This window comes from Castor canadensis, chromosome 15 (assembly GCF_047511655.1).
Source record: "Castor canadensis chromosome 15, mCasCan1.hap1v2, whole genome shotgun sequence".
Taxonomy (NCBI): Eukaryota; Metazoa; Chordata; class Mammalia; order Rodentia; family Castoridae; genus Castor; species Castor canadensis.
This window is the reverse complement of record NC_133400.1, coordinates 47,294,887-47,366,975: the sequence shown is the minus strand read 5'-3', so window position 1 is coordinate 47,366,975 and position 72,089 is coordinate 47,294,887. Positions and strand designations below refer to the sequence as shown.

Here is a 72,089-nt window from a genome sequence, read left to right as displayed (position 1 = left end):
ATAATAATAACAATGGTAACATTTAGAATGGAATGGTGAGCTGAGATGGAAAGCAAGAAGTTAAAGAAAAGGGGAAAACAAATATACAGACAAGAGGGAGAAAGCAGAACAAGGTATCAGATAAGAGAGTTTCAAAGGTATAAACAGGGAGTGTTAGTGTACTAATCGACAGTAAGCTGAAGAGACATTAGAGAGACAGAGAGAGGATTGAAAATCAAGAATAAAAAAAAAGATAAGAATAAAAATAAAAAATAAGTAAATGAAAGAAATATCTATATATAAAAATGAATTAAAGTAAAATGGAAAATAGAAAATTAAAAAAAAAAAACCCAAAAAACCAAAAAACCTCCAAGTTCAAATGCAATGAAATTTCAGTCTTAATAATTTGGGTGTCTGTCTCAGTCTCCAATCCTGGACATGTTGCCTCAGATGTTGTTCTGTTGTTCTCTCATCAAAGGGGATGCATAAAGTCGAACAAAACTACACACACACACACACACACACACACACAAACCCCACCAAGTGTCCATGTTCAAATGCAATACATTTTCAGTAAGTTTTTCAGCATGCAGGCGTAATTTGGTTGTTCTCCCATCAAAGGTGGGAGAAAAAGAAAAAAAAGAGTCTGGGGACAGTTCTGAGAATGGTATCTGCAGCTGTGGCTTGCCTGCCCACTGCTGTCAGCCTTCTGTTGCTGGCGGCATTATTTATGCAGATCTCTGGGGTGAGCTTAGCACTCACCTGGTCCCAAAGTCTTTGTTTGCTCAGAGTTCTCCTGTGCGGGAGCCTCTGCTACAAGCTTTCCCCTTTCCAAGCACACTGGGAAAGGTGACACTGCACCCACATTGTCAGGCCTGCGTGTTTATTTACAGTTCATGTGGGAGGTGGGTCTTCCCCCCTCTCCTGTGGAGTTTTCCTCCCACTGCCATTTTTACAAGCTTTCCTGATCCTGATTACTGGGCGGTGCTGCTGCTCCTGCCAGCTGCCATGTTTGTTTACAGTTCACGTGGGAAGTGGGTCTTCCCTCCTCTCCTGTGGAGTTTTCCTCCTTCTGCCACTCTCACAAGCTTTCCCACTCCTGGTTGCTGGGCGCGTGCCCCTGCTCCCACCAGAGCCTCTCCAGCCCGCCTGGCTTGTTTATTTACAGTCCCGGGAAGGATTCCCTTTCCCCAATCTTGGCACTCAGGGTGCCCCATCCTCTTTCCCGTGTGTCTTTATTGTTCTTATTGCTTATTACTCAGTTTCTCTTTTTTCCCTGGGTGGAGGTCAGTCTGTCCAGGGGGCTATACTGCTCTTGCCCAGGATTGTCTGTGGGAGTACTGTGGTACCATGAAGCTCACCTGGTCCACGTCTTCCAAAGTCATCTGGGCGTGGCGACTGGTGTTCTGGGGGCCCTCCTGGTTTCTCTGTTTAACGTGAAGTGGAGATTCTCTGCGTCAGCTGGAGGTGTGGGGGGGTCAAAGTTATGCCTCTTCTCAGTGATTATGCCTGCAAAGTGTGTCTCCAGCATCTCTCCAAGATTTCACTATAGGAGGCTCACTTTCTGCTTCCTCCCTCTAGCTGCCATCTTGGAATCCTCTGTCATACTTTCTTATAATCCATGTGTCTCCAAGAGTACCTGCTGACCTGGCCATCAAGTCCATAGTTACCACTGTATCCTCAGTTGATGTTTGTATCTGGCTTCTTTGACTTACATTTTGTATGTAAGTTTTATCCAGGTTGTTGCATATATTTCTTTTCTTTTGGTGGAACTGGCTTCCAAACACAGGACCTCAAGCTTGCTAGGCAGGTGCTCTGCCACTTAATCCATACCTCATCTCTTTTTGCTTTAGTTATTTTCCAGGTAGTGGCTCTTGATTTTGGTCAGGATGGCCTCAGACAGACATCCTCTTACCTATGGCTTCCCATGAAGTTTGTGTCACAGGCATGTGCCTCAAGTTTGGTTTATTTGTGGAGATGGAGTCTTGCTATCTTTTTGCCTGGGCTGGTCTCAAAATGTGATCTTCCCAATGTATGCCTTTCAATAAGCTTGGATTACAGGAGTGAGCTACTGTATCCTGCCTGTTTTATATATTTCTAATGTGTGTTTTATGTATTTCCAACATAGATTGTTAGTTTTTAATATTCCAGTATGACACATATCCATTAATTTATTCACTCTTTTTTAGCAATTTTTAATTTGTAGCTAAACTTTTATTGAATTCATTGTGCACAACATGATGCTTTGAAGTATGTATATATTGTGAAATTACCAAACTAGACAATAGACCTGTGAATTACATCACATTGTGTTCGTTTTGTGCTGACAACACTTTATGTCTACTCCCTTAGCAGTTTTAACAATACAAAGTATTGTTAATTTTAAGCCTCATGTTGTAGTATTAGATCTTTTCAGTTTATTCCTCCTTTCTACCTGAAAATCTGTATTCTTTTACTAATGTCTAACCAGACCCACCAACAGACTCAGACCATGGTAACCTTCATAATACTCCTTACTTGTAAAAGATCAACTTAAAAATATATCTCACACATGGGTGAGATAATGTGATATTTCTGTGTCTGGCTTAGTTTGCTTAATATGATATCTTGCAAATTCACCTGTTTCTGCCAAAGATAGGATTTCCTATTTTTTGGTGGCCGAATAAAATTTTCGTTGTGTTTGTATAGTACATTTACTTATGCATTCATCCATTAATGTGTACTTAGAATGATTCTGCATCTTGGCTATGGTGGCAACAAACATGGGTATAAAGATATCTCTTCAACATGTTGATTTCATTGTGGGCGGACACTCAGAAGCAAGATTACTTGTTCTGTGATTGTTATATTTTTACAATATTGAGGGATCTTCATAATGTTTTCTGTAACCTATACTGATTTATATTCCCACAAACATTGTGCAAGTCCTCCCTTTCTTCCATGTCCTCAATATACTTGTTATCTGTTTTCTTGTAAGTATAAAATTATAACTATATTTTATATTATAATATATAGTTACATATTATATTTTATATATTATATTTTTATATGTAATAATATATATAATATATGTTATAAATATCTAATCATTCCTACAGACGTATAATCTATGAGACAGTGTATTTTTAAAATTCTGCTTTATTCAAACCTGGTAATACATTTTAGGAATAATTGCATTTAATAAAATATAAAAATAAGCATGAAAATCATAGTAAAAAATCCTAGAAACTTTATTATTTTTATAGATGCACATTATTTTTCTTTGTGGCCATAGTATTATTTGTATTATCAGTTTTTTTCACTGGCTAGATCTTTGAGTTTTTTCCCAATTTCTACTTTCTTGCCAATAATATTGTACTGTACATAGGTTATTTTCTAATATTCTAGTGTACCTATAGGATAAATTCCCTGGTATAGAGTTGTGAAGTCAAGAGGCACATGTTAGCACCGTTGATCAGTATCATAAATTTTCCCTCCTTAGTGATTGTATAATTTTACCTTTGCAATAACAGTGCATAAACCCAGAACATGCTCAAAAAAGGTAATAAATGCTAACATATATTCTTGTCATTTTGATTATTGAGAATGGTGCATTAATGGAGATTTATTTTAATTGTTACCATAAATCATGGTGGAAAAACAGAGAGTAGTGAGGAAGATTCTGTAATGACATTTTTGGGGAGGACTCAGAAATCCAAAGGATATTGTGGCATATATTTGAGTAGGGAGGAAGGTGGTGTACTGAAGCAATAGAATTATCCAGTGTGGTTGTCAGTAATGAAGTGGATATTATTTGAAGTTCATTAGAGAACCCTGAAATATTTCACCAGGAGGAGGGATGAGTATAAGCAGTATGTTTAAAGGTTACAGTGATGTTTGGAAAATAAACTCTAAAAATGACTGATTTACTACAGAGATTTTATCCTAACTCTCATGTTGTTGTAATGAGAGAATATATATTATAATATTCACCAGGATTATTTCTTTCCCACATTTCAAGTAATAAACGCACACACACTCTCTCTCTGACACACACACATACACCAGACTCCAGTATTATGATTTTACTTTCATATTTTATTTTCCACTTTCTAGATTTCATGAGATTTATATGATTTGTGAAGAAGCTCAAAAAAGCAGAGAGATAAAAAATGCCACTATTCATTCTTTTCACAGTAAGGTTATTTTCTAGTTTAGAGGGCTGAGAGTAGTACATTTTAAGACTATTTAATTGACAAATAAAGATTGCATATATTCAAGGTACACAGCCTGATGATTTGATATATATGTATAATGTATAGTGACCACCATAGTCACATTAATTGATGCATCCAACATCACCTGCTATTATTTGGGTGTGGTTTGTTCCTCAAAGTTTCACATGTAGGAAACCCTACCCCCTGGGCCTGTTGATAGGAAGTGATGCTGAAATTTTTAAGAGGTGGGGACTAGAGAGTGTTAGTTAAGTCACTGGGGACCATGTCCAGACATGGACTAAGGTTGTTCTCAAGGGAACCTTTGTTAGTCGTCATGAGGATGTTACAAAAGAGTGAGCTTGGCCTTTCCCAACACTGGCTTCTTGTCATACCATGTGATCTCACCTTCTCTCATGTATACCTGCCACTGTGACACTCTCTACCAAGAGATCCTTATCAGAGATGACGTAATACTAGCCCCATGCCTTTTAACCTCTATAACTGTGAGCTAAATAAAACTTTTCCCCTAATAAAATACCAACTTCAGTTGTTTTGCTATGCTAACAAAAAATAGAAAAATATACCACCCATACTATGCAGTAGAAGTTTTTCATCTTTCTTAAATTTTGTACCTTTTGATCTATCTCCCCCATCCACCCCAAATTGCCTGGTAAATACTGTTCTACTCTCAACTTCTATGATTTTGACTTCTATTTTGTTTGGGGCAGTATTTTGGTTTAAACTCAGGACCTTAAGCTTGCCTAGTACTCTACCATTTGAGCCAAACCTCCAGGTCTTTGTTTTAGTTGTTTCAGATTGGATGTCCAGCTCTTTTGCCTGATCTGACCTTGGACAGTGATCTATGCCTCCCATGTAGCTGTGGTTTCAAGCATGTGCTACGCTGCCCAGTTTGTTCTTTGAGATAGGGATTCATTAACTTTTGCTTGGGTTGGCCTTGAGTCAAGATCCTCCCATCTCTACCTACCAAGTGGCTAGAAATGTAGGCATTTTTGGTTTTTTAAAAGAGTTTGCATAGAACTTTAATTTGAGCTAAGTATTTCTGAAATGTGTAAATACTCTTTCATTCTACAATGTTATTTATTTATTTATTATTGTTTATAGATTTATTCATACGTGTATACATTGTTTGGGTCACCTCTCTGCCAGTCATCCACCCCCAACCCCTCACCACCACCCCTCTTGCTTCCAGGCAGAACCTTTTCTGTCCTTTTCTCCAACATTGTTGAAGAGAAAATGTAAGAGATAATAGGAAAGACATAGCATTTTAGCTAGTTTGAGATAAAGATAGCTATACAGAGAGATTCATATCATTGCTTCCATACACTTGTGTATTACAACCCACATTGGTTCATCTCTACCTGACCTCTTCACTACTTCCCGGTCACCTTCCCATACTGGCCTTTGCCAGTTTAAGTTATTTTATTCACTCCTCTACAGTGGGCATATCAACCACTGTCACATTTCAGGTTTCCTTCCATTTCCCTATTCTTCCTGTATGTGTTTGCTCCTTAGTGTGTGACCCATGTTCAATAATAATACTGCATTTGTTTTAGGTCTGTAATTCACATATGAAGGAGAACATATGATTTTTGGCCTTCTGAGCCTGGATAAATTTGCTTAAGTTGATGTTCTTCAGTTCCATCTTTTTACTTGCGAATGACAAAATTTCTTTCTTCTTTGTGGCTGAGTAAAACTCCATTGTGTATAAATACCACATTTTCTTAATCCATTTATTGGTAGTGGGGCATCTTTGCTGTTTCCATAGCCTGGATATTGTGAATAGTACTGGAATAAATATGGGTGTGCAGGTGCTTTTGGAATGACCTGAGATGCTTTCCTTTGGGTATATCCCTAGGAGTGGGATTGCTGGATCATATGACAGATCTATGTTTAGTTTTTTAAAAGGCCTGCAGGTTGTTTTCCAAAGTGGTTGTACTAGCTTACATCTTTGCCAGCAGTGTATGAGGGTTCCTTTTTCCCTGGTGCACCCTCGCCAACATTGGTTGTTGTTGTTGGTTTTCGATGATGGTTATTCTAACAGGAGCGAGGTGGAATTTTAGTGTGCTTTTGATTTGCATTTCATTTGTGGCCAGGGATGTGAACATTTTTTCATGTGCTTTTTGGCCATTTGGATTTCTTCCTTTGAAAAAGTTCTTTTTAGTTCAGTTGCCCACTTCTTTCACTGATTTTGGGGGAGTTTAGTTTTTTGAGCTCCCTGTATATTCTGTTTGGTGTTTAGCAAGCGAATATTTTCTCCCACTCTGTGGATGGTGTCTTCAGTTTACAGACCATTTCTTTTGTTACTCAGAAGCTTTTTAATTTCATGTAATCCCATTTGTCCATCATTTCTCTTAGTTGCTGATCTGCTGGAGTTCTATTGAGTAAGTTCTTGCCTATACCTATTGCTTTCAGAGTATTACCTGCTCTCTTCCTTACTAGTTTCAGAGTTTCATGTCTGATATTAAGATCCTTGATCCATTTTGAGGTGATACTAATACAGTGTGATAGGCATGGATCTAATTTCAGTTTTCTGCAGGCAGATAACTACTTTTTCCAGCAACATTTGTTGAAGAGGTTGTCTTTTCTCCATCTTGTGTTTTTGGCACCTTTGTCAAAAATAAGGTGGGTATATCTGTGTGGATTCATATACGGGTCCTCTATTGTGTTCTTAATATCTGCTTTTGTTCCAGAACCATGCTGTTTTTATTGTTATGGCTCTGTAATATAGTTTGAAGTCAGGTATTGTGATACCTCCAGTATTGCTCTTTTTGGTGATTAATGCCTTGGTTATCTGCAGTCTCTTGAGTTTCCAAATGAAATTTAGGGTAGATTTTTCAATCTCTGTGATGAAATGTCATTGGGATTTTGATGGGAATTGTATTGATCATGTAGATTGCTTTTGAAAGAATTGCCATTTTTATTATGTTTGTACTACTCATCCATGAGTACAGGAGATCTTTCCACCTTCTGTAGTCTTCCTTGAACTATTTCATCAGTGGTTTATAGCTATCCTTGTAGAGGTTATTCACATCCTTAGTTTAGTTTACTCCTAGGTATTTGATTGCTTTTGAGGTTATTGTAGATGGAATTGTTTTGATTTTTTTCAATTTTTCATTGTTGGTATAGAGAAAGGCTACTGATTTTGTAAGTTGATTTTGTATCCTGCTACATTGCTGAAGTTGTTTATGGTGTGTAAGTGTTTTTGGGTAAAGATTTTGGGTCTTGAAGTGTAAAATCATGTCATCTACAAATAGGGATATTTTGAAAATTTTTTAACTATTTGTATTTCCTTTATTACTTTTTCCTGCCTTATTGGTCTGGCTAGGAATTCCAGGACTATGTTGAATAGGAGTGGGGAGAGTGGAAATCCTTGTCTCATTCCTGACTTTAGGGGACATGGTTTCAGTTTTTCTCTATTAAGTATGATGTGGGCTACAGTTTCTCATATATAGCCTTTATAATGTTGCTGTACATTCCTTCTATTCCAAGTTTTCTTAAAGCTTTTATCATGAAGTGGTGTTGAATCTAATCAAAGGCTTTTTCTGCATCTACTGAGATGATCACGTGTTTTTGTCCTTGTTTGTATTAATGTGCTGTATTACATTTATAGATTTGTTGAACCACCCCTGCATGTCTTGGATGAAGCTGACTTGGTCGTGGTGAATGATCTTTATGATGTGTTGTTGAATTGGATTTGACATTATTTTATTGAGGAATTTTGTATCGATGTTAATTAGGGAGATTGGCTTCTATTTCTCCTTTTTGTCTCATTTTGGAATGAGTATAATACTGGCTTCATAGAATGAGTTAGGCAGTGTTCTATCCGTTTATATGTTGTGGAAACTTTTAAGGAGAGTTGGTATTAGTTTTTCTTTAAAGGTTTGATAGAATTCAGCTAAAATCCATCCAGTCATTTCAGGTTCTAGATATGTTTAGGTGGTTAATATCCACTTGCTTCAGTTTTGAATGGTCATAAGTATCTAGAAATTTAGCCAGTTTTCAAGATATTCAAACTTATTGGAATATAGGTTCTCAAAGTAATCTCTGATGATTCCCTGGATTTCCTTGATGTTTGTTGCTATCTTTCTTTTTGGGTTTCTGATTTTATTGATTTGGGTATTTTTCCCTCCTCATTTTAGTCAGATTTTCCAGGGGTCTGTCAATCTTGTTTATTTTTTCAAAGAACCAGCTTTTTGTTTTGTTGGTTCTTTGTATTTTTTTGTCTCTATTTCATTATTTTTGGCCCTTATTTTTATCATTTCTTTCTTTCTGCCTGTTTTGGGTTTTCCTTGATTTTGTTTTTCTAGGAGTCAAATAAATGACCTAATACTACACCTTTTAATATATACACTCATGGCTGTAAACTTTCCTCTTAGGACTGCCTTTGCTGTGTCCCACAGATTCTGGTAGGTCATATTTTCATTTTCATTAACTTCCAGGAATCTTTTAATTTCCTCTTTTATTTCATCAGTGACCCACTGATCATGTGTTGTTCAGCTTCCAATTGTTTGCATATTTTCTGCTGTTATTTTTGTTGTTGAGTTCTAGTTTTAATGAGTTGTGATCAGACAGAGTGCATGAGATTATTTCTATTTTCTTGTATTTGCTGAGGCTTGCTTTGTGCCCTAAGATATGATCAATTTTGGAGAAAGTTCTATGGGCTGCTGAGAAGAATGTATATTGTGTGGATGTTGGATGCAATATTCTGTAGACATCAGCTAGGTCCATTTGATCTATGGTGTGATTTAGTTCTAGAATTTCTGTATTGATTTTTTGTTTGGATGACCTATCTATTGGTGATAGAAGGGTATTAAAGTCTCACACTATCACTGTGTTTGAGTCTATATGTGCTTTAAAGTATGTTTGATGAAATTGGGTGCACTGACATTGGGTGCATACATGTTGATAATTGTTATTTCCTTTTGGTGTATTTCCCCTTTTATTAGTATGATGTGTCCTCCATTATCTCATTTGATCAATGTAAGGTTAAAACCTACTTTGTCTAATATAAATATTGCTATTCCTGCCTGTTTTCAGGGGCCTTTGGCTTGATAAATCTTCCAGCCTTTCACCCTAAGCCAGTGTTTGTTTCTGTCAATGAGATCAGTCTCTCGTAAACAACAGATTGTTATAGCTTCCTTTTTAATCCAGTTTGCAAAATGGTGTCTTTTGATGGGGGAGTTGAGTCTGTTGACATTCAGTGTTAGTAATAATAGGGATGGGGTGATTCCTGCCATTTATTCCTTTTGTTATTTAAGGATTTGATGGTGTGTAGCTGAATCAATCTTTTTCTCTGATTCTTTGTCTTCTCCTGTCCACTTATGGTTTTGTTTGCTTTCATCTTCTGTGTGCAGAATATCTTGGAGAGTCTTTTGTAGTGGTGGATTGGTGGTTATATATTGTTTTAGTTTCTGCTTATCTTGGAGAATTTTTATTGCTTCATCTGTGTTGAATGATACTTTTGCTGGGTAGAATATCCTAAGGTTGAAGTTATTTTCTTTCAGTGCCCAGAATCCCTCACTCCATGCTCTTCTTGCTTTTAAGGTACCTGTTGAGAAATATGCTGTAATTTTGATGGGTTTACCTTTATATGTGATTTGTTTTTTCTCTCTTACGGCCTTCAATATTCTTTCTCTATTCTGTATGGTAGTTGTTTTAATGATAATATGTTGTGGGGTAGTTTTATTTTGGTCAAGTCTGTTTGGTGTCCTGGAGGCTTCCTTTATTTGAATAGGCATAACTTTCTTGAGATTTGGGAAATAGTCTGTTATTATATTATTGAGTATATTATGAATCCCTTTTGCTTGGCCCTCTTCTCCTTTTTCAATGCTATGATTCTCAAGTTTGTTCTTTTGATGGAGTTGGTGAGTTCTTGTATATTACTTTCACAGTCTTTGATTTGTTTGACTAACAGTTCTTAAGTTTTTGCTTTAATTTCTAATTTATCTTCAAGTTCTGAGATTCTGTCTTCCACTTATTCTGGTCTGTTAGAGTGGCCTTCCACTGTGTCTTGCATTTCTGTTTGATTCTTTTTTTCAGAGGCTTTCCATATCATGGTTCACTTCCTCTTTAATATTTTCTATTTTCAACTTCAATTCATTTATCTCTCTATTTATATTGTTCTCCGTTTCACTTTGGTGTTTATTTAGGTCTTGTATGAGTTCATTTATTTGTTTCTGTGTCTTCTCATATTTTTTATTTTTGGTTTTTTGAAATTTCTTGAGTGCAACTTGTACATTTTGGTTAAATGTACGTAGTATCTACTCCATGAAGTTCTCAGTGATTACTTGCATGATTTCTTCTTTGAGGTAGTTTTTGTGGGCATCAATTGGTTCCTTGTTGTCATTTATCTTTGTTTTTTTTGGAGTCAGGAACTGGGTATCTGTTTTTTTTTCATTTCCCTCTGAATCCTGTATTAAATTATTTTTTTGAAGAGAGTGGTTTCCATCCCTTTTTATTCTTTCATCACTCCACTTGGTACTGTGCAACTATGTTCTTGACAGGCAAATTGGTGGTTTTAGTCACCTGTTTTCTTGCCCTTGATTTTTTTTGAGGTTTTTATTTTATTTTTTAAAATTTTTATTATTATTCATATGTGCATACAATGCTTGGGTCATTTCTCCCCCGTGTCCCCACCCTCTCCCTTATCACCCACTCTGCCCCCTCCCTCTTCCCCCCTACTCCTTCAATACCCAGCAGAAACTATTTTGCCCTTATCTCTAATTTTGTTGAAGAGAGAGTATAAGCAATAATAGGAAGGAACAAGAGTTTTTGCTAGTTGAGATAAGGATAGCCATACAGGGAGTTGACTCACATTAATTTCCTGTGCATGTGTGTTACCTTCTAGGTTAATTCTTTTTGATCTAACCTTTTCTCTAGTTCCTGGTCCTCTTCTCCTATTGGCCTCAGTTGCTTTTAAGGTATCTGCTTTAGATTCTCTGCATTGAGGGCAACAAATGCTAGCTAATTTTTTAGGTGTCTTCCACCTCCCTTGTGTACTCTCACTTTTATCATGTGCTCAAAGTACAATCCCATTGCTGTGTTTGCCCTTGATCTAATGACCGCATATGAGGGAGAACATATGATTTTTGGTCTTTTGGGCCAGGCTAACCTCGCTCAGAATGATGTTCTCCAATTCCATCCATTTACCAGCAAATGATAACATTTCATTCTTCTTCATGGCTGCATAAAATTCCACTGTGTATAGATACCACATTTTCTTGATCCATTCGTCAGTAGTGAGGCATCTTGGCTGTTTCCATAACTTGGCTGTTGTGAATAGTGCTGCAATAAACATGGGTGTGCAGGTGCCTCTGGAGTAACCTGTGTCACAGTCTTTTGGATATATCCCCAAGAGTAGCATTGCTGGATCAAATGGTAGATCAATGTCTAGCTTTTTAAGTAGCCTCCAAATTTTTTTCCAGAGTGGTTGTACTAGTTTACATTCCCACCAACAGTGTAAGAGGGTTCCTTTTTCCCCGCATCCTCACCAACATCTGTTGTTGGTGGTGTTGCTAATGATGGCTATTCTAACAGGGGTGAGGTGGAATCTTAGTGTAGTTTTAATTTGCATTTTCTTTGTTGCTAGTGATGGGTGAGCATTTTTTCATTTATGTTTTTGCCATTTGAACTTCTTTTGAGAAAGTTCTGTTTAGTTCACTTGCCCATTTCTTTATTGGTTCATTAGTTTTGGGAGAATTTAGTTTTTAAGTTCCCTATATATTGTGGTTATCAGTCCTTTGTCTGATGTGTACCTGGCAAATATTTCCTCCCACTCTGTGGGTGTTCTCTTCAGTTTAGAGACCATTTCTTTTGATGAACAGAAGCTTTTTAGTTTTATGAGGTCCCATTTATCTATGCTATTTCTTAGTTGCTGTGCTGCTGGGGTTCCGTTGAGAAAGTTCTTATCTATACCTACTAACTCCAAAGTATTTCCTACTCTTTCCTGTATCAACTTTAGAGTTTATGGTCTGATACTAAGATCCTTGATGCATTTTGAGTTAATATTGGTATAGGGTGATATACATGGATCTAGTTTCAGTTTTTGTAGACTGCTAACCAGTTTTCCCAGCAGTTTTTGTTGAAGAGGCTGTCTTTTCTCCATCGTGTATTTTTAGCTCCTTTGTCAAAGACAAGTTGGTTATACTTATGTGGCTTCATATCTGTGTCCTCTATTCTGTTCCACTGGTCTTCATGTCTGTTTTTGTGCCAGTACCATGCTGTTTTTATTGTTATTACTTTGTAAAATAGTTTGAAGTCAGGTATCGTGATACCGCCAGCATTGCTCTTTTGACTGAGTATTGCCTTTACTATTCGTGGCCTCTTGTGTTTCCATATAAATTTAATGGCAGATTTTCTGATCTCTTTAATGAATGCATTGAAATTTTAATGGGAATTGCATTAAACATGTAGATTACTTTAGGGAGTATTGACATTTTTACTATGTTGATTCTACCAATCCATGAGTATGGGAGATCTCTCCACTTTCTATAGTCTACCTCAATCTCTTTCTTCAGAAGTTTATAGTTTTCCTTGTAGAGGTTGTTCACATCTTTCGTTAGGTTTACACCTCGGTATTTGATTTTTTTGAGGCTATTGTAAATGGAATTGTTTTCATATATTCTTTCAGTTTGTTCATTATTAGTGTATAGAAATGCTAATGATTTTTCTATGTTGATTTTATATCCTGCTACCTTGCTGTAGCTATTGATGGTGTCTAGAAGCTTCTGAGTAGAGTTTTTTGGGTCTTTAAGGTATAGGATCATGTCATCTGCAAATAGGGATGTTTTGACAGTTTCTTTACCTATTTGTATTCCTTTTATTCCTTCTTCTTGCCTAATTGCTCTGGCTAGGAATTCCAGAACTATGTTGAATAGGAGTGGAGATAGTGGGCATCCTTGTCTGGTTCCTGATTTTAGAGGGAATGGTTTCAGTTTTTCTCCATTAAGTATAATGCTGGCTGTAGGTTTGTCATATATAGCCTTTATAATGTTGAGGTACTTTCCTTGTATTCCTAGTTTTCTTAGAGCTTTTATCCTGAAATGATGTTGGATCTTATCAAAGGCTTTTTCTGCATCTATTGAGATGATCAAGTGGTTTTTGTCTTTGCTTCTGTTAATGTGGTTTATTACATTTATTGATTTTCGTATGTTGAACCACCCCTGCATCCCTGGGATGAAGCCTACTTGGTCGTGGTGAATAATCTTTTTGATATGTTGTTGAATTCGGTTTGCCATTATTTTGTTGATGATTTTTGCATCAATGTTCATTAAGGAGATTGGCCTTAATGTTCTTCTTTTTGGAGGTGTCTTTGCCTGGTTTTGGGATAAGGGTAATACTGACCTTATAAAATATGTTTGGCAGTTTTCCTTCCCTTTCTATTTCATGGAACAGTTTAAGGAGGGTTTTTCAAAGAATCAACTTTTTGTTTCATTAATTCTTTGTATGGTTTTTTAAATTTCACCTCTTATTTTTATTATTTCTCTCCTTCTGTTTATTTTGGGATTTGCTTGTTCTTGTTTTTCTAGGAGTTTGAGATGTATCATTAGGTCATTGATTTGGGATCTTTCAGTCTTTTTAATATATGCACTCATGGCTATAAACTGTCCTCTCAGGACTGCCTTTGCTGTGTCTCATAGGTTCCGGTAGGTTGTGCTTTTATTTTCATTGATTTCCAGAAACTTTTTAATTTCCACTTTTATTTCATCAATGATCCATTATTCATTAAGTAATGATTTATTCAGTTTCCAGCTGTTTGCCTGTTTTTTGTCCTTACTTGTTGTTGAGTTCTACTTTTACTGCATTGTGATCAGATAATATGCACAGTATAATTTCTATTTTCTTATATTTGGTGAGGCTGGCTTTTTGCACTAGCATATGATCTATTTTGGAGAAGGTTCCATGGGCTGCTGAGAAGAATGTATATTGTGTAGAAGTTGGATGAAATGTTCTGTAGACATCAAGTAGGTCCATTTGATCTATTATATATTTTAGATCTTGTATTTCTTTATTGATTTTTTGTTTCTCTGACCTATCCATTGATGATAATGGGGTGTTAAAGTCTCCCACAACCACTGTTTTGGTGTTAATATATGCTTTTAGGTCTTTCAGGGTATGTTTGATGAAATTGGGTGCATTGATATTGGGTGCATACAGATTGATGATTATTTTTTCCTTTTGGTCTATTTCCCCTTTTATTAGTATGGAATGTCCTTCTTTATCTCGTTTGATCAATGTAGGTTTGAAATCTACTTTGTCAGAGATAAGTATTGCTACTCTTGCCTGTTTCTGGGGGCAAGTGACTTGGTTAATCTTCTTCCAACCTTTCATCCGAAGCCTATGCTTATTTCGGTCAGTTAGATGGGTCTCCTGTAAGCAACAAATTGTTGGATCTTCCTTTTTAATCCATTTTGTCAAGTGGTGCCTTTTGATGGGTGAATTAAATCTGTTAACATTAAGTGTTAGTACTGATAGCTATGTGGTGATTCCTGTCATTCAGTTGTCTTAGTTGTTTGAAGGTTTGATTGTGTGTACCTAAGTTGAGGTTACTCTCTACTGTCTTGCTTTTTCTTTTCCTGTGGCTTGGTGCTGCCTGTCTTTTCATGGTTAAGTTGGGTTTCACTTTCTGTGTGCAGAATTCCTTGCAGAATCTTTTGTAGTGTTGGCTTTGTGGTCACATATTGTTTTAGTTTCTGCTTATTATGGAAGACTTTTATTGCTCCATCTATTTTGAATGATAGTTTTGCTAGGTAGAGTATCCTGGGGCTGAAGTTATTTTCATTCAGTGCCCAGAAGTTCTCACCCCATGCTCTTCTTGCTTTTAATGTTTCTGTTGAGAAGTCTGCTGTGATTTTGATGGGTTTATCTTTGTATGTTATTTGTTTTTTCTCTCTTACAGCCTTCAATATTCTTTCCCTAGTTTCTGCACTTGTTGTTTTAATGATGATATGTCGCGTGGTTGTTCTATTTTGATCTGGCCTGTTTGGTGTCCTGGAGTCCTCTTGCATCTGTATGGGACTATCTTTCTCTAGATTTGGGAAATTTTCCATTATTATTTTGTTGAGTATATTACACATTCCTTTTTCTTACACCTCTTCTCCTTCTTTGATGCCCATGATTCTCAAGTTTGGTCTTTTTGATGGAATCAGTGAGTTCTTGCATGTTCTATTCAAAGGTCTTGAGTTGTTTAATTAATAGTTTGTCAGTTTTTCCTTTAATTACCATTTTATCTTTGAGTTCTGAGTTTCTGTCTTCTATTTGCTCTATTCTGCTGGATTGGCCTTCCGTTTTGTTTTGCAATTCTGTTTTGTTCTTTTTTCTGAGGTTTTCCATATCCTGGGTCGTTTCCTGTTTAATGTTGTCTATTTTTGTCCTAAGTTCATTTATCTCTTTAGTAATTGTATTCTGTTTCACTTTGGTGTTTATACAGTGCTTCAATGGTTTCCTGTATTTCTTCTTTTGCTTTTTCAAATTCTCTATTTTCGTTTGCTTGGAATTTCTTGAGTGTCTCCTTTACAATTTGGTTGTTCATATCCAGTATCATCTCTATAAAATTCTCATTAAGTACCTGTAGTATGTCTTCTTTTAGATTATTCTTGTTGGCTTCATTGGGTCTTTGGCATAGTTTATCTTCATTGTATTGGAGTCCGAATCTGAGTATCTGTTTTCTTCATTTCCCTCTGACTCCTGTACTAATTTTTTCTGTGGGGAAACTGGTTTCACTGTTTTTTCTGTCTTCCTGTCATTGCCCTTGCTGTTATTATTGTCCCTGTACTGTGTGCAATTAAGTATTTGTGGCTTGTAATAATAGCACTACTGATATTTAGAATGGAAGTGTGAGAGGGGATGGAAAACAAAGAAGTTAAAGGAAAAGGGAAAAACAAATAAGGAAGAAAAAAATGAATAAAACTAAGAAACAAACAAAAAAGGTTTCAAAGATATAAACAGGGAGAGACAGTGTATTAATGAACTGTAAGCTGAAAGGGCATTAGAGAGACAGAGAGAGGATTAAAAATAAAAAATAAAAAGAATAAAGATAAGAGTAAAAATAAAAAGTAAAAAATAAGTAAATGAAAGGAAAAAATATGTATATAAAAATAAAATAAAATAATACGAAATAAAAAATAGAAAATTAAAAAAAAAACCTTCAAGTTCAAATTGCAATGAAGTTTCAGTCTTAATAATTTTGATGTCCGTCCCTCCAATCCTGGAGATGGTGCCTCAGATGTTGTTCTGTAGTTGTCTCATAAAAGGTTAAACATAAAGTAGAACAAAACTGCACACACAAAAAAACCCACCAACTGTCCCAGGTTCAAATGCAATACAGTTTCAGTAAGTTTTTCAGTATGCAGATGTAGTTCGGTTGTTGTCTCATCAAAGGTAGGGAGAGTAAAAAAAAGAGTCTGGAGACAGTTCTGTGATTGGTTATCTGAGGCTGTGGCTTGCCTGCCCATTGCTGTCAGCCTGCTGTAGCTGGAGGCCTTATTTATGCAGATCTCTGGGGTGAGCTTAGCACTCACCTGGCCCTGCAGGTTTTGTTTACTCAGAGTTCTCCTGTACGTGAGCCACTGCTACAAGCTTTCCCCTTTCCAAGTGCACTGTGGGAGGTGACACTGCACCTGCTTTCTCAGGCCTGCGTGTTTATTTACAGTTCACGTGGGAAGTGGGTCTTCCCCTCTCTCCTGTGGAGTTTTCCTCCCACTGCTGCTTTTACAAGCTTTCCTACTCCTGATTGCTGGGCATATGCTGATGCTTCTGCTGGCCGGTGTGTTTGTTTACAGCTCACCTGACAGGTGGGTCTTCCCCTCTCTCCTGTGGAGGTTTCCTCCCCCCACCACTCTCACAAGCTTTCCTGCTCCTGGTTGCTGGGCACATGCCCCAGCTCCCGCCGGAGCCTCTCCAGCCAGTCCCGGCTTGTTTATTTACAGTTCCAGGAAGGATTCCCCTCCCCCACTCTTTGGCACTCAGGGTGCCCCACCCTCTTTGCTACGTGTCCTTATTGTTCTTATTGCTTATTACTCAGTTTCTCTTTTTTCCCTGGGTGGGTGTTGGTCTGTCCAGAGGGCTATGCTGATCTGGCCCAAGGTTGTCTGTGGAAGTACTGCGTGTGACTTAGCTCACCTGTCCACATCTTCCCAAGCCATCTGGGCATGGGCAACTGGTGGCAGCCCGGGGGCCCTCCTGGTTTCTCCATTCAATGTGAAATGGAGATTCTCTGCGCAGGCTGGAGGTGTGGAGGGGTCAAAGTTTTGCCTCTTCTTGGTGGCTTTGCCTGCAAGGTGTGTCTCCAGCATCTCTCCAAGATTTCACTATAGGAGGCATGCTTTCTGCTTCCTCCCTCTAGCCACCATCTTGGAATCCTGAGGTTTTATTTTCCTGTCCCTTGATTTAACTTTTGTTTTGTGGCTGTCTTGGTTCTTAGCTAGGTTGGCATGCTATTTTTGTCCTTGGTCAGAGTGTAATTCAATAGTAACTAATTCACAGGTTCAATACCCGATAAGTAGTTTACATATTATATAGAAGACCCCTTGGTGGTAATATCTATAAGCAGTGGGCATTAAGGGGTTAACGTTTGTTAGGCTAGATATAGAACTTTTGGATAGGGTGGCACTAAAAGGGGAGGTGGGAAGTGGGGTGGGTGAGTGGGGGAAGCAGTGTGGGGGCTACTGATTTTTGTGGTCCTTGGGTGAGTTTGGGTGTATATCTGTTGTTGTAGTGGAGGGTGCTTGTGTCAGGGATTTCAGGGAGTTAAGGTTGTGTAAATTTGGTATAGTAGATTGGTCAGCAGGTGATGAGTGTGTAGGGTGGAGGGATAGTTTGGTGATAGGTTGGGGGAGAATGGGAGGGGATGGTGAGGGCAGGGGTAGAGATTGGTTGAGAAGAGGCAGAATGAGTTTTTGGGAAGGAGAACAATGGATTTTACCACAGGAGAAGAGGGAGAGTGAAGGGGGTGAGAGTAGGGATGAGAAGATGATGATGATAAAATTGATAGTATAGAAGGAAAAAAAAGTACAATAGGAATAGAAATAAAAATAGAAAACCCACAATAGCAAAACAAAACAAAAACCCAAAAAACAAAAAAAGGTAGAAAAACCAAATCAAAACAGAAACATATAACCCACCAGATTCCTCCAGCTTCCTGTCCTAGTACTGGCATACAAGCAGAAGCTCTGATGTGGTCTCACAGGTAACTGGCTTGTGAGTAGTGTTTCATTCTTTTGTCTATCAGTTTAATTGAAATTATGAGGTGAGGTAGGTTTGGCAGATCATGCAGGGTGGTCAGCCCTACTGTTTTCCCCAGCAGACAGCTGTATTACTCCTCAGCTGTAGCTGTTTGATCATCTCCTCCCCCAGCAAAGGGGGGAAGTTCAGTTTTGAATGCTGCCTTCTGGTTCAGGAGATCACCTCTGTGATACACTACCTTCCCTGGTTTGGGAGGTGGCTTGTAGCTTTGTTTTGTCCCTGAGAGTTTGACACTGAGAGTTTAGCTTTTTGCCCCACCTCCTTTCCCCAGGGCAGGTTCAGTGTTCCACCCATCCCCTCTGTTCTCTGTGTTTGATTACCCTTTGCTGTTTGTTTTTCCATTTTTATGCAGGGTGGGTAGTGGGGGGATCAGTCTGCCCAGGGGCTAAGCTTATGTTCCTGGAGGGTGGTCCTGTATGGTGTGTAGTGCTCACCTGTTCATATTGTCAGTTGATGTGCAAGCAGATGGTGGTGAGGAGAAATGGTGCCAACTTTTCTCAGTGCAGTGTGACATGGGGAGGTTTTCCATGGGATAAGTTTTCTGGATGTCACAGAGTTAGATTCTGGTTAATGCTCAGGTTTTTCTTGATGGAGGAGGTAGAAGAGAAGGAAAGAAAAACAGGGAGAGAGAAAACACTGTTGGGGAGGAGGGTTTCCTGGGGCTGGACCTGCCTTGCTGGATGTGCTGCAGGTTGCAACTGTTAGGCAAAATTAAACGCTGATTTAAGGTCAGTCTTTAAATTTTTTTTTGCACCTAATGTGATGGCAGTTATTGTTTTGGCTAGAAGCAGTCAGAATTGCCCAAGTGTGGCTTCAATGTCTCAGGGAGATTTCTGGAGTCACAAAATTTAGGCTTTCTTCTTCTATATCCCAGTTGCCCTTGGATCTCTACTATTTTTTAAAAAGTGATTTCTGACTGGCTCCTCTTTGAAATCTACTGATGTTAAGTATTTATGATGGGACCCAACTACTTGTGGTAACTACAGAAGAGACACAAAATAAATGCACTAAAGAGGGAGATAAGACAAAGAGAAGATACTAAGAGAGATTGTAAGGGTGTGAGACAGTTTTCTATGTTGGAAAGTCACCTGGCTGTCCACAGGGTTTCATTAGACTCTTTTTTTCCTTGATTCTATTTCTTTACCACCGACTTCAGTCTGGTATGGCTAGCTTAAACACACTTAAGTTTTTGTGTTTAGTAGCATTTTATTTACCCAGCTTTATATATAAAAACTGCCTTGTCCATAATAAAAATGGAAATAGATGGCCCTGACTACTCCACCAGGTTATAGATTGAAGGACATGGTTGTATGATTTAACATTTTGCAAACTCCTTGTGTGTGATAATTTGAAAATGGTTCTTGCACTTCCTGAATTTCTAACTGTATAAGAAGAAAATAGCAAACCAAATACTGTGAGAAAGAATTGGTTATTTTGCAATCAGAAGAGAAGGAGAATAGAAAGTGATTAGAAATATAACTTTTCTCAAACCCCAAAGTCAGAGAAATAAGATGAATTTTTCAGTTAAAATTTAAAGTAATTTATTTTTAACTTTTATAAATTAACTCAGAAAACAGATCAAAACAAGGGTATGGATTCTCCTTTCATCCTGATTGTTTGAGGGAATTCCACATGGGGGAGAAAAACATTTAAGTGGTAAAAAGTCAATTTGAGATTTAGGACAGTTTTAGTTTTACTGTCTTGCATAGTCAATTCTCTTATAGCAAATATATAAGAAGCCTATGAAAGTTCAAAAGAACATGCCTTGCCAAAGGAGCCACATTTTCCAATTCAGGAGCATTTTGGATGCCTAACTCACAGGTAGGCAAACTTCCATTAGCAGAATGCTGCATTTGATCATGGGTCAATACCCATGAAAGACAGCTTCCCAACACCCAGGATACAAAGAAGAAGTGTGTTATAATGAAAGAACTTCTCTCAAATCATGCAAGGTAAGAGACTTCTGAATTATCTAGCAGGTGATATTGTATAGCTGCTATGGGAGAAGGGACGCTGTGTGTCTTCTGTATTTTCTTGAGTGAAATTGGATTTTTTTTCTATGATACTCTCCTTTTATGTAATACCTGAAACCACATCTTTACCAGTATTTGTCAGTGACAGTAGTTCCAGTTTTTCCATTATGGTATGTGTGTATGCTCACAGTATGTGAGTACATGTCCAATTATGTATAATAGTATCACCTTGTAATTTTAGTTGGTTTTTTCTTTTGTTGTTGTTGCTTTTTTAACATTGGTTATTTTTTAATTAGTCAGGATTATTTAGTACAAAGCACATTTCAAAGGCACCAGAAACTTAAAACACAGGTAAGAAGGAAGAAATTTGCTATTTTCCTCAAATATTTTACATTCAACTTGCACACAAATTGTAGAAGTTTATTATAGTTCTACATTGATAATGACTCAAAATGGTAGTGATCAAATCCATCCTAGTTAACCAAGAATTAATTTAGCATTATTGTTGAAAACATGTCTTTTTTGAGTCTGCCCTAACATTTGAACTGTCATCTTGCTCTCCATAATTTCACTTGCAGTTTCAACCACCTTGTGTTGAAGTCTAAAATATCCTTTTTGGTTAAGTCTGCACAATCATTATGAAGATGTCCAGGAAGATTGGTGTTATTTGGTGGTGACAAAATGGTTGCAGTTTGGTACTCACACTTAGTGTTGAGAGTAACCATCCTATGCAGGCAGAGTGAACTTAAGGGGAGCTATGAAATCTGATAAGAAACCTATAGGAGACCTGGACAAAGGCATAGTGAGCCCTACCATTGCAGGCTGGTGTGCACAGCTGAAATTACTTATTGCTTTCCTTATTGGCATGAACAAACTTCTTTCAAAAGTGTTATCATTGGTTGCATTTCACTATACACCTAGTAGAAGATAGTCCTTATAACAAAATCATCCGACTTTTTTCAGTAGATAGTCACTGATTGCCTTTTCTTCTTTGTTTTCTTTTTTTTCTTGAGTGTGTAGGGATTGGAGTCTCTTGTACTTCTTTTACTCTGGATATGGGCTGCTTGAAAACTTTAAAAAATTCATTTATTCATATGTGCATACATTGTTTGGGCCATTTCTACCTCCTACTCCTTTTCCCTCCCTCTCCCCCCCCCACCCCCTTGCTTCCAGGAAGAATCTGTTCTGCCCTTATTTTTAATTTTGTTGAGGAGAAAGTATAAGCAATAATAAGAAAGACAAAGCGTTTTTGCTAGTTGAGATAAGGATAGCTATATAGAGAGATTTCTAGCATTGCTTCCATGTACAGATGTGTTACAGCCCAAGTTGATTGATCTCTAACTGATCTTTACACTATTTCCTGATCCCCTTATATTGACCTCTGTCACTTTAAGGTTTCTTATTAGTTCCTCTGCAGTGGGGACAACATTTTTTTAATCATCATTATCACCCAGTTCAGTTACTTTGGATTTTAGTCTCTCCAAAAATGGTGGTGTACAAACTGGTGTGGGGCTCTTGCTGCTCACAGACTTCTCAGGAGTGTTAGGATTGCTTCCTGAAACCTGTTTGTACTTCTTAGGTATGCTTGAACCACCTTTATTTCATAAAAGCATGAAGAAAAACTACTCAATTCCTCATGTGACTATCCTCTTCCTAAGTAACTTTTCCTTCCATTTCAATTGTGCTTCCATCCTACCTTTTGTACAAAATCTGAATTCTGATCATAGTGTTTCACTGCTGGATATGAGAGGTTAAGATATGGAATGTGTCATTCTGTAAAAGTTTCTTCATGGACTTTTTCTGGTGGCATAAATGACACACCAAGGGTCTCTCACCCAAAAGGTAGTTGCTCATTGTTTCAGCAGCCATACTGGTAATATCTTCAGACTCAAAGTCCAGAAGGGCTAGCCTCTGCTATTTCTAGCCTTTTACTATTGTGGAATATTTAAGCTGGGAAATGGGACACCAAGGCTTTTCAGGAATTAATATTAGTGTGCCAGCAGCAGCTCAGCAGATTCACATACTTAAAAGGCTGAGCCCTGAGAACAAAGGGGTCTTACCTTACATACCCTAAAAAGCAGGTTACAGAAGCAAGAAACAAGGCTTAACCCATACATGGTTGTGTGCAGCTCTATTGGCTATTTTGCCCCCCAGTGTTATGTGACCTTCTTCACATTCAGATTCTTCAAGTTTTTTCACCTTGTTATGTCATTCCCTCTTCCCTGCTGCATTATCATAATACAGACTTGCTTGCTTCTTTTCTGGCCCTCCTCCCTGCTATATTACTTCTTGACAGTCTGAATCTTGTAATAGTGCCAAACTGGAAGCATGCATCTGTTTTTTCTGAAATGCTGGAGGTGGGAGGCTGTAGGAATCAGCTTAGGTTGGTTCTTTTATGTTAAAGAATTTAGTCAATTATAAATATTAGTCTCGCTAACTCAGAGTCCCTTCATGGACTCTGCTTGAAGTGATGAAAGTTTCTATTAAGAACAAAGGGTTTTTCTTAGCTGGGAAAGTTCCTGTTTCTGATCCATGCCCTGGTTCTTGAGCTGATAACCTAAGACAGTTATTGCTTCCTTGAACGATTAAACTTCTTTATCTTCAAAGCTCCTTTCTCCAACATGTCCCCTTTCCAAATAGCCAATTGTGTAGACTGTGAACCTGAAACCTGCCTAATCCAGGTTTGCCTTAGAGATAAAACCTGAGTGGATTTCCTGCGCAGTGTGCTTGCTTACCAGACTCTGACTGTGGTGCACCCTTGCGTAGAAGTAAATTTTGCCTTGCCCAATGACTTCCGAGTTCTGTTGTCTCTCTTTCATGACATCCCATTATCCTGACAGTATTTCTAACAGTGGCACACAAGGATTACTCCGGGAGTAAATTTTTCTTCCTTTATTTTCTGGTTGTGCCGGGCAAATGTGCGTCACCTCCTTCTGAAACTGGGCATCTTCCTGTGGGTTCAGTAACAAGCTCTGCATGGGGGACGAAGACCAAACACTGAGAGCAGCCCAGCACCCAGCTGCGTGCATGCTTCTGGAACCTCGGGGCGTTTCTGATGGTAATATTAGGAAAAGGCTTTTATAGGTTTGTTTGACATGATACTGTCATCTGATCTGAAGACCTGCTCAAGTTTCTTGCTTATTTTATTCACTAGCTTGTCTTTTCTTAATCATTTAGAGTACTTGTTTTTACGTATTTTTTGATATGATCCCTTTGTTAAATGTTTTTGCAAATCTCTCACTATCTGACTTGCTCTTTCATTTTCTAATAGTATCTTTTAGTGAACATATTTTCATTGTTTTATAATCCAATTGGTCAATACAGTATTTTTATAGTTAGTACTTTCTGTGTCATATTTATGAAATTTTATCTAACAGAAGTCAAGAAATATTATCCTATGTGTATTAAACAAGTTTTTTCCTAAATTTTGTCATTAAAATTTACCATGTAGTTGGAATCATAGTTTCTTTTGCATGGTGTTAAATAGATATTAAGTTTTGTTGTTGCTAGTGTTAATTTTTGAACTGGTCTGCAATGGCTTCTTTGTTATACATTAAGCATTGCTCGGTTTCTAGAACTAGTCTCTTTGTTTAGTCTGCTTGATCACGTCTGTCTAAACATTATACTGTAATAATTATAATAGATTTATAATACTTTCTTCTTTTAATGTATGCATGTGGAGGGCATGAGTCATTATTCAGAATGTCTTCATATGAATCCTTGAAAAGGCAACCACCATCACATCACCTAGGATGTGATACTGAGTCTCTCTCCATCTACCCATCAATCCCATTTTCTAAAAGAAATCTCAAGAAGTTTGAGTAAGCTGATAATTTGTCATTTCTGAATTAAAGACTTTTTAAAAATTCCATTGTTGTTTTCTTATTGACATCAGTTATTTATCCTTAACACATCATGATTTTCAATGTTTCATTTCCTTTTGATTTCCAGGTTAATGGGATATTCTATGTACATAATCATTTTCAGAAATGATTCACAAGAAGACAAACGTGTTCAACATTAGCAAACATTTCATAATTACATAAAATAAGTCATAAATATTATAGGTTAAGTATAAAATTGTGTATTTATATTTGCTGCTTTTTTCTTTTTGTTTTTCAGTGCTGGTATTTGAACTTAGTGCTTTGTGCTTGCTAGGCAGGTACTTTACCACTTAAGCCATACCTCCATCCCTGTATTTTTTACTTTTTAACTGATTTTTAACCACTTACTGGTGGATGTTTATAAATCTCCCATCTTGACAGAATTTTTTAAATTTTATTACATGTTTTCCAAAAAAGTATAGTGATATAACCTGTGGTAAATTTCATTTTTCTTTAATTTATGATTATTTCCTTTTATATTTCTGTCTACTTTGTATTTATCCTTCTTTTGTATTTCAGTTGTATTTTCTAATTTTGACTAAGATATGATCTGTGAAATGTGAGTTACCTGGAGGGTTTTATTTGAAATACAAAACATGTTCTTTATAGTTATCTTTTAATTGATTTATAGCTTAATTTATTGTTTTCAGGAAACATGTTCTCTATGATACACCTCTGATATATTTGATTATTATGGTAGAGTTGACAGTTGAATTTTTGAAGCTATATACTTTAGTGTGGTATTTTTTGCAGATTTGGTAATAACATTATATGTACATATATATTTGCTGCCTAAATCTATTGGGATCTTCTTGCCTTTGTGTACTTGATTTTTAATTTATAGAGACCTTTTTAAAAATTATTATCATATACTAATCATACAAAGTCAGGGCTTTCACTGTGATATTTCCATATCTGTATATAATGGACTTTAATCCTATTCATCACCTCTATTACACTTTCTTATTTCTCTATTCTAGCTCCCCCTTTAAAAAACTGTCTTACAAATTTTGCCTTTTTTATATTTTAAATCAATATTCATTAATAATACATAGGGAACAAATTTTTTAATGAGTTTGTGATGTTTTTGTACATCCATACTTATTCCCCTTGCCCAATGTCTTCCCTTTCTGACTTCCTACTGGCTACCCTGCCAAATGGTATCCCTTTTACAATTATGTCCTTTTTATAGATACAGATCCTACTTATGAAAGTATGTGATGCCTCTCCTTCTGTGTCTAGCTTATTTCACTTAACACGATGATCTCCATTTCCATCCACTTTCCTGAAAGTGAAATAATTTCATTCTTCTTTATGGCTGAATAATACTCCATTGTGTATTTATCACAATTTTCTTTATTCATTCATCTGTTGATGGGCACACAGGCTGATTCCATAGCTTGGCTATTGTGAATGTTGCTTCACTCAATATGGGCATGAAGTTATCTCTACTGTTTGCTTACTTACATCCCTCTAAGTGTGTTGTAGCAGGATCACATGGTAGTTCTGTTGTTAGTTTTTTGAGGAGTCTCTATACTGACTTCCAAAGAGGCTGCACTAAGTTACATTTCCACCCACAGTAAACAAGCGTTCCTTTCCCCCTCCGTCCTCACCAGCATTTGTTGTTTCTTTTCTTGACAATAGCTATTCTCTTTGGGGTGAGATGGAATATCAGTGTAGTTTTGATTTGCACTTCATTTATAGCTAAAAATGTTGATCATTTCCTCAAGTATGTATTTGCCATGGTTTGTTTTTTTTTTTTTTTTTTTTGGAAAACTGCTCAATTCATTTGCTCATTTATTAATTGTGCTCTTTATCCTTTTTGTGTTTAGTTTTTTGAGCTTTTAAATATTTTGGATATTAACCCTTTATCAGATATTAGCTGGTAAAGATTGTGTTTGCTGTCTGTATACTCTGATAATTGCTTCCTTTGATATGCAAAAGCTCTTTAATCTACTGCAATCCAATTTGTTTTTTAAAACACATTAGTTTTCCCCCTACACCAAGACACTGACACTACGCTGATTTCCCCTTACAACTTTATTTTCTACATTAAGCTGAGACAGATATACAGACACAGCCCAGGGAACGGGACAGTGGTGTCAACATTGTTAGAAAGGATGGGGGCTTAACAAAATGACACCCTTCCCCCATCACCTCCCAAGAGAGGAAACAGGGACATTCTCCATCTGGCAGATTGTTCAGTGTAATCAGTTGTGGGTGACCAGAAAAAAGAATCCTAAAAATATTGTAGACCTTCATCTTCTTTGTTATCTCCTAGAAGAAACATTAAACTGTCTTTGGAGAAGATTCCAAACTGGCTTTGCATAGACCAATTCATTTCCAAAAATATCTCTAAAATACTCTCTCTCTCTCTCTGTATTGAACTTGATGTCTAAACACTGTGAGCACCTGGGGGGAATCATGGAGTTCAAGGGGTCCTGCAGGCTGAATGAAGACAGGGCTGCCATACAAGGAGGCCAGGGCTCCTGGCCTCTCACTCCAGCCAGTATTCATTTTGTAGTGGCCAAATTCTTAGCCCATTTACTCTGGTCCAGGATTTGGCAGGGAGGATGTGGTAAGGTCTGTCTCCAGAGGTGTCTGCTGAACTCAGACCTTGGCTTAGACTAGGTTGGGCTCCTGGTTTGGGAGCATCTCATTGACACTGCCACAGTCAGCTGCTTTGTGCTAGAGCCCTGTAATTTTGAATCAGGCTCAAATTACATACTGACTACAATGCCCTCTTAGGCTTAGGGAGGTAATGGGCATGGATGGGAAGGACAGTCTTACCCAATCTTCTAAGGGTCACCTCTTCTGCAGACAGTGGCCAGTTTCCTTTTAGAGTGCCAGTTTCTGTGAGGGAGGAAGGGACTCTCTGAGCTGACCATGGCCTTTCCCAGTCAGCACTATGCTGTCTTCCCATGGCAGACACCTTCCAACATTCATTTTCTAAAAGCATTATTGAGTGATTAAATTAATGGCAATCAGAGAAGAACTCCTAGAAATGTGCTGGTCCCAATATCAAGAAGTTCCAAGACCAACAAATCCAATTCTTGCCATCTGTGGAGGACAGGGATAGGGCAAGGGACCTCCCACCCTGGGAAAAACACCTATCCCCCACCCTGAGAGAACCAGTTTCTTGCCACAGCATCACCAGTCCTGATAGGACCCAGACTGCAGGTATTATAAGAATTTATAATTTAGACAATCTTGGTTCTTTCACCTAAAGTACAAATGTAACACTGTGCATTGCTTCCATGTATTCAAAATTACCTTCTCATGAGCAAATGAGAAACTCTTATATATCCACTTTGCTTATTTTCTATACATTTGTGTTTGATTTTCTTGGGGGGAGAAGGGGTGCTGGCTATTAGGGTCTCATGCAAGCTAAACTTGTGCTCTATTTATCACTGAGCTATTCCTCTGGCTCCTGTTTTGTTTTTGTTGCACTAAAAGAGTCTGTTACCTGGTGTCATCACAGTTACCATTGTCCACAGCAACACTACATGAGCATGTTTAGCACTAGTATTTATTCAACCAGCAACATGGTAAGTGATATGAAGTGAAATGACAGATGTCAGTTCTCATTTGGGTAGAAGGGTCCATTTGTACATATATCTCTGAGGTCCAATGACTTCAACTTAAGCAACATTTCATACTATTAGGTTCTGTAAGATTATGTTTGTGTTTTAGCCTTCAATTTAGAAAGTGTATCATAATTACACTTGCATTCATCATTATGAATATTAAACATTTGAGGAAAGCATAACAAGTAGATTAATTGTTATGCAGTGGTGAATCTAATTTTATGATATACTATAAATTAAAAAATAAATTTATCCCTGGTTAGTTTTCATCATGAGATTGTGAGGTCTGAAAGTGATACTTGTGCCCCTTTGGTTTGTTCCTTTAAAAAGAACACTGACATTTCCTTTGCTTGCCACACTTTTCCGATCCACCCAAAGGAGAAAGTTGTAACTTTGTACAGTCAAATCATCCAAAAGAGTCTATACATGGACTTTGCTGTGCACAGTAGTGCAGGAACATAAAAATGATCTGCTTGCTAGAACCGTCAAAGCTATTTGAACAATCATTGGGAAAGATTCCAAATATTCTGGATGTTTAACTTTTTTGTCAAAGTATTAAAACCTCTTACTGTAAAATACTTGACAAATGAAAAATAGGCAGGTGCCAGTGGCTCATGCCTATAATCCTAGTTACTTGGGAGTTCAGGAGGATTATACTTAAAGACCAGCTTGGGTAAATAGTTTGTGACACATCATCTCCAAAGTAGCCAGAGCAAAGTATATGGGAGGTATGGCTCAAGAAGTAGAATGCCTGCCTTGCAAGCATGAAGCCCTTAGTTCAAAACCTCAGTCCCAGCAAAAAAAAAAAAAGAAAACAAAAGAAATGAAAACTAGTAAAGCTCATGGTTCATTTAATAGGCTATCATTCAAAACATTACACAGAGTTAATCAAATGTTTTTCATTGTAAAAAAAACAGTGCTCCCCTTGTTTTCCTTATTGGACACTTTAGGATACAGAGCTAGTGTCTTTTGAGGCTAGAAACCGGGGACTGCATCAAGAGCCCCTAAGCATATTCCCTATCTCTGAACTGCATCCCCCAGCCTACTATCTTCTCCATGCCTTGGCAAATGGTCTCACTCCTTTTTAAGTCTTGATTCACTTCCAACCTTTTGTCATTTGTGCTTTGAATATCAGGAAATACCTCTTAGAGTCCTATTAACCTAAAGCTTCTTGTCAGTTGCATTTCCATGGAGACATGTTATGATTGTCATCCTTCCTCATTTATGAAGTCTGTTTCCTTCACTAGGTTTCTCAGCTACATTTCCATTCTCTAGAAATACAGCAGTAACAGCATTCCTCACTAGCAATATCTTCCATATCTGTAGTTACATGCTATTCAAATTTTACTTCTAGAGGTGTAGGTCAGGACTATCACATTTTGAGGCCAGCCCAATTAAAAGTTCATAAGACCCCCATCTGAAACAAAACTGGCCATGATTGTGTGCATCTGTCATCCTATGTATGTGGGAACCATACATAGGAAGATTTTGTCCAGGCTGGTTGGTGCACACTGGGAGACACTCTCTCAAAAAAAAAAAAAGAAAACAAAACCACAACAAAACAAAAGTTGAGATGACTCAAATGGTAGAGCACCTGTATAGCATGTGCAAGGCCATGAGTTCAAATACAAGTGAAAAAAATTACAATAAATTTGTAATTCAAAAATTTTAAGAATTCACTGTTGGACTTCTGATGACAGCTGTATAATGAACCCAAAGCATGCAGGTTCATCAAGGTGAAACAAGGAAAAGAAAAGAAAGAAAAGAAGAGAAGGAGAGAGGGAAGGAAGGAGGGAGGGAAGGAGAGAGAGAGATAGAGAGAGAGAAGAAAATGTAAAAATGAAGGAACAAAATGGAAAAAAAGAGAAGAGAAAAGAAACACCAGAAAAATATATATAAGTGAATAAGCAGTCCCCCTTATCTGTGGTTTTGCTTTCCACACTCACTGTTACTGGCTACCAATTGCAGACCAAAAAAGTAAAGTTGAAAATTCCAGGAATAAACAACTCAACAGCTTAAAATGCACACTTTTGAGAAGCTCAGTGAAACAGCATAATCTGGGTCTCAACCAGGACTGGAATCCAACCCTCTTGGTCCAGCATATCCACATTGCACACACTATTCACCTGTTAATCATTTAACAACATTGGCAGTTATCAGCTGTGCAGATGCTATCTCATGGTTCCTTAATAAAGAAGGAAAAAACTTGTATTCTGTGGATGCAAGCATCTATAATAAAATCAAATGTACTGTGAAATGGGGAAGAAGGAGAAAAAATGTGTACTGGTTTTGCTGTGGCACCTCGAGCTGCAGAAGTCCTGGCCATTGGGCAGAACAAAGTGAAGAGAGAAAAGGCATTAAATTCAGGTTGTGGTACTCTACACTGGGCATCTTGGAATATATCTCATGTGGACAATGAGGGACTATTGTATACTTTTCCTCCAGAAATCCCACAAAATCACTTTGCACAACCATGATATCTGGGATCAGTCAGTGCATTGTTAGTAATGAGTTAAGAGCACAGCGGGCAATATGCTTTCTCAGAGCGCCCTTGACCTCACTGTTCCTGAGACTATAGATGAGGGGGTTCAGCACAGGGGTGAAGATGGTATAGAATGCTGACACAACCTTGTCATGGTTAGCTGACCTGTAGGATTTGGGTCTTATGTAGATGAAAATGGCAGCTCCATAAAAGAGGCCCACCACAGCCAAATGTGAAGAGCAGGTGGCAAAGGCTTTCTTGCGGGCTTCTGTGGAATGCATGCGGAGGACAGCAGTGAGGATGAGACTGTAGGATGTCAGGATGAGGGAAAATGGAATCAGGAGCATCAGCACACAGCAGCTGTACATGAGATACTCAAAGACAGACGTATCCCCACAAACCAATAGTAATAGTGCAGGGGCCTCACAGAAGAAATGATCAATCTCACGTCCACTACAAAATGGGAAGGTCAAGGTAGCAACTGCCTGCATGAGCCCATCAGCTGCTCCGAGGAGCCAAGACCCCAAAGTCATTCTCAGACATAACTGCCAGCTCATGAGAATGGGATACCATAGTGGATGGCACACAGCCACATAGCGGTCATAGGACATGGCAGCTAAGAGAAAGCACTCCCCACCACCCAGAATAAGGAAAAAAAAGATCTGTAGGCCACAGCCAGCAGTGGAGATGGACTTCTGTCCAGTCAGGTAGTCAGTGGCCATTTTGGGCATTGTGATTGCAACCAGCATCATGTCCATGAGGGAGAGTTGGCTCAGGAGGAAGTACATGGGTGTGTGGAGCCTGTGGTCCTGGTGAATCAGGAGAATCATGAGGGCATTGCCCACTAGGGAGGTGAAGACAATAGTTAGAATCATCACAAAGAGAACTTGGTGGGCTCTGGTGTGGTTAAGCAGTCCTAGGAGAATGAAACCAGATGTGGTGTTTCCATTTTCCATGATTTCAAACAGAAATGACACTGTGAGTGGAAAAACATATGGGTGTCATCATTTGCAATGCTCTATGTGAATTATGTATTTACAGAAAATTACTCATGTGAAAATGTTGAAACTTATTTCAAATCCTTCATATGACATTTGCAAAATGTTTTAACATGGGAATGAAATTAACTTCAGTGTTTTCTCCTTTTTGAGAATTGCATGATGAATACCCCACAGGTTCAGTATTGCTTAATCAGCATGATGAATCCAAATTCTTAATAAGTTACAGCTAAGATGTAAATGTGATTTTCCATTAACCGAGACCCACATAAATGGTTAAAATAAAAATAATTCATATTATGTTATAATTCATTTACATTTGTACTTGCATTACATCTTGCATAGTCAATACTCTTAGAAGCTGAATTAAGTAAATATGTTACTTATAAACTAGATACTTGATAATGGAGTTTATACATCTATAATATATCAAAATTTATTGAAATGGCCAGCTTCAGATGATTTCCCCTACCTTTCATTAATTCCCCGAAGGCCATTCCAAACAAAAGGACTCACATTCATAGATTTAGAAACTGAAGAGACAAGAGTCTGCAGATATAGCATGACCTATTTTATGATTGGTAGTATACTAGCTCTATTTATAGAATTAAACACTTAAAATAATGATAGTCTTGGGGTTTTTTTCTTATGAATAAAAACTAGAATGTCAAATACATACTGTGATTAATTGGTATAAGCCTTTTTCTCTAATTATTTTTTCTCACCATCACACAAATGCTTTACTTGGTAACTGGGAAATCCTAGTTCTTTATATCCAACTGTAGAGAAAAATGAATTTCTTCATCATTTACAAGAGAATCTAAATCTTTAAAGCCATTTTTATCTTTGATGTGCTGTTGTCTGAACTATAATCGCTTCTTAAATTCAATTGCAGAGATGTGGATACTAATTATTCTCAAGTATACTGTGTAATGCAACACACTTCCATAGCAGAATGAGTCTGTATCTTCTGGGAGCAGTACCTTCCCCCCACTTTTTACATCTATCATTGCCCAAGTGGTAATTTGGCTACAATGTCATCATGTAGCCCCTAAACACATTTCTTGAGGGTCTAGTTAGTTACTTAAAAGTTAAACATGTTGGAAATACTTCTGTTTTAAAATGTCTCCTGCATTTGTACAAACGTATGGCCTGCACACCTTTATAGCTCTAGTGTCAGTCCCCACATCAGGAGCTACACGAAATCTTCACTGTTCCCTGTACAATGAATATATCCTAATGATAAATACTAAAAGCAAAAAACAAAAACAAAAATAAAAAACTCTGACCATGGTTCTCAGTCCCATCACATTGCTGAAGACATTAATCATTCCTAAATCATGTCTTTCCCTTGGGGACTTAGGTTTCTTCACTATTCCAACTTCTCAGTGTTGTAGGTTGAGAAAACTGTAAATCTGTGTAAAAAGCTTTCTATAATTTGGTAACTGTACAGTGCTGGACAATTCCTTAAATTAATTTTGCTGCCATATTATTTTGTGTGTATAAAGGGTACAGTAAAATTAAGTACCTTACATTACTGCAAACATCACCAATATTTATCTCCAAAAGTCTTCATTTCCCCAAACTGAAACTTGGTACTTATTAAACAAACTCACCATTCTTTCTTCCCTCCAACTGCTAGCAACCACTGTTCTTCTTTCCTTTATAGACCTGATGACTCTACAAAGCTCACATAAAGGAATTATACTTGTCTCCTTGTGATTGCCACCTTTCACTGACAGAATGCCCTGAAGGTCCATTGATGCTGTGTCATGTGTTGGAATTTCCTTCCTTCCTAAAGGTCAGTGATGTTCCATTGAAGGTGTGCAGCACACAGTGTTATTCATTCATCTGCTCATGGCCATTTATCCTGCTTCCACTCCCTTTGCTGGGGAACTGCATATGAATTTAATGGGATGTTTGGGAACAGATGCTGAGTTTGTTTTTGAATAATAAAATAAGATATCACATGAAATATAGAAACTCCAGTGAATTATCTGTTTAAATCATGCAAGACAGGATTATGGGTTTTCTATAGGATAACTTCAACAATCACCATGACTTTTCATTTTAGAAAATACATTCTCTTACTATGAAGTTTCTAACTGTATTTAAGTAATTTTTACATTTGAAATCATTGGCTCTTAACTTTTGAATGGAGATGGGTGTTATGTGTGTCCTTTTAAAGGTGAAATCAATGGATAAATGTGCTTAGCCACTGAATATAACTGCCTAATCAACATACTATAGGAGTTAGATTATTTAATGGAAAATGTGTTAATTAATAAAATGAAAAGTACTATTTTATGCAAGATATGATAATGCTTTAAAATTGCTGCCTTTATTACACAAAAGAAACAATTTGCTACTAGTTAAAATGTTTGTAAACTACTCAAAGCACATTATCCAGCACAACCTTCTAAAAATTGACCACAGTTACATAGAGTGTTTGAAATTGGTAATGAAGAGGTAGCTTATCTTGCACTAAAATACTAACTGCCACTAAAGGGAAGAGTAAATGAATGAGAGGTAGAAAAATTTATTATCCTGAAAACCAAATATTTCCTTTTCCTTTCTTCATTTTGCATTCAGATGTTAGAGATTTCCTAACTAGATTTTCTTCTGCTTCCATAGCATTTTCTTATACTGGTATGAAAAATGATATATCTTTGTATAACACTCAAGTCTTTAGCATTAAATCAGAGGCACAGATAAATCCCAACCTTTTCTCCCATAAAAACTTTTGAGTATTTACATATAATTCAGAATGTTGAAACCTTCCTTTCTATATTCTTTCCAAATTCATAGCCCAAATGTAATTTTAAAACTTTACATTTATTTTCCAAGAAACTGAGATGAAAACCACTATTTTCTGCATAAAAAATCATAGAAACAGACAAGTCATTTATTTAACAAAATTAACCTGATAACAGCTTTGGCTATCACACACTTTAATTCTTCAGAAGCTAAGATGTGTAATACAGAGTATTTTTGTCTACATTGTACAAAGTAAGTGGTTTATTGGATATCCTGCACTTCCAACTTCATGGTAAATGATCAGATATTAGGAGGCTGGCATGACCTACCTACAGAAAATAAAAATGATGACCCAATAAGCTGGATCCACATTCTTTGTGAAAAGTACTGTTGTGATGCCCTCTTGGTGGAAAGAAGATCTGTTCTAGCTGTGTTTGCCACACTTATATCAGTGCCTGGATTGAACTGTTATGGGGACTGGCATTGTGCCAGCTTTGGCTAAAAACATTGCCATATTAACACACCAGAGTTGCTAAGTGCCAGGTGTCAAAGATGTTTAATTTTCAGGCCATTTTAGAGATTCCCAGTTTATCAATATACTTTCCAAATGCTTCAGAAGTCTGTGATTCATTAAAATGGTAATGTATCATTTAGGAGCAAGAGTAAAATGTAAATAGATGACCTTGCAAAGAGGTCATGATTTTAGTATACATTAATGGGTGAAATAATACAATTGTGGTGTTAATTTTGTAGATTTCAGTAGAAAGGAGATCAAGCTATACGCTATTGACATCAGCTCTTGTCAAAATGGTGATTTAAATCAAATGAAGCCCATGGTGGAAATTATTTCTAGTTTTTTCCTCTTGGAATTAATTTGAGAGAATCAGTGCTGTATCATATCTTTCAGTTTGCATGCATCTGCAAACTGATTTTTTTCATTGTTGTGTGTTTGCATCTATGTAGTAATTCAATAATAATAGCAACAACACTACCAGCAGGCTGCATTGCTATTGCCAATGCCTTCACTGATTGGTATTATCTGGGGATGCATTTCATGACCTGTTATTAAGAACAAACATTTTTAAGATTTTCTGCTGCCAGGTACCCTGGAAACCTGGATTCACACTTTACAATTTCTGAGTCATGGGCTTATCTGCTCGCATATATAAATCACAGACTCCAGACCTACAAAAGGGTAATTGAGAAATCTCTCTGATAGAACAGGTGATGGGAAAACTGCCCTGGTTTATGAGATGCTGCAATTGCTTAATCTTATGAGCTTTAATTTTCACTTTTTTTTTCTTAAAGCAAAGTATATCACCAAATGTAGTGACCATTCTCTCATTGAGTGTTGAATTATACCAAACTCACAAATCCCTCTCTGATTTAGAATGTGACTGATCAAATGTGTGCAGTCTACATTTGAAGTCAGGTTATCTTATTTCCTATGTTAGTCCCCAAGAGTCACATGAGTACAAGTCACATGCCGTCAATATTTAGTATATAAGTTTAAAAGAAAAATGTCTACAAGAGCATAACAATTACTACAATGAAGTTTTTGTCATTTCCTATTCTGGGCACCATTGTTCCTGGGGCTCTGGGCTCATCAAAAAGATGCTCTGGTTTCACAGGGTTACCACTATTCTATTGGAAAACAGCCTTCAGTGTCATTAAATCAAACCAAGAGGGACCACACTGATGGGGAGTGGGCTGTGAATGGTGATTAAAGAAAGTCTGTTTCTAATAAGAGAAAGAACAAACACACACAGCTCCATCAGAAACCTGAAAACAGAGTAAAGCCAGCCATGTGGTTTATGTGAGTGCCAAGATCATGAGTTTTGGCTCGCTATCTTCTTGAAGGAAGACTTTAACTTTACATGGATTGCTGTATCTGCCAAGGGACAAAGTCAAGAGGCACAGACCCCCAAGCCTGAATAAGAGGAAGAAATATCACTTGGTTGTTGCCTTCCAGATCTCCAGTGGTACACATGGGAGTTCTGAATGACACAGACACAGAGAATCATTCAGGAAGTTTACTGGAGAGTGCACTTATGGTCATCATCTATGGGATGAATGAAGCAGAGTTGGGCCCAGAGTGACATGGTCAAAGGAAGAGACTCAGCCACCCCAGGAGGAACTCTGAAATGGCCCGTTTGAGGTGTCCTGCAAGACATAAAGTGATCCTGCCTTTGTGTCACCATGGCAATGTTGACTGGATGTGGTCTGCCTCCAGGAATATAGCATGAACTTGGTCTCAGCATAGTTCCTCAAACAAAGAAAATACTTTGAGACGGACTTAGCTATGATCTGTAAGATGATATTACCCCTGGCAGCTAGAATCATGTATTTCAATCTTGAAAGGTGGGAGGGATAAAGAGCAATCATAAAGTACACTGCACTGCAGGAGCCAAAATCCATCATACAGGCCAGAATGAGGGCCCTTTGACTCTGTGCTCACAGGTTTAGTTACCCTAGCATCAGGTAGATGGATAATTTATTAGGGTGCATAGATGACAGCTAACAGCAATGAAATGTCCTCCAAAATAAATGTTTTCCTGAAGTTCCAGTACCAGAATCAAGGTAGAAAATGGTTTGGAACTTGCACATGAACAGCATGCTGTCATGAAAAGCTCAAAACAGCTGGTAGAAGCCCTAGGTTTTGTATTCAAATGGTGAAAAAGATTGACTGATGGAAAGCACAGACCTTCCAGTTTTGCAGGGTAGGAGTGTTGAAAGAGGCAGGCCTTTGTAACAGTTCCATCCTGGTGTTAGTTCAGGCCCTGAGACCAATATCTCTCATGACATCCAAGGATTTTGCTTTCAGCCTGTGCCTTTATTTTGATAAATGGTTGTCAGCTGCTTGATAGAAGATTTGTAACACAAGAAGCAAACACATATGCTTCTTGTGCTATATTCCTGTCTTGTGCTATATACCTTTCATGCCACAAGCTCTGAGACTTGAATAGCAGGCATTCTGATGAGTTGTGATGTTTGTTTCTGTGAAGGCATGTGTTATTACTTGTTTAGCCTTCTAGTCTATTAACCTTTGTTCATCCTATTAATCAAGCAATACACTGTGTCTTCATCCATTGTGTACTTCTATAACAGAATACCACACATTGGGTAATACATATATAAAGAACAGAAATTTATTTTCTCATGTTTCTGGAGGATTTTTATAGCAACTAATGAGGCTTCAGGGAGAAGATCTCCAAAAGGGAGGAGGCCTTTACATGGACATTGGGTGCTAAATTTGTAATTTTGTTACTAAAAAGAATTTTAGGACACATCAAGATAGAGACTAAGAATGTTAATTAGCAAAGCAAAGAAAGGATAGCAGCAACCTAGAAATGGACCTGGGCACACTGAACAACAGGTGCAAGGAGTATTCTAACATCAAGAGTATTTATGGTGAAAAGTAGGTTGTGGGTAGGCCTAAACATGCCTTAGAATGAGTGTTCCACTTTGTTCTGGACACCTAACCCATTTAATCATTATTAATTGGGCTTAGAGATATCAGTGTCAGTATAACACAGATTTCCAAGAATCCATTTAAACAAAGAATGGGTTCTGCCAGATGCTATATTCAAGACACGTGTCCTACCTGAAGATAATTTTTTCCTTTGCAAACATTTGTGATGAAAGAAGCCATTTTATTTCCTGAACAAACATGTTTCTTTAAGATATCCTTGCATAGTTTACAGAGTGTAATAATCACGTGGTCAAGTGAGCCAGGTGAGAAGGAGAAAGCTGCCTTTTTTTGCTACTTGTAGATTACTCAGTGACTATAAAGCTTTAAGAAAGTAGTGCTTTTTATCAAGATATTCATCAATGAGTAGTTTTCTTGAATTTCTGGCTCCTGTTTTCTATGCCTCATTTCCCCTGCATCTGGCAAGGGCATTCTTGCAACATCATCCCATGATGATAGACAGAAGGGTAATGAGGGCAAGAGGGGGCCAAATTTACCTTCTGTGTTTTTTACTATTTTTTCAGACAGAATCTCACTATGTAGCCCAAGTTTGTCTTGATCTCATCCCCCCTGCCTCAAATTCCTTAGTGCTAGGATTATAGGCATGCACCATCAATCCCAGCTAACTTATCCTTTTATAATGGCATTAATTCCTCATGTCCCTATGAGACTGGGATCCTTATGGTATAATCAGTTCTTAAAGATCTCCTCTTTTAAGACTCTTACAATGATAATTAGATTTCAGCATGAATTTGTGAGTGGGCCAACATAAAATTAATAGATGAAGCAGGAGGATTTCTTAAGCTCAGGAGTTTGTGGTAAGCTTGGGCAACATAATAGTGAGACCCTTTTCAACAACAACAATAATAACAAAAAAATCATAAAACCCTGGAAACTACACACACATCAAGTGGCTTTTTTTTGCTATAGGACCATGGATTGAAAAATAAATAAATATTTTATCTCAGTGACCATTGCTATTAATTATACTGAATAAAATGGACTGGTTTGCTGAGTGTGGTAATTATGCGTTGAATAAAATTATCAAAGTATCATACTTTATTACATAAATATGGATGTTTATTACATTGCTAAGGAATTTTTAAAAATAATAATTTGAAAAAAATGGAAAAGAAGCAATAGAGCCTACAAGTATATGAGACAGAATCAAAAGAAAAAATGTTGAACTTGTAATAATTTTTAAGAGTAGAAAAAGACAAAAGTTCATTCAATAACTTAATAATTAAATGCTTCTCAAATATGACCAAATGTATAAATATTCAAGTACAAAAAGGCCAAAGACACCAAAAGAGATTCATTCTAAAAATTAATACTGAGGTGTATCATAGTTAAAATGTCCAAATGAAAGACAAAGGAGACAAAGGAAAGAATGGGAAAGGAAGCATATCACACACATTGGGAATCCACACAGCTTCCAGAAAATTTCTCAGCAGAAACATTACAGGGCAGAAAAAAATGGGATGATGTACACAATGTGATGAAGGAAAGAAAATAAAGTAAGCGCCAACCAGGAACACTTTATTTAGCAAAGTTGTCTTTAAGAAATTTGAGTTAAAAATGTTAAGTGTGGTGGCCCTCACATGCAGTCCCACCAGTTAGGAGGCAGAGGCAGGAACACTGTGAGTTCAAGACCAGTTTGGGCTATATAGAGAGATTGTGTTTCAAAACAAAATAATGGTTTGGAATGGGTACATAGAATTTTCAACAGCAGTAGCAACATCACCTTAATTAAAGTTGAATTTGTTAAAATTTTCTATTGCAAAGAACTAAATACTCAATTCAAAATGTGTAATGGTTGCAGATTAACATTTGGTGTTTCATAGGTAGCATATCATTTAATTTAGAGAATTGATAATATAATTAATTCTGTTTCCACATATTTCTCTTATACAATACCATTTCATTCTACATGTGGGTCCTATAACCCATAATAACCCATCCCCAATTTCATATCTACAATTCATAGTGTGTATAAGATTCTACTCAAAAAACTGTCAAAATAATATTAAAAATTACTTATCACAAACAAACAACTGATCACATGTAAAAATGTGTTGTTGAAAGCATGTTTATGTTGCCATAAACATTTTTGAGGCAAGCCACTTATTTTCTGTTTTTAATTAATGAAGATTTTTATATTAAAACACTCTTTTGAAAAATAAAAATTACATACATTCAAGAAGTACAATATGATGGTTTGATAAACATTTACATTTGGCACCAATTACCACATTCAAATTAAGTAGCACATTCATCACCACCCATAGTCATTTTTTTTCATGTGAGTGGTAAGGACACTTAAAATCTGTTCTCCTATGATGTTTCAGGTGATCAATGCAACATGATTAACTATAGTGACTATCCTGTATATTAGGTCATAAGAATATGTTCATTTTATAGTTGAATTTTGACCAGCATCTTTCCATTTCTCCTATAGTCAAAGGTTATATGATGAAAAACTTATACTTAACTCTATGTGGAAGGAAATGTTTGTCGAGCAACATTTTTTATTTGTTTCATCCTTACTGTTCCAGGTAGGCTGTGGTTTGACCTTGGGGGAACATAATGAATTCAAAAGATAAAATAAAGAACTTTCATGGTATAGTAGAAATATAAATAGAAAATAAACCTTGAGCTACTTTACTTCAGTGTGAATTACTGAGCTACTGACTAACTTGAAATCTACTGACTAAAAATGGACTAAATATTGGCAAGCAATTTCAGTTCTTAATGCAAAGTCATCTTATAAATCTACTGGGAAAATACCATGTTTGTGTTTTAAGCCCTCAAGTAAAATGATATTTAACTACTAAAGATCTGATAATAGGCCCAAAGAAAGTCAGGTCTTAAAATATATCAAGTTGTACTGCTCTATTATTGTTAAAGAACTTTTATTAGTGCATGAAAATTATACAGGAGATTTCATTGTGAAATTCCCATATATCTATGTATTATTCCCTGGTTTAGATCATGCCCTCCATTATTTTGCCTCATACCTGATTCCTTTTCTTAAGGTGGCTTCAACAGGTTTCAATGTTCCATGTTCATAGTGGTAAAAAAAGTGCATTAACCCTATTCATTCTCTTTAACACTCTTAATTTACCTTCCCCTCCCACTAGTGACCTCCCCTTACTTAACCTGACCTGTTTTACATTTCTGTCCTTCATTATTTGTATGTTCATTGTTCAGTGGGGGTTTTGCTTTGATATTTTACCTGTAAATACGTCATGCTTATGTCAGTCTAACCTGCTTATCTATGCTTCCTCATCCCTTTCCCTCTACCCTGTATTGTTCATTAGTTTTTGGTGTGCTTCATTGTGTCTTGTTCCCATGCAGATGTGATATATCTCATTATTATTCACTATGTATCATTCTTTTCTTATTTTCTGCCTTCCTTAGTTCCACTTTTGGAAACATGTTCTGTGTATATGTATATATAATAATACTTGTATTGCACTGGATCTATCTTCTACATATGTGAGAAAACATGCAATCTTTACCTATCTGAACCTGGTTAACTTCATTTAAGTTGATGTTCCCTCATCCATCTATTTACATGTGAGTGACAAGATTTCATTATCTATGGCTGAATAAAACTCCATTATATATGTATATATATGTGTATGTGTAATAAATTCATATGTCATATTTTCTTAATCCATTTACCAATTGTAGAACACCTTGAATTTTTCCACAGCTTAGCTATTGTGAATAATGCTGCTGTAATAAATATGGATGTGCATGTGTCTTTATTATAATTTGAATTATATTCCCTTGGGAATATCCCTAATAGTGGTATTGCTGGATCATATGGTAGATCTAATTTTAGTTTTGTGAGGATCCTTCATACTGATTTCCACATTGGTTATACTAATTTGCATTCCTACCAACAGTGTATGAGGATTCCTTCATCTCCCACTTCCTGACCAACATTTTTTGTTTGTATTCTTGATGATAGCCATTCTAACAAGAGTGAGTTGGAATCTTAATGTAGTGTTCATGGCCATGGATGTTAAGCATTTCTTCATGGTATTTTTTTGTCCATTTGTACTTTTTCCTTTGAAAATGCTCTGTTCAGTTCATTTGTCCATTTCTTCATTGGATCATTGATTCATTGAGAGTTTAGCTTTTTGAGCTCCCTGTAAATTCTGGTTATTGTTTTCTTGTCAGATGTACAACTGGCAAAGATTTTCTCCTATTCTGTGGGCTATCTCTTCAGTATAGAGACCATTTGTTTTGCTGGTCAGAAGATTTTTAGTTTCCTATCATCCCATTTGTCAATCCTGTCTCTAAGTCGCTGAGCCATTGAAGATCTATTTAGGAAGTTATTGCCTGTGCCTATACGTTCCAGTGTATTCCCTACAGTTTCCTGAAGTAGTTGCAATGTTTCAGGCCTTCAGAGGTCCTTATTTCTCCATGGAGATCTAAGGACTACTTTGCTGGATATAGTATTATTGGTTGGCAGTTATTTTGCTTTCCTGGTTTTTAGAGTTTGTGCTGAGTCTGAGGTGATTATTATGTGTTTACCTTTGCATGTAAGCTCATAAGCTGCTCTTATCCTTTGAAGTGGTAGTTTGGTGATCATAAATTCATTTTTTGTTTATCATGGGAGGTTTTTATTTCTCCTTTAGTTATGAATGATACCTTTTATAGGAAGAGTATTCTAAGTTTGTAGTTATTTTCCCTGAACACTTGAAGTACCTCATTCCATGTCTTCCTTGCTTTTAATATTTCTGGTGAAAAATCTGCTGTCATTCTCATGGATTTGCATTTATTAGTAACCTGGTGTTTCTCTCTTGCAGCTTTCAATATTCTTTCCTTGTTCTCTGTACTTAATGTTTTAACTATAATATACTGTGGAGAAGTCCTACTTTGGTCATGTCTGTGTGGAATCCTGGAGTTTTTCTATAGCAAGATGGGCACCTCTTTCTCAAGATTTGGGAAGGTTTGTGCTATTTTTTAAAATACTTTTCTCATTCTTTTACCATGCATCTCTTCTTCTTCAGTGCTTATAAGTCATAGGTTAGACCTTTTAATGGAGTCAGATATTCTTGCATCTTCCCTTTCTACTTCTTCCCCCCCACGCCGTTTCTTTATCTAGCTATTCTACTTTGTCTTCAGGGCCTGATATTCTGTTTTAAATTTGATCCACTATACTACAGAACTTTCTACTGATTTTTTTTGACTTATTAAGATTTTCTTTTCCAGAATTTCAATCTGATTCATTTTCAGGATTTCTGTATATATTTTGTAATCCATTTTTATATCCTATAATGTTATCCTAATTTTGTTCAGCTCTTTATATTTTCTTTGAATTCATTTATTTTCTGTATGTGTCTTCTTTCATTTGTTGATTATTCTATAATCATGTTTTTGAGGTTTTTTTGGGTTTTTCCTCCTCAGTATTCTGAATATATGTTACTGTTGGGTTATTAACTTTTAGAGGGTGTAATTTTGCATTGTTCGTTCATATTCTTGTGTTTCTACCTTGAGATTTATCAATCTGAGGCTACATTTGTTGATTAGACATATTGATCACCAGTAGCTTGTAGTTAAATTATTCTCAGTGTTTAAACAGGACTGTGTTGTGGGAGGGTTGCAGTATAGTTTCTCACCATTGGTCTGAGGAATAGTTCTGCAGGCAAGCTTTTTCCCATGTGTTCAAGGCAACAGGCATGACCCCCAGTACAACTCAGATAAAGGAGTAGCGGATCCTGTGGATTTTCCTATTATATATGTATGTTGAGGGTGGGGCTGGTTAAGGATCAGTTGTCTACTTCTGTGCTATTTCCAACATAGAGGCTTTCCTTCTTTGTATACTGGAAGCCATTGTTTCCAATGGTGCTTTTCAGTCTGTAGACCAAGTAAATTCCCACTTATTATACAGGTTCCCCAATTTATGCCCCCTGGGGCAATGAAAACCTCAAGATGTCCCCCAAGTGCACCTGATAGTGGGGAAAACAAATAGTACATTGATCTCTACATCAGTGGTGGAGAAATGAGGGATTTAGGTGCTCTGCCTTCAAATCTCAGTTCTTTAAGACACTATCCATCATTTCATCACCCTGTGGGTGGAATAAGCTGGGAGTTATGGTATGAGTATGGGTCCTGTTCTCATAGCTCTTAGCCATCTTTGGAATCAAGCCCCTAATAGCTCATGGATGCTAAACACTGTGCCAGCAACAAGCTTCAAGTTTGTTTGTAATGATCCCCTGGCAGTGGAGCAAGTTTCAGTCAACGTGATCAGGGCCACTAACCACCAGGCTCTTCACTGCCTGAGATCCTAGTGTTACTTTAGTTATCAGCTCATGTGTGTTAAAGACCCTCCCTCTTCCTGACTGCTTGTTGTGGCTGTCTCTTTACCAACACTGTGATAATGTGCTGTGATTTTTTTTCTTAATTTTCAGAGTGCCCAGGCTGACTCATTCTCAAAGCCTGCTTAGGTTCCAGCAAGTTGGGGAAGCTCCTGTAACCTGAGCTTTCTGTTGGTGGAGGCTAGGTGCTTTTATTTTGAAACATCTTAATCAATGGAGCTGCTGTCACTGGATAAGGTGGGCTGGTAACTTGAGGGCCTTTTGGTGCATTTTCAGTTTGCCCAGTCAATGCCTCTCATTCTCTAAATCTGCCACTGCTGGCATTCATCCATCTGGGCACTGTGGCGGTGGGTCCTCACCTCACTTGTCTGAAGGCAGCTGCAGGTAACTTTAGTAACCTGAGCTCTCTGTCAGTGGAAGATAGGTACTTTGTTTTTGAAATTGACCTTAGTTGATGGAGCTGCTGTTAGCAAATAGGGTGGGGCCACTGACTTCTGGGACTTTTGCTGCTTTTCATATTGCTCAGTTAAAACTTTTCCTTCTCTTTATCTACTTCTTGTTGCAGCTTCTCATGTAGAAACAGACTGAGAGTCCCAGAAATCCCTGGGATTTTTCAAATTCTGTTGGTTGTGCTGTTTTTCAGCTCGTCTTTTTGAAGGCTGCTTGCAGGTGGCCTCTGTACTTGAGCTTTTTCCCAGCAAAGACTTGGTGCTTCATTTTTGCAAAGTAGGTGCTCGATGGCTTGAGCCTTACTTCCAGCCCGATGTGCTTTAGTTTTGTAATTTTACACAGTCAGTTAGAGTGGGACCACCAAACACTGTACCTTTAAATTCTCAAGCTCCCGTTAGCATCTTAGCTCACACCAATTCAAAGCCTTTTCCTCTCCATGAGCCTACTGTGGCCATCCCCTCTCATAAACTGTGGACAGGTATCTCATGATGCCTTGAGCTATGACTGCCTCTTGTTTCCAGGATCCCTCTAGTATCTCAGTCTCAATCAGGAGGCCCTCTCTCAAGATGAGACCTGGCCACAGCTCTGTAAGGTATGAGGAATGAATGGTTGTCTTATCTGATGTGGGTTGGCCTGTTGTACTGGAGAAGTTACTGTCCCATTAAATCCCTACACTGGCATTAGGACTTGCAGGAGGTGTGGTTTTTATCCTAAAGTTACATCTGCAAGTTTGTTGTGGAGTCCGTCTGGCTTACCTTGGTTTGGAGACTTTGGCTTCCCCTCCTACAAGGCATGCTAGGACTTGAGGTGTAAACTACTTCTTAATTTATTCTGTCACCTTTCTGTTTCATCATAGTTTTTAGCTGTCCTATCTCTCTTTTTTTTTGGTTCACAATGATCTTCCTCTCTTTTTCCCTTCTGTGTATACTTTCTTTTTTGTTATCCATACTCTTATTCACAGATAACAATGGAGAAAGCTTCTATTCTTTTGCTATCCTGCTCAGTTTCTCATTTCATTTAGCTATTTGTATTCCCCTTGATTTCATTCAACTATTTGTTTTATCCTCTTTTCGTTCACTTACTTGTTTATTTGTATAAATTTTTAATTTATTTAGCTGTTTATTTGTTTCTCCTTGACTTTGTGGAGGGGCTTATGCATGTCTTCTTTCACTTTATATGTCATTCTTTTTTGCTCAAAAATTGATATTTCAGTCCCCTCACTATCTATCAGATCTTTTGCTTTGTGATTGTTGATTTGTTGGGGTGTCATATTTCCTTGCATTTTCATATTTCTTGTTCTTTTATTTTGACTTTTTTTTCATCTGTGGTTAAATAGTTCTTTGGGGGTTTAGCAATCTGTAATTTTTCCATTGAATTATATTCTGTGTTCTAGCTGGTTTGTTTACTGTCAGGGTTGATGTGGTATTTCTGACCACTGGTCTGGAAGCACAACTCAGCAATAACAAATGTGCTAATTCAATAGCAAACCAGATATTTATATGAAGTAAAATACCATTGGCAACATTATGTATGCAACCAATCGTGTTACATATGAAGGGAACTAGCATTCTTATATGGTACAGGAGTGGTTTGTACAAATAAGAATTGTTTGCATAGAAGTTAAAATGTAGGGAGTGAGGGAGAAAATAAGGAGGAAGTAGAGAAGAGTGAACTGTGAGGGCTGTCAGTAAGCAATATGTCAGTGTATAGAAATATATTTCAATTATTGTGGAGAAGGGTGCTATTTTCAGGGATTGAAAGAGCATAGAAAGTTTAAAAATAGTAAAAGGAGAGTAATAAACTACCAATAGAATAATTTGTAAAGAAGAAACAGAAAAAGTGGGAAAAATAAAGGAAAATGAAAAGAGCCAAATTAAAATGTTTTAAATTTTAAAAGTCAACATTTCTTCCTTGTTGAAAAGAAGGCTCCTTCAGTACATGGATGCTTCTCTCTAATCTCTAGTGCTCTAATTTCTGTGTGCCATTCTCCTGTTGTTTTTACTCATGGTTCCCTCAGGGTCTTGGATTGAAAATGTGGTCCTAGAAGGGAGGCTGTGCACTATGGCAGCTGCTACAGTGATGTAGGGAAGTTTCAGGGATGTGAGGAAGCATTTAGGGATGAGTGGTGGGGCTCTGAGTACAAGCAGTCAGTCAGAAAGCACTCTGTCACACTGAAAGCCCATGCTTTTCCCTGCTCAGGGAGTCCCAAGGTTGTTGTGGCTTGTCTACAATGAGATTTATTCCCTTTTCAAACTAGGCCTTCTGTTTAAAGTTTCATTTGGGGAGTGAGGGGTGAATAGTTTACTTATATATCCAGATATATTGCTGGGTTGAGCAGTGGGCTCAGAATTCTAGCTAACTGGCCAGCATATTTCTGTGTTTTCCTTGTCTTGGGATAGAGACTTTGACATTGAGCTGTAACCAGCTGGCCTTCTCCCTCCTGTATCTTTTTTCACCCCATCCTCACTGGTGCATGGCCACAAGTGTGAACCTTTAATCACCCTCCTAGTGAAAAAATTTTCTTGGTGGTCACATGTATTATGTCTGGCACTTTTTCATCCCACTGGCTCATTTCTTCTTGCCTTGGGTACTGGGGCACAGATTCTGGTTAGCTTTTGTTCAGTTGCCGAGGCAAGACTTCCTGACTTGCTGTTATCCCTCTGTGCATTTGCTGTTATTTTCACAGGGTGGCTTACACACAAGTTTCTTGCTGGAAGCAATTCAAGCCAGAACAATTTAAAAAACAAACACAAAAACAAAACTGGGATTCATGGGCTCAGAATAGAGCAGATCTTGGTCTGTGGCAGATTGCACTTTTAGAGGCTTAGTCAGAGTTGATTTTCTCTAGCTTTTCTAGCTTTTCTCTGTTCGTATAATGGTGTCCTCTTTTAGCTTACTAACTTGCCCACCGCCTCCTTGTAGCCATATACCTGAGGTTTTATTTCTGGTTTGTGGAGACATGGGAAGGTGATTCTTGTCAGCCAGCCAGAATCTTGCAACCCCTCTCTCAAACCAACATTTAAATACAAAAATAAAACAGACAGAAAGAGGTGTTAAAGAAAAGAATAATTTCTCAAATTCCTTCTTTATGTGTGGGTCCCCTAAAAATTCCAAAGCAATATGAGAACTACAGAATTTTATTGTCCTATTTCATTTTCAATCATATCTAATTTCATTTGATTTTTTGGTTATAATATTTTAGTCTTTGTCTCATTTTATGTAAAAAGTGATTCAATATTAAATTATTGATATGGTCTTAGTCATTTGTCTCTCAGTAATCATATACACAATTTGAAACCCCCTTGTGTTACCATTAAGGTGGTAACCCTAAGGGATTATTAAGATTCATATAAAAGAGGTTGAAAGGAGCTTGTTTGTCTCTTATGGCATGTGAAGAATCTGCAAGCTATGAGGCCACCAATGAAGTAGGAAACAACCTTCACCAAATCTGCTTGTAAATTGTCTAGTCTAAGCAATTTTATAGACTAGTTGAATTAGTTACTTTTATCCTTCTTATGACCAAATATCTGACAGAAATAACTTAAAGGGGGGAAGATTAATTTTACCTCTTGGTTTCAGAAGGTTCAGTCCATTAGAGTGGAGCAGAACTGTTTAACTCATGGCAATCAGGAAGCAGAGAGACTGCATTGGGCTGACTTTCTCCATTTTCCCTTTTTATGCCATCCTGTGTGATGCTGTCACCAGCATTCAGGGCTGGTTCTCCCCTTCTTATCTAACTCTTTCTGGAAACACCCTCACAGGCACACCCAGAGGGGTGCTTTAGTAATCTCCAGTAAACTTCTAAATCCATTAAAGTTGGCAATCAATCTTAACTATCATAGTGATGCAAACACACTGTGATGATTATTTTATTATTTCTCCTAAGCACTAGCAGTTATAATTCCCCTTAGAACTACAGGTGCATCTCACTTTATTGTGCTAGACTTTATTGAGCTTTGCAGATATTGCATTTTTACAAACTGAAGGTTAGTGACAACACTGTCCAGCCAGGCTGTCAGTACCATTTTTTTCCAGCATTGTGCTCACTTCATGTCTCTGTGTCATGTTTTGTAACAGTCATAGTGTTTCAGTTAATATCATTACTATTATATTTTTCATGGTGATATCTGATTACTGACTTTTCATATTACTATTGCAATTGTTTTGAAGTGCCATAAAACATGCTTATGTAAAGACAGCAAACTTAATTGATAAATGTGTCAGTTTCTAATAGTTCTGCTGACCAGTTGTTACCCCATCTTTCTCACTCTCCTCAGGCTTCCTTTCTCCCTGAAACAAAAATATTGAAATTGGATCAATGACTAATTATTCCATACCCTCTAAGTGTCAAATGAAAGGAAGAGTCAAAGTCTCTTACATTAAACCAGACACTAGAAATGACTAACCTTAGTGAGAAAAGCATGTTGAAATCCAAGACAGGCCAAAAGCTAGGAGTCTTACAACCTAACAGTTAAGCCTGTTTTGAATGAAAAGCAAAAGTTCTTGAAAGAAAATAAAAGTACTACTCCTGTGAACACATGAATGATAAGTTGGAAATAGCATTATTGATGACGCAGAGAAAGGGTCATGGTCTATATAGAAGATCAGACGTGCCACAACATTCCATTATAATGAAGCCTAATCTGGAGCATGATCCTGATGTTCTTTAATTCTATGAAGCCTGAAAAAGGTAAGGTAGCTGTAGAAGTAAAGTTGGAGGCTAGAAGAAGTTGTTTCGTGAGGTTTAAGGGAAAAAGCCATCTCCATAGCATGAGTATTTTATTGCTAAACTGTAGTTTAAAAGTTGTTGTTTTATGAAATAATTTATGCTAATACATATTTTATGTATATACATGTATACCTAAACACATACTGAAATATATATACAAAACTACATATATGTTATATGTCGAATGGTTTTAATATTCTAAATGTTTTTATGCATTATATATATTACATATTTATGTAATTGGTATATATTAGGCATTGAATGAGCACATAAAGAGAGCAGGTGATGTAATTAAAATACAGATTACATATTATAATTAAGTGTATATTATATAGCTACATATTAGTCATCTAAACTATATATACAGATATAACTACTTATAGCAGCAATTCATACATGAAATCTTAAATTCTCACCTTCATATCAGAAGTATATTTCCCAAAAACTTTTAAAATCTATTTTTATTATTGTTGTACTGGGGGTACATTATGACATTTACCAGAAGTCTTACAATATATTACAATTGAATTTACCTCCTCCATCATTCTCCCTTATTTTTCCTTCCCCCACCCCTCATTCCTGGAACAGTTTCTATAAATACTTTGCAAGTGATGGAAGACTAAAGCAAATAATGTCCCATGATCTTGGATTAGCTCCTAGTTTATATGTGTTTAGAATTAATTATGATGTTTGAATACCTATTGATATAGTATTAGCATAGCAATGTCTCATTTTATTACAGTTAATTAAATTAATATAATGGAGAGAAAGTCTGATGTAAAATTGTATCTTACCATTGTCAGTTTAAGGATCTGATGTTCTACAAGGAGCAAACACCTCCCATAACTGAAGCTGAGGAGTGGATGTTGCCGTTACTTCCAGCCATTTTTCAGAGATGGTGTTTTGTTTTCAAAGGAAATTTAGTAATGTTCTTCATTTATTACAAGGAAGCTAAAATCTACAGCTGCTAATATTTTGTGGTGATCATTGATTATTTTATTTTTATCTGTATAAAAATTAATGAAAGTAGATACTCATTTTAATGTGTTAAAATGGTACCTGGATGCTTGTGTTCGCTCTAAATTACTATTGAAAATAGTCATATTATGGATTTAAAATCTGGTAAAATTCATCATGCTTGAATCATTTTGGGTTGGTGACATCTGTTTCTCTGATAAAGGTGTTGACATCTTCCATTCACATGTATTAAACATGTCCACAATTTTTAGGGTGAATATGTTGTCAAATATGCCTATCTCTTTTATAAGAATTTATTTCAAATGGCAAATAACATATGAAAATCCTACCCAGAAACATTTAAGGCATATTTTTGCAACTATCATATATATTTCAAGTTTAACATTCATGCATTTACTTAATTTGAAATTTACTTCATATAATACTGTTAAGATGGGCAGTACATGTTTTCAGTATTATTTTGTAGTTATTGGATAAACTACTTCTATTACTGCTGATGTTTTACATCACATAACAAAACCAAATTATGTACCTTCAGTATAAAATATTGTGTGCTAGCCGGGCCTACAACGACTCACTCTTATTGCTACTTCAGACCAAATATAATACCAAAAGTGATGATAGCAGGAAAAAATGAATTTAAACTGATTTAGCAAGTACAAAAATGTTTTAAAAGTTAAAGTAGAAACATGAGAGGAAAATAAATTGATACAACATAAAAGAACAATTTCAATGGGTTGAATGACCTAAATTTTTGTAAATGCAAGCAGCTTCTAATTTGGGTATCACCATGTCAGAAAATTGTCTTTGGCATATGTTTCTCCAGCAACTTTCTGAAAGTCACTTTGAATTCTTTATTCCTTACACTGTATATAAGGGGGTTCAACATGGGTGTGAAGATGGTGTAAAATGCAGAGACCACCTTATCATGGTTCACAGCATGATAGGATTTGGGCTGCATATAGATGAATATGAAGGTGCTGTAGAACAGCCCCACCACTGCCAGGTGAGAAGAGCAGATGGAAAAGTCTTTCAGGTTGCTGTAGATTGCATTGTGAGCACAGCAGTCAGGATGAAACTGTATGAGGTCAAAATGAGAGACAATGGGATCAAGAGCATCAGGATGCAGCAAACATGCATGAAAACTTCAAAAACTGTTGTGTCAGTACAGGCAAGGCTCAGTAGTGAAGAGGCCTCACAAAAGAAGTGGTTGACTTTCCCAAGAATGGCAGTAAGGGAAACTTGAAGTGGTGCTAGTCTGCATCAGTCCATCAACCCCTGCCAGAAGTCAGGAACCTGCTGTCATGTGAAAGCACAGCTTCTGATTCATGAGAATGTGGTAGACATATGGCCACATAATGGTCATAGGACATGGCTGCTAGGAGGAAGCACTCACCCCCTCCCAGAGTGAGAAACAAGAAGATCTGGGAGCCACAGCCAATAGGGAAGATAGACTTATTGTTTATTAGGTAGTTGGCTGCCATTTTTGGAATGATGATGGAGACCATCATCTTGTTCATGAGGGACAAATGGCTAAGCAGAAAGTACATGGGTGTATGAAGTTTGGGGTCCATATAGATGAGAAGGAGCATAAGAGCATTGCCCCAAAGGAAGGCGATGAAAATATGAACACCATAGAAAACAGGATTACATGGGAGTCTGTGTGTGGTCAAAGAGCCCTGGAAGAATGAAATATATACCTATGGTGTCATTTGAATTTTCCATGACTCTAGTCAAACCTGGAAGATATGAGAATGGTAAAGGAATGATGTCTGCTTATAAAGGGGGTTTGTAATTTCCTTTAAATACTTGGGTAAACTGTGTGCCAGTGGTTCATGCCTATAATCCTAGCTACTCAAGAGGCAGAGATCAGGAGGATTACAATTCAAAGCAAGCCCAGGGAAAATAGTTTACAAGACTCTTATCTCAGAAAAAACCCATCTCAAAAAAGGGCTGGTGGAATGAGTCAAGTGATAAGAGCACCTGCCTAGCAAGTGTGAGGCCCTGAATTCAAACCTCAGTGCCATGAAAACAAAAAACAAAAAAACAACTTGGGCAAATTACATAGAAAAGGTCTCATCTTGGTGGGATAATATTTTCATTTTCCACTTCCCAACATAATGTTTGCCTTTGCTTTCTATTTCCATATCTGCTGTTATAGACATGTCTGGGTGTTTATAGACATAGTAAGAGTCAGTGAAATGAAGGTAAGGATAGACACATCTGGGTGTGTATGGACAAGCTTAATCACAGACATTTAAATGAGAGTTAAAAAACACAACCTTGGTGTTCATGTACGTCACAAAATCATAGACAATCAAATGAATATGAGATAGATATGTCTGGGTGTTTAAAGACATGTTCAGTCATACACAGCAAAATGCAGATGAGAATAGACGAATCTGGGTACTTATAGATGTGCTCAGTCTCAGGATGTGAAATGAAGATTAGGATGGACACGTGGGTTTTTGTGGATGTGGTCAGGCACACACAGTGAAATGAAGGTTTGATGGACAGCTTTGGGTGTTTATGGGCATGCTCAATTACAGGCAGGTTAATGAAGTTGAGAATAGACAGGTGTGGTAATTATGGCCATGCTCAGTTGCAGGCAGTGAAATGGAGATGAGGATGGACAGGTGTGGGTTTTTGTGGACATGCTCAGGCCTAGGTGGTGAAGTGAAGGTGTGGTAGACAGATCTGAGTGTTTGTGAACTTGTTCTGTCACACACAGTGAACTGAAGATGTGATAAGGAGGTTTGGGTGTTTATGGATGTGCTCTGTCACAGGCAGTGAAATGAAGATGAAGAAAAGTCCTGGTTTTATGAACATAGTAATAGACAGTGTAATGAATGTAAGGATAGACATATCTCGGTCTTATGAACATTCTCAGTCATAGACAGTTAAGTGAGTATGAGCGTACACAGTCTTGTTGTCTGTGTACATGGTCGATGATAGTGAAATGAAGGATATGGTAGACAGATCTGGGTGTTTTGGGACATGGTCAGTCACCCACAGTGAAATGGAGATGAGAATAGATAGGTCTGGGTGTTTATGGATGTGATTAGTCACAGTAGGTGAAATGAAAATGAGGATAGACAGGTCCAGATGTTTATGGCATATTGAGAGACAATGATGTAATGAAAGGAAGGTAAGGAGACACACATCTAGGTGTTAATGAATGTGCTCAGTCACAGATAATTAAGTGAGGATTAGCATACAGAATGTTGGTGCTTATGTACCTGGACAGTAATAGACTGTGAAGTGAAGATAAGCATAGACAAATTGATTGTTTACAGACATGTTCAGTCACAGGCGGTGATTTTAAGATAAATATAGACAGGTATGGGTTTTTTATGGTGTTGCTCAGTCCCAGGCAGTGAAGGGAAGGTGGGATAGACGCATATTGATATTTATGGACATGATCACTCACAGAAAGTAAGGGCAAGGATACATAGTCTTGGTGTATTTGTACACATTCAGTTGGAGAAATGAAGGTGTGATAGGTACTTCTTCATATTTATAGATGTAGTCTGTCAAAGGCATGAAATTAAGTTGAGGTTGGACAGGTCCTTGTGTTAATGGCTATGATCAGTTACAGGCCTTGAAATGAACATGTGAATAGACAGGTTGATGGGTTTATGGGCATGCTTAGGCTCACACAATGAAAGATGGTATAATACACAGATCTGTGCTTAGAGAAGTGAAGTTGAGGATAGACAGGTTTGGATGATAGTGTAAATGCTCAATCACAGGCAGTGAAATGATGGTGAGAATCGACTAGTTCAGGTAATTGTGGATGTGCTCAGTCACAGAATATTAAATGAGGGTGAGCATACACAGTTTTAGTGCTTTTGTATATGGTACATAATAGTGATATAAAGTTTAGAAAGTCAGGTGTGGTTGTTTATGGACATACTTAGTCACACACACAGTGAATTGAAGATGTGATAGACAGGTCTGGGCTTCTATGGATGTGCTTTTATAGGTATTGAAATGAAGAGGATAGACAGGTCTCATTGAAAATGAATATGCTCAGTCACAAGCAGTGAAATGTTGGTGAGGATAGACAGCTCAGGCTGTTTAGGGACATAGTAAGAGAATGAAATGAAGGTAAGGTTGACACCTCTGGGTGTTTACAGACATGCTCAGTCACAAAAATTAAGTGAGGGTGAGAATACGTAGTTTTGTTGCTGTTGTATGTGGTCATCATAGACTGTGGAGTGAAGATGAGATGAGGCAGGTTTGGGTCTTTTTGGCCAGGCTCATTCACATACAATGAAACCAAAATTTGATAGATACATGTGGTTTTTATGGACTTGTTCAATCATAGGCAGTGAAATGAAGATGAGGCTAGACAGGTGTGGGTGTTTATGGACATGTTATATCACAGGGAGTATAATGATGATGACATTAGATAGCTCTGTGTGTAATGAACTTGCTCAGTTAAGATAGTGAATTGAAGATGCAACAGACAGGTGAAATGAAAATGAGGGTAAATGGAAATGAGAGCAAATGAATATGCCCATTACAGGCACTAAGATGAAGAAGAGAATTGATAGGACTGGGTGTCTGTGGACATAGTAAAGGACAGTGAAACAAAGGGAAGATTAGACACATTAGGGCATTTATGGACATGCTGAGTCACAGACAGTTAGGTGAAGGTTGGCATACACCATCTTATTGTTTTTGTGCAGTCAGTGATAGTGAACTGAAGACATGATAGGACTGGGTGTTTATGGACATGTTCAGTCACAGGCCATTAAATGATGTTGAGGAAAGAAAGTCTTCCTGTTTATGAACATGCCCAGTCACAGACAGTGAAATGGTGGTGGTGATAGATATGTCCTGTTGTTTATGGACTTAATAAATACAATGAAATGAAGGTGTGGAAATACATGTCTGCATGTTTGTGGACATGTTCAGTCACAGACAAATGAGGGTGATTTACACTATTGGTGTTTATGTACATGATCAATCACAGACAGTGAAATGAAGATGACAGAGAGGTTTGGGTGTTTATATGCATTCTCAGTCAGAGACAGTTAATGAAGGTGGAAATAGACAGCTCTAGGTGTTTAAGGATATGTTCAGTCACAGGTCTGTGTTTGATGGTGAGAACTGACAGGTCTGCATGTTTACAAACATGCTCAGTCACAAAGAGTGAAATGAAAATTTTTTCCAGTTTAGCCAGGCAAAGCCAGTGGGGATAGAGATACAAAGCACAGCTTGCTTTAAAAACATTAAGACTTGGTGGTAAGATATTGAAGTCCTGTACACAATTACTGGCACATATTCTTGTGATTTGTACTGGGTCACTACCACTGTGACTTACCTTCCCTGTTTGTGTGCTTGGGAAATTAGTGTACATTCTAGATTATTTTCCAGCAATGCAGGCTCAAGGGCCTTCACTGGAGTTCACTTTCTGTTCCATACTTGAATCCAAACAGACAGGTAATGTCTGTGCTAAGGCCTACTTCCCTTGTAATTTTCAGATTATAAGGTATCTTAAATGTATTTTTAAACTCTCTGTACAAAGGAACAAAACCATTTTACCTTAACAACATTTGAAAACAATTACTGTGACTATATTGAATACTTCATTCACTGAACAAACAGATCTTTTCTTTTCAAGTGAAGTGTCATGTGAACTACCTGTATATTTGACATTAACCAGCAGGAACTCTAAAATCCAGAAGTGAATGTGTCTCATTGGACAATGGACATTTGTAAAGATTGGAGAATGGGTGCCATCATTGTCTGCCTACCCCCAACTCAGTAGAAATATTAATTTAAGTGCATTAGTATACAGATTATAACTGCATAGAAATACAGATTTCAATACTTAGGCCTGGAAATCTATATCTCCTAGTAGTAGTTGAATAAAACTAGTAAATTCAAAGGACTTTAAAATTCATTTATTATGTGGAAAATAGGTGGTATAGTATTTATGATAATAATATCTGCCTTTTTAATGACTACTTAATGATTACCAGAGAAGATACACAGTAAGTGCATATCAGCAAAATGACATGCTGGTATAGTTCTACAAAGATTACCTGTACTTTTTATTTTAAAATATTACTACTGGAATGGCAGTGCAGTTCAGTTTTGGAGCACTTGCCTAACATGTATGGAACCTTCTGTTCAATCCCAATAACATAAAAATGATGATTATCCAGAAATACATGTTTCTTACATATTTTGGTAGTGTAGTGGGAATTGAACCTTTGTAGATGCTAGACAAGCACTCTACCACTTAAGCCTCATTCCCATTCATTTTGTTTGTGTTTTCAGCTCACAATTCTCTTAACTTTGCCTCTCAAGTAGCTATAGTTACAGATTTGTACTACAGTACCTTGACTCTTCCTCAAGAATTTTTGAAGAAAAAATATTTCAGAACTAGCTTGCAATATAATGTTACTTATATTTAGTAACAGACACAATGTTTTTCAATATCTCTTTGCACTCACTATTCACCTCACTAATATCTTATGAATTTATTTTGACTATAGAGCAATCCCACAAGATCACAGTTAATTTAGTCATCTAAGGTATTAGGTTCTATATTATCATTATTATTATTTTTCCTATTTTTGTCAAAAAGATTTTCTTATATCTTTAATATTAATATACCTTAAAAGTTATCATGTTAATATATCATGAAAGTATTCATATGTCCAGTAAATTTGCAAGTTCTTTCAAAATTGGAAGCAACAAGGTCTTTACTTATAATTTGTTGTCATGACAAAAACAATGCTGTACCCAAATAAATATAACAATGTGTGATTCATCTGCCTCCTTAGCACAGTAGGGAGCATGTCAATCTCAAAAGTACATGTGATTCCATAGAATGAAAAATCAAGACAGATTTGGAGGCCAGAAGAATTGCCAGTTTTCTGCCCTGTTACTGTACACATTGCTCCTTTTGCAGCCTCCCAATTGAGTACTAGGATTGCAGGATTATACCACTATGTTTGACTTCATTTGTTTTTGTTATATAAAATATGTGATTGCAGAGTCTTTTAGATTCACTGTAGCATTTGGATCTCTAGTTCAATGGGTTTTCCACAGAATTAGAAAAATGAAAATCTTTCCAACTATGCACATGTTACCTATCTTGCAAACCAATATTTTGCTCTGGACTGAGAATGGTAGTTTTGTTGAATTTGTTCTTAGAATGCCACATCTAAAATCTCACTTGACTGCAGCTGTCCATGATGCAGAGGTTCTAGTGACTTGTAATGATAATAATCATTGACAATAATTGTAGCAAACATTGCCTTGAGCACTGGTGACTGTGAATTTGTTATGGGTGACCTCATCTAACATCACAAATAAATGAGGCACACTCTTGTTTTTGTTTTAGAATTTGAGATGTTGGAAATGACATTTTAATTAATTTATTTTTCCTTGAAATTCAAGATGAGAAGTCAGTTCTCAAATGAGACAGCTAGAAACCAGAACCAAGGTACTAAGAGTGAACTGCCATTCCACATTCTTTATTTTTCTTAAGCATTGTGATATGACCCAGGGTCTTTTACTTGTTAGGTAAGTGCTCTACCACTTGTGCTCTGACCCCAAGACTTTTTTATTTTCTTTTTGAGATAAGTTCTTATTAATTTTTGCCTAAGCTGATCTTGACCTGGAGATCCATCTGCATCTGTCTCCAAAGTAGCTGGAATTACAGGCCTGAATCTCATATTTATTTTTGGCTTCTCAGGGTTTGCTGCACGTATTATCATGATAATGTCAAGAGATACGTACTGAATAAAGATACCACACACACACACAAAAAAAAAAAACCAATGAACTCTTAAATGCCTAGGCTAAATGATATGATAAACTTTCATTTAACTAGCAAATTAATTCAAATAAGTCTTGATGTTTGTCATAGTCTTTCTGAGTGGATGTAGGACCAGACTCTGATTTGATATCACAAGCATTATGTTGCAAAAATGAATTGAGGAATAATTTTACTTTGTATTTTATTTTTACTTCTGGTTTTATTTTGTTTATCTATGTAACCCAGGCTAGTGTGGAACCCAGAATCCTCCTGATTCAACCTCCTTAATGCTGGAATTAAAAGTGTGTGTGTCATCACATGGAGCTCAATATATTTAAAATCTCACAAGTAAATGAAAACTACATAAATAAACATGAGAGTGATTTTATTAAACCAGAGAAATCCACAAATCTTTGTAGTTTAAATGTCATAAAAACCAGTGGTTCTGCCATTTAATCAGGATGGGTTGAGATAAAATACTTGGGCTTGTGCCTTAGACAAAACTCAGTCTACTTTGTGTTTCACCAATTAGAAGTTCTGCAAAGTAAGACACATTCTTACACAGAAAAGGTCTCCATTTAGTGTTTTAAAATGGGGACTCAAATATATTATAGAATTGTAGGAAACAATATAGTATACATGGAGTGCTTAGTCAGTTACTGAATACATCCTTCATCAATAGTAGTAGAAAGGGCCTGGAAGATTTAAATGATGAATTTCAATCCATCCATTTAAGTTGGAGTTGGGACATTACAAACTCCTACTTCTCCTGCAGACTTCTTCAATATTGTTTACATAATTTCAACTTGTAAGATGATCTTATTACATATAAGTACAGAAAATGTATAGTTTTTGTAGACTAGTTTTAACAGATTAAAACAAGTACTTGCTTGTGCACTCCAATTCCTATTGAAGTTTCTCTTTATACTATGCATTGTCTGTTGGAATAGATGGAAAATTAATTGCAGAGTAAAAGTGAAACAAAATTATAATCTGTTCATCAATATGGGATGAAGTAGCCTTGTACCTGTGAACCATTGATACATGCTCTGGATTTCTTTTAAGGATCAACATTTAAGAAAGGACAAAACAAACAATATATACAAGAGTTTTTCTTCAGGTTCTTCTAAAGTGTATAATGAGAAAAAAACTATTACAGAACTATGAAATTGCTCACATGTCACACAATATATCAAGTACAATGATTTTTGATATCTTGTTTGTTGGTGGAAGCAAAAGCCTTGTTTTGCAAATTTTATGAAACATATATGGAAAATATATGAGAAAACTTATGATGTTACTGGGTGAGATTCAGTTACTTTAATTTTACATTTTCAAAATGCTATGAATTATGATATACTCACTAAAATTATGGCAAGAAAACAAACTACAACAAATGCTTTAGGAAGCACTACCCTACCCTGTAAGCAATATGTGCAGGTCTTAGCACTAACCTGCCTTAGGAACAGCTCTTGTGTAGGTCTCCATGGCTGTGGCCCTTGGATCACTGTGTAGAACTCACTAATGCTTTGGCTATTTGTTAAAATGAAATGTACCTGTCCATAGTCTGAGTACATTTAACCTTCTGGCTCTGGTAATCTCAGTGGGAACACATTTAGTAGAATAGTAATGGCCAGATATTTTATCCATTTATTAACTCCATTCAATTAATTTCCAAATCTCAGGGTATTAGATGCCTAAAGGGAATTACCTATTTGGCTAACATTGCTAATGTAAGGATATGACCAATATGAAAGTGAAGCCAGGCAGCTTTTTTTCTTCAATATTAGGTTTTGAATTCAGGACTAGGCTAGGCAGGCATGCTACCTCTTGACCCACTCCACCAACCCGTGAAGGTAGTTTGTTAATATTGTTAAATATAATAATATATGTAAATAGATTATCACATTCCTAGAAGTGCAGTAAATTGTGTGCTTTAGTAATAACCCATATGTTGAGAAAGATCTGGTCATTATATGTGGGACAGAGTGTTTTCAAAATATTTGTCCTAAAATCTGTTTTTCCAAATAAGCGTGGCTAAATAAACTCTTCCAATCCTAAAGTTTATACCTATATGATTTACACCTAGTTATCCAAACTTCTTGAGATTCAGGTTAGTCATCCATAAAAAGTGGATAAAATGTTATTCCCATTTATTTGTTTATTATCAGAGTTTGCTCTGTGGTGAAGAAGAACCAATTTTATTGGACAACTGTCTGTTCTCCACTTTGCTTCCTGTATTCTCCTTCCAATTTGATACATGACAATAAGTGAAAGCAAGAAGATGAACTCAAATCTGGAAGATTATTCTGTTGTACTATATAACCAAGTCATAAATGATTGAAATATAGCTCTGCATATGAACTGACTGGGAAGTAAGCAAGCTGGTTGAATTATATTCTGTAATTATGTTACTATTCTCCAAACAAGCATATAAAGAACTCTTAGTTTTTAAATTTTATTTTTGAATAATCTTTACTTTATAATAGGAGAGGATTTCACTGTGACATAAATTTTATATTCAAATAGGTGGAAAAAGACAAAGATGGCAGATAGATGACAGATGCTAGGACTTTGACCTGAATGATTTCAGACAAATACTGCTGATCTTCATGGTAGCAAGGATCAGGTAGTCCTGCTTTTTCTGCCAAGCTAAGATACCACCAATCCATATGGGAAACATAATATTCAATGACCCACACTTAAATTACTATTTATAGTGCATAATAGCCAGATGCTGGGACAGGCAGCTGCCACTCTGCCAGTCTGTTGGTTTGCTAACTGAGAAACTGATTGTTTTCCTTTTTTGTTTTTTCTTCTTTTATTTTTCTCTTATTTCCTTTCTGTATTGGCTGTTAAAAGAAAAATGCAACACAGAACTGGGGAAAGAGATATGCAAGCATCTGGGATGACCTGGAACTGCCATAATATGCACAGACACAGAAACTCTGGCTGCTGTCTACTTGTGTAGTCTTGTAGCTGACCTGTTTCCACCTGAGTGAGTCTGCAACACTGCCAGGTGAGTGTGACACATCATCTGCTTTAGGGAAACCATACATTCTAGCACAGCTGGGGAGCTGATTGTACACTGTCTGGACATAATTGGTGGCCAAATACAATGAGGGAACATTTCCCCTCTGCCTAGAGGAGCAGAAAGCTGAGCTGAATTAGCCTGTGTGGGGATGGGGCAACTCAGCAGCACTCTGGTGAAAACTACTCATTCCACTGCCTTGGAGAAACTGGGAGCAGGCTGAAACTAATAGTCTTCCACGAGAAAAAGCTCAATTCTAACTCACAGGCTTGCCCTGTGGGTGGTAAGGATTGGCAACCTCTCATATACCAACTCCTTGTGGGACTACTTCTGAGAACCTGCCCATACAAGAGGGTCCAACTAAGAAATCCTGGGCAACCACACTCAGACCCTATCCTCCCAAAGCTGTCTGATAGGGAGGGGGTCATCCATTGCCATGCAATCCAGCATATCAACCTTAAGAAGGTACAGTTTCATGGTAAAAGTCCCAGTAAAAAACATCACCTGAATTTGAAACCAGAGGAAAGTGTCCAACACATTCATTGAACTGATATTTTATATGATTACAAAGCAATGACTATAGAAGATCCTGAAAAGAATCCTACACGCAGAAGATTAAAACAAACATAACCACAAATGGATAGGAAATATTAAACCTTAAGAGACGAATAGACAAGCACTCTCAGAGTATCATGGAATTGGCTGCAACACACACACAAATCCTTAAACAATAAAAACAACTAGATGGCAGGAATCACCACATACCTCTCAATATTAACACTAAATAAAAAAAGACTCAACTTTCCGAACAAGATACTCTATGGCAAATTGAATTAAAAAAAGAATTCAACTGTGCTAGAATGTGTGGTTCCCCTAAAGCAGATAATGTGTCACTCTCACCTGGCTGGGTTGCAGACTCACTGAGGTGGAAACAGGTCAGCTACAGGGCAACACAAGTAGACAGCAGTCACAGGTTCTGTGTCTGTCCATATTATGGCAGTTTCAGATCACCCCAGATGCTTGCATGTCTCTTTCCCCAGTTCTGTGTTGCATTTTTGTTATAACAGCCAATTTCTTTTGCTTACAAGAAATCCACCTTATTGACAAAAAAACACTGTCTTAAGGTTAAAAGGTGGAAGATTTACCAAGCTAATGTCCCTCCCCCCAAAAAAAAACAACCAAGCAGGAGTAGCAATACTTATATCAGATAAAGTGAATGTCAAGCCTAAATTAGAAGAGATAGAGAAGGTCATTTCATATTAATAAAAAGAGCAACACATTAGGAGGAATAAGAATTATAAGTTATATGTACCCAATGTCAGGGCACTCAACTTTATTAAACATTCACTAATAGACATAAAATCACAGATAGAAAATAACACAGTGATAGTGGGAGACCTTAATACCCCTCTATCACCAATAAATAGGTCATCTAGACAAAACAATGATGAAATACTAGAATTGAATGACACCATAGATTAAATGGACCTGACAGATGTCTGTAGAGTATTCCATCTTGTAACAGCATGATGGAATGTACATTCTTCTCAGAAGACCATGGTGCTTTCTCCAATGTGGACCATACCTTAGAACACAGCAAGTCTCAATAAATATAAGAAAATTGAAATAATCCCCTGCATACTGTCTGACCACAACTCAATAAAACTAGAACTCAACCAAACAGAAAATATTCTAAAAATTGGGAGCTGAACAACACATTGCTCAATGATCAGGGGGTCATATAAGAAATAAGGGAGGAAATTAAAAGGTGCCTGGACTTTAATGAAAATGAAAATACAACCTATCAAAACCTATCAGATATAGCAAAGATAGTCCCAAGATGAAATTTGTAACCATGAGTGCACACATGAACACAGAAAGATCTAAAATAAATGATCAAATGATACATATCAAACTCCTAGAAAAATAAGAACAAGCTAAACCCAAAATAAACAGAAGGAGAGAAATAATAAAGTAAAGGTTGAAATCAATGAAATAGAAACAAAAAAATTACAAAGAATAATGAAACAAAAAGATAGATCTTTGAAAAAAATAAACAAGACTGACAAATCCCTTGCAAATTTGACTAAAATCTGAAAGAAAAAGACCCAAATTAACAAAATCAGAAATGAACAGGGATAGAAACAACAAACATCAAGAAAATTCAGGCAATCATTACAGACTACTTTGAAAACCTATATTTAAATAAATTGAAAAATCTAGAAGAAATGGACAAAATTCTTGATACATATGACTATCCAAAATTGAACCAAGAGGATAATCACCTAAATAAATCTATAAAACACAATGAAAATGAAGCACTAATAAAGAGTCTTCCAACAAAGAAAAGTCCAAGGCCTGATGGATTCATTTCTGAATTCTACCAGATCTATAAAGAAGAACTAATACCAGCACTCCTTAAAATTTTCCACAAAACAGAAAGGGTAGGAACACTGCCAAACTTATTGTGGCCAATCTCTTTAATGAACATAGATGCAAAAATCCTCAACAAAATAAATATTCAATCTTATATCAAAACATATTATATACCATGACAAAGTTGGCTTCATTCCAGGGATGCAGGGATGGTTCAACATATGCAAATCATTAAATGTAAGACAACATATTAACAGAGGCAAAGCCAAGCCAATTGATCATCTCAATAGCTGCAGAAAAAAACCTTCAATAAAATTCAACATCCTTTCATGATAAAAGCTCTAATGAAACTAAGAATAGAAGGAATGTACCTCAACATAATAAAAGCTATATATGAGAAACCTAAAGGCAACATCATAGTTAATGGGGAAAAACTGAAAACATTTTCCCTAGCATCAGGAAAAAGACAAGGGTGCCTACTCTCCCCACTCATATTCAAAATAGTGTTGGAATTCCTAACCAGATCAATAAAACAGGAACAAGAAATAAAAAGGATACTAATAGTAAGAAAGAACATAAAATATCTTTATTTACAGATGACATGATCTTATACCTAAAAGACTTGAAAAAAAACAAACAAATAAAAAATCTCTTAGGCACCATAAATAGATACAAAATCAACTTACAAAAATCACTAGCCTTTTTATATCCCAACAATGAACAGATTGAGAAAGAATATAGGAAAAACAATTACATTTACAATAGCCTCAAAAAGAATCAAATACCTAGGAATAAATTTAACAAAGAATGTGAATGACCTCTACAAGGAAAACTAGAAACCACTGAAGAAAAAAATAAAATACTACAGAAAATGGAAACCTCTCTCATGCTCATACATTGCTAGAAACAACATAGTAAAAACGGCTACACTATCAACAGCAATCTAGATGTTCAAAGCAATTTCCATCAAAATACTAATGACATTCCTCACAGAGATGGAAAATTGAACTCTAAAGTTCATTTGGAAGCAAAAAATGCTGGAAACAGCCAAAGCAATACTGAGCAAAAAGAGAAATGCTGGAGGTATCACAATACCCGACTTCAAACTATATGACAGGGTCATAGCAATAAAAACAGCATTGTACTGGCACAAAAACAGAAATGAAAACCAGTGAAACAGAATAGAAGACATAGATAAGAATCCACACAGCTATGCTCTCCTGATAGTTGACAAAGGCTCCCAAAACATATGATGGAGAAAAGATACATCATCAACAAATGTTGCTGGGAAAACTGGATATGTGCCTGATGAAAACTGAAATTAGATCCATGTTGGCCACCTTGTACAAGTATCAATTGGACATGGATTAGGGACCTCAGTATAAGCCCTGAAACCTTAAAGCTAGTATAGGAAATAGCTGGGAATTAACTGGAAGCAATAGGCATAGGAAATGACTTCCTCAGTAGAACTCAAGCAACTCAGCAACTAAGAGAAAGGATTGACAAATGGGACTATATGTTATTAAAAAGCTTCTGTACAATAAGGAAAATTATTTCTAAATTGAAGAGGCTACACACAGAATGGGAGAAAGTCTTTGCCAGCTATACATCAGACAAGGGACTGATAACCAGAATAAACAGGGTACTCAAGTACTAAACTTCCTCCCAAAACTCAATGATCCAATAAAAAAAATGGGTAACTAAACTGAACAGAACTTTTTCAATGCAAGAAGTCCAAATGGCTAAAAACACCTGAAAAGATGCTCAACATCCGTGGCCATAAAGGAAATGCAAAACAAAAACACATTAAATTTCCACCTCACTCCTGTTAGAATAGCTACTAGAAAGAACACAATCAACAATAAATATTGGCAGGGATATGGGGAAAAAGAACCCCTCAGAGACTGCTGGTAAAAATGTAAGGTAGTAATGTTTATCATCCTATACCAGACCCCAAACTCTAAAGTTGGTACAGGAAGGAGTAGGAAATACTTTCGAGCTAATAGGTATAGGCAAGGACTTTCTCAATGAAACCCCAGCAGCTCAGCAACTAAGAGATAGCATAGATAAATGGGACTTCATAAAACTAAAAAGCTTCTGCTCAACAAAAGAAATGATCTCTAAACTGAAGAGACCACCCACAGAGTGGGAGAAAATATTTGCCAGCTACACATCAGACAAAGGACTGATAACCAGAATATACAGGAAACTCCAAAAACTAAACTCTCCCAAAAATTAATGAACCAATAAAGAAATGAGCAATTGAACTAAATAGAACTTTCTCAAAAGAAGAAATTCAAAAGGCCAAAAAACACATGAAAAAAGATTCACCATCTCTAGCCATAAAGGAAATGCAAATCAAAATGACATTAAGATTCTACCTCACCTCTGTTAGAATAGCCATCATTAGGAATACTACCAACAACAGGTGTCGGCGAGGATGTGGGTAAAAAGGAATGCTTATACACTGCTGGTGGGAATGTAAGCTGGTGCAACCACTGTGGAAAAAAATTTGGAAGCTTCTTAAAAATCTAAACATAGATCTGCCATATGGCCCAGCAATACCACTCTTGGGGATATACCCAAAGGAATGCGACACAGGTTACTCCAAAGGCACCTGCACACCCATGTTTATTGCAACACTATTCACAATAGCCAAGTTATGGAAACAGCCATGATGCCCCACCACTGACGAATGGATTAAGAAAATGTGGTATTTATACATAATGGAATACTACTCAACCATGAAGAAGAATGAAATCTTATCATTTGCAGGTAAATGGGTGGAACTGGAGAACATCATCCTGAGCGAGGTTAGCCAGGCCCAGAAGATTAAAAATCATATGTTCTCTCTCATATGTGGACTTTAGATCAAGGGCAAACACAACAAGGGGATTGGACTTTGATCACATGATGAGGTGAGAACACACAAGGGAGGTATGAGGATAAGCAAGAAACCCAAGAAAACCAAGATAGCATTGATGTCCTCAATGCAAAGCAACTAGTGCAGAAATTTTAAAGTGACAGAGGCCAATAGGAGAAGGGGACCTGGAACTAGATAAAAGGTTAGTTTGATAAGAATTAATTTAGAATGTAACACACATGTACAGGAAATCATTGCCAGTAAACTCCCTGTATAGCTATCCTTATCTCAAGTAGCAAAAACCCTTGGTCCTTCCTGTTATCGTTTATACTCTCTCTTCAACAAAATTAGAGATAAGGGCAAAATAGTTTCTGCCTGGTAGTGAGGGGTGGGGGGGGAAAGGGAGAGGTGGGGAGAAAGGAAGGGGGTTGGGGAAGGGGGGAGAAGTGACCCAAACATTGTATGCACATATGAATAAAAGAAATTTAAAACAAGAGTATAAGGTAGCAAATCCACTATGGAAAACAGTATGGAGGCTCCTTAAAAAACTAAATATATATCTGCTATAAAATCCAGCAATAGCACTCCTAGTGTTAACCTGAAGGATTGTGAGTGAGCTTACAAGAAAGGCACCTGCACATCCATGTTTATTGAAGCACTATTCATAATAGCTAAGCTGTGGAAGCAGCCAAGACTCTCCACTTCTTATGAACAGATTAAGAAATTGTGGTGTTTATATACATTGGAACTTTACTCAGCCACAAAGAATGAAATTTTGTCATTCACAGGCAAATGGATGGAGCTCTAGAACATCATCTTAAGTGAAGATTGCCAGGGTCAGAAGGCCAAGAGCCACATCTTCTCCATCATATGTGGAATATAGACCTAATACAAATGCAGCAATACTGTGAAACACTGGTCACAAACAGGAGGAGTAGGGTAAGAGAAGGAAACTAAGAACTTGAATATGGTTGATATATTCTCTATACAAGAATGAATGTAGAAATCTTTTTATACTACAATTCTTTTTTTATTTTATCATTTTACATTTATTCACATTTGTATATATTGTTTGGGCCACCTACCCTCTCCCCCTCACTGGCAGGGAGAACATATTCCTCCCTCTTGTATCTGATTTTATTGAAGAGAAAACATAAGAGATACTAAGAAAGACATACAGTTTTTGCTAGTTTGAGATAAAGACAGCTATACACAGATTCCTAGCATTGTTTCCATGTACATGTGTATTGCACCCCACATTGGTTCATCTCTACCAGACCTTTCACTACTTCCTAGTTTCCTTCCCATAGTGGGCTCTGCCAGTTTAAGATTACTTTATTCAGTCCTCTACAGTAAGCACATCAACTACATTCAAGTTTTAGGTTTCATTTACTTTTCCTATTCCTCCTATGTGCATTCTCCCCTTAGTTTGTGACCAATGTTCAACAATACTAGTGAATTTGTTAAATTTAGGTCTATTATCTGCATATGAGGGAGAACATATGACTTTTGGCCTTCTGAGCCTGGCTAACTTCACTTAAGATGATATTCTCCTGTACCATCTATTTATTTGCCAATGACAAAGTTTCATTCCTCTTTGTGGCTGATTAAAATTCCATTGTGTATAAATACCACATTTTCTTAATCCATTTGTTAGCAGTGAGGCATCTTGATTTTCCATAGCTTGGCTATTGTGAATAGTGCTGCAATAAACATGGGTGTGCAGGTGCCTTTGTAATAACCTGAGTCACATTCTTTTGGGTATATCTCTAGAAGGGTTATTGCTGAATCATATGGCAGATCTACATTTAGATTTTAAGAAGCCTCCATATTGTTATCCAAAGTGGTTGTACTAGCTTACATTCTCACCAGCAGTGCATGATGGTTTCATGCACTTGCCAACACTTATTGTTGGTGATGTTCTTGATGCTAGCTATTCTAACTGGAGTGAGGAGAAATCTTAGTGTGGTTTTAACTTGAATCACCTTTATGGCTAGGGATGGTGAGCATTTTTTCATGTGTTTTTTCCCATTTGGACTTCTTCTTTTGAGAAAGTTCTGTTTAGTTCAGTTGCCCACTTCCTTATTGGTTCATTGATTTTGGAGGTGTTTAGTTTTTTGAGCTCCCTGTATATTCTGGTTATCAGTCCTTTGTCTGATGTATAGGTAGCAAATCATTTCTCACATTCTGTGGATGTGCTCTTCAACTTGGAGACCAATTTCTTTTGTTGTGCAGAAACTTTTAAATTTTATGTAGTCACATTTGTCAAACCTTTCTCTTGGTGATGGTCTGCTGAAGTTCTACTGAGGAAGTCATTGCATATACCTATTGCTTTCAGAGTATTCACAGCTCTTTCCTGTACTAACTGCAAGGTTTCAGGGCTGATATTAAGGTTCTTAACCCACTTTGAGTTGATACTAGTCCAAGCTGTGTATTCTCCTGTTTGTTTTTGGTTGTTAAGTTCTAGTTTTATTGAATTATGATCAGATAGAATGCAGGGGGTTATTTCTTTGTTCTTACATTTGCTGAGGTTTACTTTGTGTCCTAAGATATAATATATTTGGGGGAAAGTTCCATGGGATGCTGAGAAGAATGTACATTGTGCTGTTGTTGGGTAAAATATTCTGCAGACATCATTTAGGTCCATTTGATCTGTGGTGTCATTTAGTTCTAGGATTTCTCTGTTGATTTTTTTTGTTTGGAAGATCTATCTATTGGTCATAGAGGGGTATTAAAGTCTCCCACTACCACTGTGCTTCAGTCTATATGTGCTTTTAAGTCCTTTAGTATATGCTTGATGAAATGTGTGCACTGACATTGGGAGCATATAGGTTGATAATTGTTATTTCCTTTGATGTATGGCCTCTTTTATTAGTATGAACTGTCCTTCTTTGTCTCATTTAACAAATGTAAGTTTTGAAGTCTACTTTGTCTGAGATAAGTATTGCTACCCTTGCCTGTTTTCAGGGGCCACTGGCTTGGAAAATCTTCTTCCAGCCTTTCACTCTAAGCCAGTGTTTATTTCTGTCAGTAAGATGGGTCTCTTGTAAACAACAAATCATCAGATCTTCCTTTTTAATTCAGTTTGCCAAACGGTGTCTTTTGATGGGGATGTCAAGTCCATTGGCATTCAGTGTTAGTATTGACAGGTATGTGTGATTGCTGCCACTTATTTGTTTTTATTGTTTAAGGACTTGATTGTGTACAACCATATCAGTGCTACTTTCAGATTACTTGTCTTTTCTTCTCATGTGATTTGATACTTCCCATTCTCTTATAGTTTTGTTTGCTTTCATCTTCTGTGTGCAGAATTCCTCATAGAACTTTTTGTAGTGATGGCTTGTTGGTCATATACTGTTTTAGTTTCTGTTCATCATGGAATATTTTTATTGCTCCATCAATTTTTAATGATAGTTTTACTGGGTAGAGTATCCTAGCGCTGGTTATTTTCATTCAGTGCCCAGAATACCTCACCCCATGCCTTTTTTGCTTTTAAGATTTCCATTGAGAAATCTGTTGTTATCTTGATGTGTTTACCTTTATTTGTTTTTTCCCTTTCTCAGCCTTCATTATTCTTTTTCTGTTCTCTATGCTTGTTGTTTTAATGTTTAATATGCGATGCAGAAGTTCTATTTTGGTCAAGTCTGTTTGGTGTCCTGGAGGCTTCCTGTACCTGAGTGGGCAAAACTATCTTGTGATTTGGGGAATGTTCTATTATTATTTTATTGAATATATTGCATGCTCTTTGGCTTGCATCTCTTCTCCTTCTTCAATGTCCACGATTCTCAGGTTTGGTCTTTTGCTGGAGTTGCTGAGTTCTTCCATATTCTTTTGATAGCTCTTGAGTGGTTTGACTAAGATTTCTTCTGTTTCTTCTTTAATTTCTATTTTACCTTACAGTTCTGAAAGTCTGTCTTCTATTTGTAGTCTTCTGGAGTGGCCTTCCACTGTGTTTTTTGTTTAACAAAAGGGACTTCCTATTTCTGGGATTTCTATTTGATTCTTTTTTCTGAGGTTTTCAATATCTTTAGTTCAACTCTTTTTTATTTTGTATTGTTATCTTTAATTCATATATCTCTTTTTACAAATAGTGTCCTTTGTTTCATTTTGGTGTTGAAGTCCTCTCTGAGTTTATTTAATTGTTTCTGTGTATTCTCATACTCTTTACTTTTGGTATTTTGAAATTTCTTGAGTGAATTTATTCTATTTAGCCATGTCTAGAATCTTTTCCATGAATTTCTCAGAGATTTCTTCTACAATTTCATTTTGAGGGTTTTTTTTTTTTGTGGACCTCATTGGGTTCCTTAGTGACATTCATCATTGCTTTGTTGGTGTCAGGAATTGTCTATCTATTTTCTTCATTTCCCACTAAATCCTGTATTGAATAATTTTTTTTTGAGGAGAATGGTTTCCATCCCTTTTACTTCTTCCCATTCCTCCATTTGGTAATGTGCAACTTTGCTCTTGATAGGTTAGTTGGTGGTTTTAATGGCCTGCTTTCTTTCCCTTGATTTAATTTTTGTGTTGTGACTGACCTGGTTGTTATCTAGGTTGATATGTTCTTTCTGTCTCTGGCCTGGCGTTGTTATTTAGCAGTAACAAATTCACAGGTTCAATGCCAGTCCACTTTTCCACATATTATATAGAAAACCCCTTGGCGATGATATCTATTAACAGTGGGAATTGGGTGGGGGTAATAGTTATTAGGCTAGATATAGAAATTTAGGCAATTGCTAAAGATGGCACTAAGAAGGGAGGCAGGAAATGGGGTCAGTGGGTGGGGGAAGAGGATGAGGGCTGCTGGGTTTTGTGGCCCTTGTGCATGTTTGGGCATAATTCTGTTGTAGTATGCTTGTCTGAGGGATTGCTGGGGCCTGGAGTTGTGTATTTTTGGTACAGTAAGCTACTCAGTGGTGATGAGTATGTAGGAGAGAAGGGTAGGTGATGACAAATAATGAGAGGATAGGAAAGGGAGGTGAAGACAGGGGAAGAGTGGATGATAAGGGGCATAAAGGGTAGTTAGGAGGGACAATAATGGATCATAGCACAAGAGGAGAGAAAGTGAAAGAGGTAAGAATAGTGATAAGAAAATAGTGATGGTGAAGTTAGCAATACAGAAAAAATCCACACCAAAAAAAAAAAATCAAAAAAACAAAAACACCAGGTATAGGAACAACAAAAAATTCGGTCTTTTGTTAAATGTTCTGGAGTTATTCTTTAGGCTTCCAATACTGGTATTGGCATACAAGTGGGAGCTCTGATGTTGTCTCACCAGGTGACTGGCTTGTGAGTAGGATTTGGTTCCTGCTGTCCACAGGGTTAGTTGCAATTGGGAAGAGAGGCAAGTCTGCCAGCTCATGTAGGGTGGTCAGAGCTATTGTTTCCACCAGACACAGCTGTGTTGCCCTTCTGCTACAACTCTGTTTGGTCAGCTCCTCCCCCAGCAAGGTGGAGCAATTCAATTTTGGATACTGCCCATTATACCACAAGATAAGCTCAGGGATCCTCCATCTGCTCCACTTTGGGAGATTGGCTTTTTGCCCCACCCCTGCTCTCATCCTTTATTGCTTTACCCACATTCATTCACTGAAAGTTTGGCACTGAGAGTTTGGCTCCTTGCTTTACCCTAGTTCTCCAGGGAAGGTTCAGCATTCCACCCCCACCTCTACAGTCTGTGTTAGATTATATTTCACTGTTTATGCTGCTCAGTTTTGTTGGAGGGGGGTCTCAGTCTTCCCAGGGGCTGTGCTAGATTATGTTTTGAGAAGTGGGTATGGGAGTCATGCATAGTGTGTGTGGCTCACCTATTTGTTCTGCAGATTCATGCAAGCAGCTTTGAAACTGGCTGGTGGGGAGAAGTGGCATGGCATAAGGAGGCTTTCCATAAATTAGGGGTGTAGCATGTCACAGAGTTTGATTCAGATTGATGCTCTGTATTCTGCTTTTGTGGGAGAAAA

The 72,089-nt window shown here is 37.0% G+C and overlaps 1 protein-coding gene and 1 pseudogene across 1 annotated transcript; both read right to left on the bottom strand.

Annotated features, from left to right (window-relative positions):
• Nucleotides 1-26,533: 26,533 nt before the first annotated feature.
• Nucleotides 26,534-31,319, bottom strand: LOC141417228 (olfactory receptor 2T8-like). The gene is made up of 2 exons (XM_074055394.1): nucleotides 30,379-31,319; nucleotides 26,534-26,615 (listed from the first exon to the last, which is right to left on the bottom strand). The coding sequence occupies exons 1-2, from the start codon at nucleotides 31,317-31,319 to the stop codon at nucleotides 26,534-26,536; spliced, it is 1,023 nt and encodes a 340-aa protein (XP_073911495.1).
• Nucleotides 31,320-50,872: 19,553 nt separating this feature from the next.
• LOC109680496 (olfactory receptor 2T12-like) lies at nucleotides 50,873-51,742 on the bottom strand (annotated as a pseudogene).
• Between the last annotated feature and the right edge of the window lie 20,347 nt (nucleotides 51,743-72,089).

Coding starts and splice junctions, on each gene's coding strand:
- LOC141417228 (XM_074055394.1), bottom strand. CDS start 31,319: ATGGAAAATGGAAACACCACATCTGGTTTCATTCTCCTAGGACTGCTT. Junction 26,616..30,378: donor CTTAACTCATTACTAACAAT/GCACTGACTGAT, acceptor GTCTATGCAAAG/CCAGTTTGGAATCTTCTCCA.